We start from the raw sequence: 72,089 nt of genomic DNA, 5'->3' as shown, positions 1-72,089 counted from the left end.
TGTTATTCGTGAAAAAGAAAGATGGAAGTATGAGAATGTGTATTGATTACAGAGAGCTGAACAAGGCAACAAAAAAGAATAGATATCCGTTGCCAAGGATTGATGACCTGTTCGATCAACTGCAAGGTTCAAATTATTTTTCAAAGATCGACCTAAGGTCAGGATATCATCAGCTGAAGGTAAGAGAGCAAGATATAGAGAAGACTGCATTCAGAACACGATATGGACACTACGAGTTTTTGGTTATGTCGTTTGGACTAACCAATGCTCCAGCAGCATTCATGGATTTAATGAACAGGGTTTGTAATCCGTTTCTTGATAAATATGTGATAGTGTTCATAGATGACATTCTGATTTACTCAAAAAGCCAAGAAGAGCATGGTAGACACTTGCGGGAAGTGTTAGAAGTCTTGAAGAAGGAGAAGTTGTATGCTAAATTCTCCAAATGTGATTTTTGGATTCGAGAAGTCCAATTCTTGGGTCACGTGGTCAACCAAGAAGGGATAATGGTCGATCCAGCAAAGATTGAAGCGGTAATGAAGTGGGAACAACCAAAAAGTCCCACGGAGATCCGAAGCTTTTTGGGATTAGCCGGATATTACCGAAGGTTTATCCAAGGATTTTCTTCAATCGCTAGTCCATTAACAGCGTTAACCCACAAAGGAGCTACCTATGCTTGGAGTGATAAGCATAAAGAAGCATTCGAGAAGCTAAAGAAGAAACTATTTGAGGCACCGATACTTTCTCTACCCAATGGAGTTGAAGACTTCGCTGTTTATAGCGATGCGTCTGGTGTTGGGTTGGGTTGTGTTTTGACCCAAAGAGAAAAGGTGATCGCATATGCGTCTCGACAGTTGAAGGAACATGAAAAGAACTACCCGACTCATGACTTGGAGTTGGCGGCGGTAGTTTTCGCTCTAAAAATATGGAGGCATTACCTCTATGGCACAAAGTGCAAACTTTTCACCGATCATAAGAGTCTCCAATATCTCTTTAATCAGAAAGAATTGAACATGAGGCAACGACGCTGGCTAGAATTACTCAAGGACTATGACTGTGAGATACTTTACCACCCCGGTAAAGCAAACGTTGTCGCTGATGCTCTCAGTCGAAAAGTCAACCTTGAAAGAAAAAGGCCAAGAGCGTTGAGAATAGAAATTGTCTCAACCATTGTGGAAAGTATCAGGGAAGCTCAAGAAGAAGCTTCAGAGAAGAGTGACCGAAAAGAAGAACGTTTGGGAAAAACATTAGTGTTCGGTACAAACAGTCAAGGACTAAAGGTATTCCAAGATCGTATTTGGGTACCTAAGACTGGAGGAATAAGAGATCTTCTGATGGAAGAAGCTCACAAGACCATGTACTCGATTCATCCCGGTAGCACTAAAATGTATAGGGACCTAAAACCCTACTACTGGTGGCCGACGATGAAGCTCGACGTTGCGAAATATGTGGCCGAGTGTGTAACTTCTGCGAGAGTTAAGGCCCAACATCAGAAACCATATGGGAATTTAGAACCCTTACCTGTACCTATGGGTAAATGGGAAGACATCACCATGGATTTTGTGACTAAACTACCCAGGACGAAGAACGGTCACGACATGATTTGGGTGGTCGTGGATCGTTTCACAAAGAGTGCACACTTCATAGCTGCCAATGAAAGGTGGTCTATGGATAAGCTTGCAAATACTTACGTGAAGGAAATTGTGAGACTTCACGGTGTTCCTCTAACAATTGTATCGGATCGTGATAGTCGTTTCACGTCAAGGTTTTGGAGAAGTCTACAAGAGGAATTGGGTACGAAGTTATGTCTGAGTACAGCTTACCATCCGCAGACTGATGGTCAGAGTGAAAGAACGATTCAAACGCTTGAAGATATGTTGAGAGCATGTACCCTTGAGTTCCAAGGTAACTGGGATGAGCACTTACCTTTGGTAGAATTTTCCTACAACAACAGTTTCCACTCGAGCATCAAGATGGCACCTTATCAAGCTTTGTACGGACAAAAGTGTCGTACGCCTTCTTGTTGGCTTGAGGCTGGCGAAAAGCAGTTTATGGGCCCCGAGATAGTCCATGAGACTGCTGAGAAGCTGAAGGTGATCAGGGAAAGGATGTTAGCAGCTCAGGATCGTCAGAAGAGCTATGCTGACAAGAAAAGACGACCGATGACCTTCGAAGTTGGGGATTCCGTTTTGCTTAAAGTCTCACCGTGGAAAGGACTTATACGATTCTGGAAACGAGGAAAGCTGAGTCCAAGGTTTATTGGACCGTTCAAAGTTCTTCAGAAGATTGGGAACCAAGCTTACAAGCTGGAATTGCCCGAAGAACTCGATGGTATTCATAACACCTTCCATGTATGTTATCTGAGGAAATTCACGGGAGAAGTTCCCGACATAATCCCGATCTCAGAGTTAAGAATGGATGAGAATAAAAGGCTGATCGAAGAGCCTGAGGCGATTATTGACCGTAAGACTAAGAAGTTACGACGCAAGATGGTCGACTTAGTGCTAGTCCAATGGAAACATTCGAATGGGCCGAATCTCACTTGGGAAACAGAGGATGACATGATGAGTCGCTATCCGCATCTGTTTGCTGACGCATGATTCCGGGACGGAATCATCCTAAGGGGGAGAGAATTGTAACACCCGGGTTTCGGGGCTAAGCATTTTTAGACGATGTAATAGTCTAGGTCAACTATTGTAACTCTTTTGATGTAATAAAAATGAAATATTTGAGTATTTTGTAAATTTATGTGCTTATTATTTAATTATAAATGTATAATTAATAAAGAATAAAAATAAGCGTCAAAATTAAAATATGAGATAAGCCCGATATCTTTACATAAAGTTGTAGTGGTTAAAACAAGGATTCCGGAGATATAAAGAACGCCGAAATCCGAGTTATAACGAAGAAGTTATGACCCGACGAAGTTTCACGACGGAACCGGAACGATACCGGGAAGCGTGAATAATGAATTTATGATAAAGCAAGTTTTAGCCGACACGACCTAAACGAGAATCGAAGAGCTCTTTAATTGTGGCGTAACAATAAAAAGACAGACGAAAACGGACGTCGGATGAAGAAGTTATGAATTTTTAACGGACCAATCCTGTCCCGGCCTGTTAAAAATATAACTTTTAAAATAAATTCAAAATTAGCCAATGGAGTCTAAACGAAAGTTGTAGATTACGTTCCCGCCTTCGCGTGGATATAAATAACGTCAAAAACGGAGCTCGTATGCGAGAGTTATGATTTTTCTAAGTCGGGAGGCCGATACGCGATATTGGGTGACGTGGCACCACCAGAAATTGGACATGTGGCACCACCAGAAATTGGACACATGGCACCACCAGAAATTGGACATGTGACACCACCAGAATTTGGACAAGTGGCACCACCAGAAGGCCACCACATGCCCCAACTCACTATAAATAGAAGTGCCGGGTTCTCTCATTTCTTACACCTTTCCTCTTCCACTTTCTCTCTCTAAACTCTCTCTCTCTAAGCTCCCTTGAGCCCCTAAAAGTCTAGGTAAACCCCCTAGCACCCGAAGGAAGTTCCGAGGCTCCCGGAGTCCCGAGAAAAGAACCTTTCGGCTCGGAAACGCTGCTCCAGCGAAGTCCGGTTTTGAGAAAAACCCGCTGTAAGTAAGGTACGCCTACAAAATTTTTAATATAACTTTTAAATAATTATAGTAATGTTATTAGGTCCTTAAAATAATTATTTGGGCTATTATTATTTATATATTGAGTGTTATTTAACGCTTATATAATAATAATAATAGCTAGACTATTAATTAGTCACGGTTAACGTTAAAACTAAACTCTAGTGGTATTAATACTAGGTTTTGGTCAAGGAAAAATTGTTTTGAGATACCGAAGTGCTGTTCAAATACCGAGTCACCACCTAATCAAGTGAGTGCATAGTTACTTTCATCTTACACATAGATATGAAGTATTTTATATTAATTATGTGCTATGTGTGCATATTATCTGAATACTTGATGCCTATGCTGATGAAAGATTTTTATACATGTTTTAAATAATTTAAACTGTATATGTATTTTATATCTACAAAAATGTTGGGGTAAAACATAGGTAGATGTAATAAGACAATGTGTGATAAAATGATGAGAGGCCTCGATGTTGTTGTTATTGATTCTGTCATCTAGCGGAGTATGGATGACGACCACGGACTCTTCTAGACAGTCCAGTGGAACGCTAGCAGGCTCGCAACCTGTAGGTGTTTGTAAACGATGTGTTCACCGGTGTACTCCATCCCCCTCATGGTTGCCTTTAGGACATTTATTGCTAAGGAAACCCCTTGGCAGTAGTGTCCATCCCGATATTGATCCTTAGTCTAGGTCCCTTATGATAGGTGTTTTAGGGACGTAATGTGAGGATAACGGGAACGGGTAATCGGGTTATTGTTGATTGATGAAATTAATAAACTTATTTATTGTGGGTTGAAAACCCTATGTGCTCACCAGGCTCCCAAGCCTGACCCACTCAGTTTCTTGTATTACAGGTAGTGGCGCACGAGCATAGATATGATGTTTGGGATGAGAGATTATGAATAAATGTAGTAAGGCTATATTGTACTGTTTATGCTTTTGATCTGTATCGAACATGACATCCCGATGTTTTTAATGAAATACATTTCTACGGAAATGCTTTGATAAGTCTTTATCATAATTTTATTTTGGGAACAAATTCCGCAACACTTTTATTTAAAATGTTACTCTGATTTTTAAACAAAGCATAAACAAAATCGGTCTTTTCTGGCCGTGAAAATGGGGATGTCACATTGTTCAAACTGTGTAAGATTAGAAAACCTTAGTGCAAGAAGGATGTTCAAAGCAATGTACTTTGAATATGAGACTTCGTTTCCATGGAATTGATCTCCTTTGGAATCCTCTGTAATGACTGATGACAAGGTTTTGGTGACCTTGTGCATAATCATTACGAAAGGATCAGTGCATATAAGTTTAAAATCTAACAGATTTTTGGTAAATGGTAGGAATTGGGAATTCTTACATTTACAATAAGGATTTGGGATTGTGAAATGAGCATCATTGGAATCATGTGCAATTGATCTATTTCACAAAGTAAAGATCATAGACAAACATAGTGTGCATACTTGGAGTATGGCATAACTATTGTTTAGAAAAACAAAGTGTACATGCTAGGAGCATGGGACGACTGTTGTTTTTGTTCAAGTATTAAGTTGATTATTTGAAACATTATACAATGAATAATGTGTAATCAATATGGTGATAAATAAAAGGTGGTTTTATTTATATTCAAAAGGGTTCTGAGACCATATTGGATTCGATTATTATTGTGTTTCACTTTGCATGTTTTGACTTCCAGAATAGCTAGGTTATTCTTTCCGAATGACTAAGTTATTTAAACACTCCACAGTCGTTCATATGTTGGAAGTAGGTATGAATTAAGACTGTCATGAATCGAGTTTGTAGATGGCTAAACGTGTTTAGACATAGCAATGGTTGCTACAACATTCATGAGTACTCATAAGTTATGAGTATTGGAATTAACCCACGCTCACTTGTATCACTTCATGGAATTTATCTCGAGTGATCGTGAGACGGTAATATCATATAAGTCTTCAAACCTAGAGATATGAGTTGTTACCTATGAGTTGGTTGTGCATTGATTGCACGTAAACGCATCAGTAACTTGATGTTATAAATCGTGCCTTTGTGTATAATTCAATAAGTAGTAGAAACAAGTATATGAGTCGAAGTTTATCTGTTCCTTCTAGTCCTTGGAGGATTAGAAGCGATATCTGGGCCCCTCGATGATTTTGTTTTGACCTATGTACGGGGCCCGGTCAGAACCTAATTGATGTGTTCAATTTAGTTCTTTGTCAAACAAATCGGAAATCGGGAAACAAACTGCTGGACAATAAGTACGACGTTGTTCCATGTATTTGTCCGGCTGATATCATGAGAACAGAGGATTATATGATCACTTATCTAAAATGGCGCTTCATAGTTCAACAGAGTTTTCGAGAGCTACGATTGCTGGTTGGTTCCTGAAGTAACATACGCAAATACAGTTATTAGACTTATCCAAGTGGGAGACTGTTGGATAAGGTGTCTAAGTCCATAACTTATTTGGTATATACTTGACCCGACCCGGCATGGTCCATTTGGGTTGCACTTCACCCAAACTGTTTATGGATAATTTTATGAGAATTGTATACTTACGATTTATTAATATATTATAAGTTATAATATATTAATATAAAGTCATGTTATTTAATTAGTTTTAATCTTGAATTAATTATGAATTGATTTAGTGATTAAAAGGAAGACTAATTAAATCATGGGCTATTGTATTTATATGGTGTGGGCTAATGCTCATTTGTTAATGGGCTAAGCTTATATGGAAGTCCATGGATGATCCATGGAGCTTTTAACCAATGGATCCTTGGAAGAGGAAAAGACATGGGTTATTAGGGTTTCACCCTAACCATGCACACTATATAAACAAGCTTATGTTGCATGAAAAACACCCTAAGTGTGTGTGTAATAGTGGTGGCTGATTTCTGAGTGTTAGTATACTCTCTCATACATTTTCCAAGTTTGTGGTGATTTGTGATTTCCATTTGAGGCATTCACATTATTGGTGCTTGGCTCTCAAACTCCAAGGAATCAGCAATCAACAAAAGGTATGTAATTCATCTAGTTCTTTTATGTTTAAAAGTACCCCATGCCATGCTAGATAGGTTATAAACCTTGGAAAATAATATTTTGCATGTATCTTAGACAAACATAGATCCAAGGTTTAATAGGGTTGCATGTACACTTAGGAAGTGTTAGAATGCTCAAAACCCAACAGAAATCACTATGTTGACAGAAGTTACAGATGCATTTTCAACATTTTTTACTTTCCACTCAAATTTTTGTTTTGAATCTTTTGAGGATTTCTCAGAAATAGTATTCTTACCCATTCGTGCTTTGCTTGCTGCTTTTGATGGCACATTTGGTTTTGGAATTTGTTGTGGTTTGAAAATCGTACCATCATATTTAGCAATAAATACAGAAGAAATTGTTCGAGGATAGTTAGTTTTCATAGAATGAGTATCAACAGTAACCTTTTTCGGAGAGAGTTTGAGACCACGCAGAAAGTCTTTCAGCCTCGTCATGTGCATAGAACAAGCACTATCAATATACCATATTGTATCTTGTTCCAAAGCATATAGTGATTACAAAATCAATGATTTTTGGAGTTTTTAGGCTTCGAGTTAGGTTTAGGGACGTTGGCATGGGCTTTGGACTTGGATTGTGACTTTTGAGCAACTGGTATTTCGGAGGGTTTGTTCTGATAAACTTTAGGAAAGAAGTAGAATGCCATGGTCTTTTTATTTATCTAGAAATCGTATTCAACCAAAGGTTGTTTGGACACTTCTTTTCTTGGACCAACAGTTTTCTGGGATGTAGAAATCACTATGTTGACAGAAGTTACAGATGCATTTTCAACATTTTTTACTTTCCACTCAAATTTTTGTTTTGAATCTTTTGAGGATTTCTCAGAAATAGTATTCTTACCAATTCGTTCTTTGCTTGCTGCTTTTGATGGCACATTTGGTTTTGGAATTTGTTGTGGTTTGAAAATCGTACCATCATATTTAGCAATAAATACAGAAGAAATTGTTCGAGGAGAGTTAGTTTTCATAGAATGAGTCTCCACAGTAACCTTTTTCGGATTAGAACTGACAAACTTATTTTAAACAACTGGGCTAGAAGGATTGGATGGCCTTTTAAGAATCTTAACAGGCGCAAAGGTATTGTGGTTCCTAGTGATTGGCCTATCTGTCCGAGACACTTTGTTTTCGGATCTCTCAATGAATCTAGAATTTTTCCTTGACCTAGTTTCTTTCTTAAGGGAAATTTTTGGCTTCGATCTTAGGGTTGACAACATCTTTCTTATTTAACCAAGGTTTCTTCCGAGAGTTAGATGATAGCTTAGAAGTTTATCTAGATGATGGATTTTCAAACTTAGGTTTAATTGGCACTAGAGTTGTTTTAGAGATAACTTTAGAATTAGAGACACACGATTCAGATGAATCATCACATACAGTTACCCAAATGAAGTCTGATTTGACAGAGTCATGTCCGATTGTCTCGGGAGTTATTTCCTCAACAACATAATTGTTCGGAGGACCGAAGTTTAGAATTTGAACTCCGGTACAGATGATGTCAGGGAATGAATCCGAATAATGATTCGGGTCCAGGGGTATTAGAGGCAGAAAAGGCCTAGAATCAGGACATTTGACAACTATAGGTAGGAACTCAAGAATCAGAGATTGGAAGTGGTTGGAAGTTTCAGGAGGGGGCGATAGTGGTGAGAGAGGAGTGTCTGAATGTTTGTGGTTTGGAAGGTATCCCATAAATGTTATATTTTTCAATTCCTTCAAGGGATGAACAACAGGTTTCAGAAACTCGATTCCGAGGCCTCGTGCTTTGGACATTTTGTGACATCATGTGTGACGAGAATTTTGTGACATCCCTTCGTTTGCTTCAAGAATATCAGTTAAATGATGTAAAGCATCAATTTTGGCATTAAGACATTTGTTATCAGAAACTAAGACATTTCTTTGACAAAATTGATTTCACATTTGTCTTTTAAAATGATACATTCATCTTGAGACATTAAAAGCTCTCTTTCTAGTGATTCTATCTTAAGATTTTGATCTTCAAAGCGTAATCTAAGGCGAGTCAGATCACCCTCCAACTTCTCACTTACTTCTATGGCAGACTCATAAGGTCTATGGATGATGGTCATATCTGATTTGATCTGGGTTAGATATGGTTCACAAAAAGATAAATCAAAATTATTATCAGTAATCATAGATTTTACCTTCTGAACGATGCTCCTTCCTGGTGGATCAGTTGGTTTCCATGTAGCAAAAGTTCAGTTCAGCATCTTCATCGTCTCCTTCTGAACCTGATGACCAATAGCCTTCATCGCATTCGATCGACTGTCTTTCCATAGGGCACATGCTCCTTCTAGTACTCACTTCATCCTCATCTCCAGAAGACCAATAACCTTCAAAATCTCTTGACACGGTAGTAACAAAAGCTTTCTCACTTACTGCCATCGCTTGAGCTCAGCAAGCATAGTATGCATAATCTTTAACCTTCGGTGTTTGAGAGGTTTCAGCCAAACAGTCTTTGGCAAAATTGTTACCATGTTCACACTTATGACAAACTATCTTGGGTTTGTCTAACTTCAGAATTTCATGGGATCCCGAGGGGTGACTTGAGGAGGAGATTTTGGATTTGTAAGCAGGTGGGTTCTCTGATGGTTTGGGAAATCGTTGAGGATTATTTTGATGAGGGGTTTGGAATCAGTTTTGATAAGGTTTATGACATGGATTCCATGGACGCTTGTATTTCATGGACAATAGAGCAAAATCCTATTGAAAGCGAAGTTCAGAATCAGCTGGAACGAGATCAAGATTTTCTGAATGGTTTGGAACAGGTGAAGTAGGTGGAGTAGGAAATTTTGGTTGAACAGACGAAACATGCAGGATAGTTTCGAAGGGATCTGACACAGATGGGTTCGGAATAAGTGTGTTAACACAACAAACCAAGGAAATAGTACCTCCTAACAGCTCTCTTAACATTTGTGAAATGTTAGATTCGTGGCCTTGTAGTCGCCGAAGACTTGATAAAGCTTTAGCTTCTTCTGAGATCCATTACTCTAAAGACATGACTTGACGTTTCCCCATCCTTTTCCGAGGGTATTGATAAACTTCATATTGTACTCAAGAGGAGTTTTGATTATATCGTGTGCAGACATGTTGTTTACAACAATTCGGTACCTATTTGAAGCCAAGGCTACAGATTCACCTGGAGTAGTGGTGACGGTATCAAAATCGTTCACAATCGAAGTCATACGTTTCTCTTTCATATTCTTAGAACCTTCGAAAAGGTCCTGAAGAGTGTCCCAATTCTCTTTTGCCGATTTGCACAACTTAATGTGCTCAAAGAGATACGGAGGAACACTAAACACCATCTCAAAAAATGCAATCTAGTCAACATGGAACTTTTCGATGTCTGCAGCAGTAAGAGATGATGGACGTTGTTCTTCTTGGCCCATGAGAGTTGCAGCAACATCTCTTACCGTTTTTCTGACCGGAACATGAGGACCTTCTTTCATAGACCTCCATATTTATTCATCTTCTTCCTTCCCAAGTAAAAATCTTTCCATTTGCATCAAATACATTTGTTAAGTTTGATTAGGAGCAGCCACTGAAGTTAAAGTATTAGAGCAGAACTAGTATGTAGAAGAACTTTTATCATGAACAAATAAATGATTGACATACCAAGGTAATCTCAGATCAACTATAATCTGTTCTTATGGATTCAAAAGTCAACCACTCAAGCGCGGATACCAATTGTGAGAACAAGATTCTTTGTGGGGACAAGGTTTGAAAACTCAAACCTTGAATTAACCTTTAAGATCAATATTTTCTTCTAATAAGTTGGTCAGGTCAAGTCTGGTAAACTAGTCGAGACATGAAAATAATACTCAATAAAGTATTCAAGTTAGTAAAAATGAAGTAACATCGAGTAAGATCAAAGTAAAGATGGTTTTTGAACAAGTAGAATGTAAGTGAAAGAAATTTAACTTGAAAGAGAGTTACAAATTTGTGTGAAGATAATATGTTGATTACTTGCTTTTCTTGGTACATAATTCATGAAACATCAACTCCTTAAATAGTAAATGAGAGACATGGTACAAACCGAGAGAACATTCTAATAACTAGTTAATATTAAGTGTTTGACAATTCTAACACTTAAAAGATTTACTTGACTTGGTCCTAAGAGCTGTTACATAAACTAAAGACAAAAAGCATTAAATGCTTGTATAGACTCAAACTTCCGAAACATGTTTATCTCGGATCCTGAAAGACTTTGGAGCTCTTCACATCTCGGACTGATGAATTGACTTTGAATTTTCTTTGGTTCAGATTGCTAGAGGTTCACTTCTTATGCATTAACAATTAATACATAAAGAAGAAGACTTGATACTCAAACTCTTATTTAATACAAATTGTGATTTATGCTTAAAAACTTAAGGGTTTCATATTACATGTAATGGAATAGCATCCAGGTTGTTGCCACTTGTTGATGGATTTCTCTAAAGGCACTTTTTTTGTTTTCTTACCATCTTCATTAACTTCCAACCTCCAAATAGGATTCAAAGTCTTCAAAGGTTGGTAAATTTTTATCATTCTATGGCAGTGATTTAATCTTTCATGTTCATGAAAAATGGTCATTGGCGGGAATAAAGTTATTTTATATTAATCAAATTTATAATGCTTCCATTTCCAATTTTGTTGTTTTACAAACCGAAATGTTGAAAAAACCCAATAACAGGTCACATAGGATGTGTCTCATATTTTCTTCCTTTAACCCATCTTGGGATACCAGTTGGTTCGAACATGGTTCATGTTAAAATGTTGTCTATTTGTGGTGGATATACCTTGATCAAATCAGTGTTAGGCTCTTTAGGGATTTATTGATTGGTTTTAGAAAGCTAAAAACGATCCTTTTTACAAAATAATTTATAAACAGAAAACGGAAGACTTTAACACAACTAATTTATGTTTATACCATTTTAACAAAACCACCAAGAAGATCCAAATATATGAACTATAAAGATTAGAGCAACACATGGGATGTTAAGAAGACAACCTTTTGAACCTTTGATACCACACGGAATTGGGGATTTAATGAACATAGCAAAAACTCAAGATAGAGTTTCTCTACAATGTATCCGCCATGAAGAGTAAGGCACTTTGGAATTCTATTTCCCATATTGTATGAAGTACTCCTTAAACCTTACGTGCTTAACAAAATTAAGAACTAAAGGATAAGTACTTCTTAATCTCCAACGCTTGCATCAATTCTTCAAACGAGAGCAATAGGAGAGATAGAGACAGTACACATATTTGAAAGAAAAAAATCAAGGGAAAAGAAGCAACACAAATGCAAGCCCCATGCACTCTTTTTATACACCCACAAGTGAGATCATATGACCATGCCTTATCTTCCATTAAGTGATGGACATTTAAGAGGAATAGTGCTTGAAGTGTGAAGAGAAACAAGCAACAGCCCATCCCTAAAGGATGTGTTCAGCCAAAAGCCAAAAGGAGAGGGGATAAGAAGAGTCTTACACTCTTTCTTAATTAACTAATGTACATGTTATTGCTAGAGATATCCAATATGCCCAAAAACTTGTACATGACATATTATATCATATGATATGATGTAATAATTAGTTACAACCTCTAGAAATATTATTTTCAAAAAAACAATAATTTTCTTTAATTAAATACAAGAGTTGATTATTTATTAATACTCACATTTATAGTAAATATGCGAAGTGTGCCAACTGATAAACGTTTGACCCTATAAGATCATATGTTATTAGCAATATCATTCAATGATGATTCTTGAACATACAGATCCAACAATTTCCCACTTGCTGAAACTTCGTTAGGAATTGACATAGACAGTAGTTGAAATCTAGCAACAGGCTATTGGCCCTAACAACACAAAAATGTGTAACATCTCATCAACAACCAATTCAAGGATCTCAAAAGTTGCAATTGATTTTATGGTTTGGTATCAGTTATTCCTTTATCTCGGAATCAGGGTGAACATGAGATATGGATTGCAATCCATCTTATATGGTGTTTAACTTTGAGGAAGGCCTTAGATGTCTAACTCTCAACGAATAAGAGGAACAAATCCCATTTTTACTAGCGCCCATAATGTAGTTCATGTTATGCCCAACGATGGACCTTATAATTGCCTTTTATGGAACATCATTAAACCATGTCAAAGCACAACAATTCCTACACTCAAGTCCCATATATGTGTCTCAGTTCTAAGAATACTAAGATACTACCTTGGTCAAAACATCACTCATGATAAAGATCCATAAAGTGATTTTGATGTGGTTCATGTCCAATACTTATTCTCTAATCAAGTGCCTATGAAGTTGGTTGCGGCTCTTTGCTTTTTTCATCTCCATGAAAATCAACCAATCCATTCATGTTAGTCTTGCCTGATAGATGCTCCCACAACTATAAAAACTATGGATATTTATAATAAATGTGTTATTCAAGTATTAAACATGCTAATATAGAACATAATAATTATTTAATGAAAAAGAATATATCCAATACATCAGTTCATTACAATATATGTTTCTTATATTGTTCCAATCTCCAAATATTAAATTCAATCATTCCCAATCACATAGAACAACAAGGTCTAATAGCACTAGCGTGACTTTCATGCTTTAGCTAATGAAGGAACTTTACTAAGTGGATTCGACAAACTTGATTTGTATAAACTTTGTGATTACTAACATTTTCTTTTTATATATATAACTCATATATAGAGAAAACTATTGAGAATATTTTAGATGCTTAAATATGAATTAGATACCAATACTTGCGTAGTTGGACTACACATAGTCATAAATGAACTAACATTTAAGCATCCTCATATGTGGTTCCACAAATAACAATGTATCCTGACTCTATAGTGTAACTGTAATTAAAATCTACATGGAAATCTTATCCATGCATTTTCTCCTTCATTCATAATGAGGACACGCTCGATTGTGATTGAGAATTATATTAATTTATTTGGAAGTTTGCATTTGTGTAACAGTTTAAACTAGCTTTCTTTCAAATACTCCGCATATCAGGAATATTTCTCTAGTTCTTCATAATTACTTTACAATGTTCCTATCATTCAAACCATGGCTTATTCTCGGATTATAGTGATATTTATTCATCATGCTCCATGTATATGATTTTATCTTGCCTTTATGCATAATCATTACATATATGATTAATCTAATTGCAACATATGGAATATAATCATACTATCTAGTTCAATTGTTTTACTAGGATTCTAATACATGCTCAAAATCATGTCATGTGGTATTCACAAGATAAAATATCTCAAGGTCCTATATCTTATATTTAAGATCCTTGACAATTAATGAATTCTATTTAATCTTTTAAGTTATCATGATCTATCTGAGTAGATCTTAGTTCCAAGAATTAGTATGTCAATTACATACAAAGCTATGAATGTTATTTTCCTCCCACTATCTTGGTAGAAAACACAAGATTCATCTTGATTTATAAAGAAATCACACTATGTAATTATCTTATAAGAAAGAATATTCTTACTTTGAGGTGTTATCTTAAATCTGAAAATTTTTCATCCATGTATGTTTTTCTCCTTTAAATATCACTTACTCTTTATAGTCATACTGTATCAAGGAAGATTAATCAAGCTCGTACTTGATTATCATACATGAATGCATCTCTATGTGTTCTATTACATTCTAATCAACTATTAAACAAGTTCAACGACTACTGAAAAAAAAAATTGCTAGTTCCAAACTGTGATGCATTTAGTTTATGGTTCTTTATCCCATTAATGTTCCATATTGCTCCCACTTAGAAAAAAACTTTCTAAGTACATATCTTCTGGAATTAAAATTGGTGGGATCGTAGAAACTTTATCCTAAACAATAATTTAGGATATTCTACATAAAAGGAATTAGTATATGTCGGATTGAGTTAAGCTTCTTTTCTAACATAATGTTTCATAACTCTATACCATCTAGATAAGGATAAGAACATTTCATCCTTAGTTTAATGAAAATATTTAATCTACTTGTTTGGTTGGAAATATATATATTAAATATATATTTGTTGCGGTGAGCATAATTCAAAATATAAAAAGGAAATAATTTTTTAAAAAACATCATATAACATACTATAAGGTCTGATTTATCCTCTTCAAAAACTTGTGAACCAATTCCACAATTCCTAAGATGTTCCAAGAAGACTTAGTTTAAAAGGTTTATGATGGCCTCATTGAGTTGTATTTTAATCTTCACTATGAAAAAATTTGAGAAAATCAAAAGTTTTAACAATAAGGAATAAAAGTCGTCAGTGAAATTGATTAAGTATTTATCACCAAATCTATTCATGGATTGAAAATATTAAATACATTATTTTGTATAATTCTTTGTCAAACCTCTTGTTGTTTCATTGCGAATAGAGAAATAAACTTTTGAATCATCTTCCCATATAAATAGGATTCACATATATCAAATAAATTAGGTTCATTTTTTATGTGTATGGAATTGCACTAGTTTTAATCCTACTAATTTAAACACAAAATAAACTAAAGAAAGCCAGTGTACCTATCGATTAGCAATATAGTTCAAGCAAGAAACGTATCGAACACACGGAACGGTAACAATTAAAGTAAATACTAGAATTACCTAAATAAAAACAAGTAATAAAAGGGGTTTTCTCCAGTTTTGAAAGACTATAAACTTAAGCAATCAAATAACACTTAAAAAAAGACAATTAACAACTAAAGGGAACAAAAGACAACTAGATTCAATAGGATAAAGAGACTTCTATTTAGATTTTGATCCACTTATTCCTATGGTTGATTTCGTGGAAAGTGTAATGGATTAATATATCAATGATTACCGATTTCTAATGTGATTAGATTTATGTTCACTATTACTAATCATTTAGCAAACAAGTAAATTCAAACAGTGGCCAATTGATGAAACCAACATGTTTCCTAGTGTTCATTTCGAATCATGTAAGACTTGTAATATTAGTTAACTAAAATTTTCAATTCAATCAACTCATATGTGGTTCTTCATCACACATGCTCACACATTAACTTATTTATTTTCTAGTTAACCATAGGTTCATGTTCACTAATACTAGGCATACAATCTTGTTTTCACAAAAATATATGATTCTAACAATTAAGAAGATATTCATTCAACTCAATAAACTTGATTATTAACAGCAAATAATTATCATTAACATGCAAGGATCTTTTAACAAGCTTAAAAATATAAATAATCAAATCGAATTAATCCAAACCGCTCAATCAAACCATATTCATAAGATCATCTAGTCTAAACAGAAGTATGAAGCTTTTAGCTCATAACTACAACAAATATTACTATAAAATCTAAATCTAATGATTCAAACATGGTTCACGCAAAATATTATGACAAAAGTAATGTTTGTTTTCCTTTGATCTCTTCAAAATTGACTTCTAGGTTGAATCCTCGAAAACCAAAGCTCCCAAGAACCCTTCTGATCTTTAAAAGTTGCCAAAAGCCTCCATAATATGTTAGGGTTTCAGGAGAAATCGATTCTATTTATATATTCCAAATTTTAACTCCAACTCTTCGAGTTCTTCGACCCAACTCGACAAGTTTTTTACTTAATACATGTGTACGGCAACGCATCCTTGTATCAGAAATCTTCCAGGAAACTCGTCGAGTTGATGACCAACTCGTTGAGTTCGTCCTTAATTAAGCCTCCTTTCTTCAAACTTCAATTTCCAAGCTTCCAATTGCTAGTTTCGCTTCCTTTTTCACTCGAGCATGTTGTCACACCCCAAAACCAGAACGGCGGAAACGTTCGGGGGTGGAGGACGTCATGTATAGTATCACAACAATGAACAGTAGTAAACAAACAACAACATCATCCATTGCATTAATAATATAATTTAATACAAGTGTGTTCTGTGAAGTGTATAAGACACTAAAAATGTAAATCAAAATAAAAGATGAGTATTGAACGAGCTCCATCTTCTCAAAACCTGGCACCGGTACCTGTCTACTGGTGACCTGAGAATACAAGTTATTTTGAAAGAGTTTATCAGCTTTAAAGCTGGTGAGATCATAAGTATTTTAGTGTCATTGTGTGTATGAAAGTGTTTGTAAGTATGTGATGTATAAGTTTGTAATTGTTTGTAATTGTTTGTAATCTCCTAGAAAACCCTATGTTTTCTACTAAAAGTAGCTTTCTACCAAGGCATCAAATGTTTGTATGAAAATGTTTGTATGTACTTGATGTATAAGTTTGTAAATGTTTGTAATTGTTTGTAATCTCCTAGAAAACCCTATGTTTTCTATTAAAAGCAGCCTTCTACCAAGGCGTCAAATGTTTGTATGTATGTCTCTCGTAAGAGTATGTATTTTCCCAAATCTGACTATCATTAACCAAAAATATAGTTTTTACATTACTGTTCATTGTGTGAAGATCACAAAGTGAATGCAATGGGGAAATAAAATAGTACTGTAATGTTATATTAAGTAACTACTGTTGTACTAACTACTTTAAACCAATTGTTATCTAAAGTATCATGTGATATGCCTGTACCATACTACCGACTATAAACACGACGATGAAAGACGTCGGAAGAAATGACATTTGGCAGCCGTAGACTTGCAAGTCCCACTGTAGCTAGCAGCAAGGTGTAGGATAGTCAATCCAGTATAGATCTATACACAAATTCAATGCTCTACTTCTAGGAGACTCTGGATACAAAACGAGCCATGACAGGTGATGCTATGCCCCGTTACGTGGCTCACATTTCTGTTGTAATGTACTTGTATATGTAATGTATGTACTAGTATAATGTATGCTCTCTATGTCTAGCATGTTATGTTTGTTTATCATCAATGTATGTTATGTTTGTTTCTCATCACTACATGCTATGTTTGTTTCTCATCACTATCTGTTATGTTTGTTTCTCATCACTATCTGTTATGACTCATGAATGAACTCACTCGTTGTATGTTTCATTGTTCTAGTAATAGTATTTGTAACTTCCTAAACTATACCTATTATAGTTTACTAGCAATGTTGTTTGTATAAATGAACATGTTTGTATACCTTTGCTACCCAAAGGTATTGAACTGAAGAAGGAACTTTTGTATCTATATACATATACATAAGATATAACTAAGATTAAAACGACCTTCGGACAAACAACCAATACCCTAAGACCACAACCAAACAAGGAACAGGAGGTAGGGTGAGTTATCAGTCCTAAGTCCTTTGAATCCTACTTATATAACTATATCTAAATAGATACACATTTAACAAAATATATTAGTTTAAAAGACAAAGAAGTTTTGTAAAACCTTTTGAAGAGTTTAAATAACCATTGATGACTTGATGTCATTTTCATAAAACGATTTGAAAGCAGTTGGGCATAAAGAAACAAGTTTGATAAAGAGTTTAACATGTAAAAGAGTTTGATAAACATTCTGAAGTAGTTTGTTTGATAATACAGTTTGAAAAGTAAGAAAATCCATATGTTTGATAGTTATTAATCACATGTGATTGATATAATAACTATAATGTATCTACTTGTATTCCCCCCCATAAAAGCATTTAAAATCATTTAAAAGGTTGATTAAGGGGTATGAACTCACCTGTAGTGAGTGGTTTTGATGAACGGATGGTATAGGATGCAAAGTGTCAAGTGAAGACTTGAGCACACACACGGATCCTATTTAACATATAATAACACATATATGTATCCAATTAATCAATTAACAACTAATTAATCAAGTAAAGACACCCTAAAACATGGATAACACTTTGATTCAAGTGCTAGGAGTACATTAGGGTTGCATCTAAGGGGAGTATGGCCTCTCATTGGAGTTTATGGCCAATATGGGTGTAACACATGAGTTTACGGCACATTGTAATTTCCCCATGAGTTTACGGCCGTAAACTCATGGTATTATGAACCATTTTGTGTCTAAAGGTCTTATAAGTCAAGGTTTAGTATCCTATGATCAAGTCCAAGCCTTACAAAGTAATAGTGGCACAATTGCACCACTTCTTAGAGTTTACGGCCCATGGTCATTTCCCCATGAGTTTACGGCCGTAAACTCCATGTGTTCTTGATCTTTTTGATGTTTAAGGCACTAAACTCTTCAAGGAAGTGATCTAGACTTGTATCCAAGGCTTAGGAAGGGACTAGGTCTCACTATGCCCCCTTTATTAGCGTTGACGGCTCAAGAACATTGTCTTGGCCGTAAACACCTTATGAACTTGTGTTTCTTGATGTTTTCTAGTTGTTTAACAAGTGAATCAAGCCTATAATAAGCTAAGGTAAGTGTACTTACAATATAGGAGCTTGTAAGGGGGTTCACGACCCAAGAACACTAGTGTGTGTTCTTGGTGTTCTTGGTGAAATGAAGAACACTTGAACATCTAAGAAAATGGAATGATTTCATGGATGAAATCATGTAAGATCACTAGATAATGAAAGATATCAACTAATCAAGGAAAGAAACACTTAATTTCTTGAAGATTTCGAAGAAAAATCGGATGATACTTGAGAGAGAATGAGTTCTTGGCTTGAAAATGGTAAAAATGGCTAAAAATGACTAAGTGTCATATTTATACTCTTTAGAGTAAACGGCCCTAACACCGTTTTTGGGCCGTAAAATCCAAACTCTTGGAGTTTATGGACTTAAATGTTGCACAAATGACTCTCAAGTATACTTCCTATAATTACCGCTTGAAGTACTAGGCTTTAGAACACTCAAACTAACACCAAACAGCTTAAAAGTTAGCAGAAACTAGACTGACTTCTATTGAAGTGAATGGTTGTACAGAATAGAAATTTCGGGTTGTCACACATGTCTTGAATGCTGAAAATGTAATTTTAACAAGATTAGGTACGTTTTGTTCATAAATTGAGACAAAAATAGCAAAAAGTATTAAGATATTATATGAATTATATGACTAAATATGCACATATCAAAATACTCCACACTTGACTTTTGCATGCCCCCAAGCAAAACTGAATGTTAGCATACTAGCATCACATAAGACAATCCCAATCAAACGCAACCATTATGTCAAGACCGAAACGCATGCATTTCTGTCTAAACTTTTTCCTAAGGACCCCCCCCCCCCCCCCCCCGATAATCCTAAATACTTACAATCCTCGTAGACACTCGCCCACTTCTTTTAAACAACACTCATTTTATGCATCCCTCTGAATCCATCCCCAGAAAACTTTCTTAACCTCAAGTCATTTTTGGTTAAACCCCTAAGCATACATATGGTAAAATAACCTAGAAAAGAAAAATTACAATAAAATAAAAGACTTGATAACTTGAATCTTCAATAATTTGCAGCTTTTCTTCAATGTATTTCTTCTTTGTCTTCATAGCTTTGTAGATTATTTTAAACATTTCATCACTCTTTTTTTTTCTTTTTTTTCTAACTCACTTTTTCACTCAAACTAAAAACCTAGAAAAACGTATGCTTACGCAAGGGGATTTAACTTCATCCTTTATTAATTAAAGGCATTACTCTTATGTGAAATGACTACTTAAGCTTTCATGGATACATTTCTAGTACACGTTGCTAAACATGTTGTGTCGCTCAAACTAAGCGAGGTTGTATTTTTGTCCCATGATTTCACTAGAATAAAGAGGGCCACAGATCATCTGACTTTAGGCATGGGATAGAAGTTGTGGGGTTGATATTCTTCTTTTAAGCTCCATCTTCAGCTGACTTTAGGCATGGGAACAGATCATCCACACCTTGGGTGTCATAAGTCTCATATGGTTGACAAGTCTAAATATATAGGAAAAAGCTTCTGGGGAATGCTCGGAAAATGGTCTTTAAAGAATATAATTAATGCCCGCCTTGATTGGAATTAAATCATAAACTCAAAAATATGATTCTGAAAAACTCGCCGAGTTTCATGTGAATACTCGTCGAGTTGAAGCGTAATTCTAGCACAAATCAGGAATTTTCAGTTGGACTCGTCGACTTTTATATGTGTACTCGACGAGATTTCTTCTCTGTCTTACCAATTTCCTCTTTCTGCTTCAGCTTTGATTTTCTGGTTAAGGAGGGTATTAAAGTAATACACCCCCTCATTTTTCTATCTTCGGCTACTGGAATCTTTTTCAACCATTAAAAACGTCGGACTCAACGAATCTCTCAATCTTCCAATCTTCTAATAAACGACTCGACTCCTTACGTTAATTCCCTCACCCTTGTTATTTTTCTCTCAATCCTTACCCTAATTTTATGCAAAATCAAAGATACCAAACAACATAATAAAAAGGAAAGCAGCCACACTTAAAATCCTAAGTTACTAGAAGTTTTAAATCATCAACACACCAAAACAAATAAAAACACAAACAAATAAATGAAAATTGTCTCAAACTTCATACATAAATGAAAGCACAAAGGATAATCACTCGTCGTCCTCATCATCTCTTCCTCCAAATCTGCTTCCACTACTACCGGCCCCACTTTGCCTAGCATTCCTTCTTTCCTCCTAACTTCAAATGTGAGGGTACTCAGGCACATCATCCAATCGGGGGATGTTCATGTGGTGCATCATATGTGCAAGGCTCATGTGATGGTAATTCAAGCTATATCCTATGTCATATTGATATTCCCTCAACTCCACATTATATGGGTCCACTAGTAGCTCATCCTCAACCGGGACCACAGGCGGGTCTGCATGCATGTTCCCTTGCCCCTTGTCTTGGTCTCACCCTCCTACCCGGTTGCTCTGGTACCCCAACCTCATCTTCATTGGGAATAGCAAAATTTCCCCGACCATAATCCTCAACAATCACTGCTCTCTTATAAATGTTGGATTAATGTCTAAGTCCATAACTATATTTGGTATGTACTTGACCCGACCCGGCATGGTCCATTTGGGTTGCACTTCACCGGCACAATTTATATGGATAGTCTTTTGAGAATAGTATATTTATGATTTATATTAATATATTATAAGTTCTAATATATTAATATGGAATCATATTATTTAATTAGTATTGATCAAGAATTAATTTAGAATTAATTAAGTGATCAAAAAGAACTAATTAAATATGGACTCTTATATATATGGAATGGGCCAAGTTCATTTAGGTTGGGCTAAGCTTTCATGGATGGTCCATGGAGCTTTTAACTCATGGATCCTATGTAAATGAAAGGTCATGGGTATTAGGGTTTACATGGATGTAACCCTAATCCTCCATAATATATAAAGGGGTCCTTGGCTCACAAAATTGGCACAAATATGTGAAAATAAGAGTGGGCCGATTTTAGTGTGCATACATATTCTCTCAAGTACTTCCAAGGTGTTTTGGTGATTTGTGATTCCATTTGAGGCTTCCACACTATTGGGGCTAAGCTCTTAAAGCTTGAAGACATCAAGCTACATCAAAAGGTATGTCATCTAACTAGAACTTTGTAGTATAGGTGCTTCATAATATGCTAGTTAGGATGAAACCTTGGAATAGTTAATATTTGCATGTATAATAGAGAAAACATAGATCCAAGGTTTATAGGGTTGCATGTATACCATAGGAGTGTTAGAATGCTCAAAACCCAACAGTGGTATCAGAGCCATGGGTTGTTTTCTGTTATATTGATGCAAATGTTTTATTTTCAAGTTGAAAAAAAAGGAAAAAAAAAACATGACGTTTGTCAAATTTTAAGATAATTACTTGTTTTGTGAAAAACGAATTATTTGTAAAATTTGAATCATTTCTTATATGAGTTGAATTAGGTCAAATTTAGTAAAAGATAAAATGATATGATTATTTTATTAGTTTTAAAAGTTTGATCTAAATGTGTTAAGGAGTTACATATTTTGTCATAAAATTTTGGAGCTCAAAAGTTTTTTTTAAAGTTGTGATCTTAAGGGTTTTTGAAACTTCCATAAGTTATGGATATGAAAGTTTTTTTTTTAAAAAAAAAAAATTTGATTCAAAGTTTTTATGGAGTTACAAAATTTGGTGTTAATGTTTTAAAGAATTCCATAACTTGTTCTTAAGTTATGGAACATGGAAAGTTTCATCATAAAACACCATTTATGGAATCCAAAGGTTTTCAAGAATTACAAAACTTGCCCTCAAGTTTTGGAATTTGAGAAAAGTTTTTTATGAAAAAAAAAATTGAATTCTAAAACTCTTGGGTTCATAACTTAAACAATTAATTAAATGGTTTTAATTTTGAGTTTAATAATTGGAATTATGATGTTTTGTTGAATAGTTCAAATTAACTCTTATGGACTTTATTAATAGTTAATTAAAGCGTTTAATTAAAAGAGTATTATTAATCCATAAATATATGGTTTGAGTTTAATTAAATTAAAAGTCTAGTTTAATTAATAGATTAAACCACCAAGTATTTTAAATGTCTAAAATACACCCTTATACTATTATAATATTAAAAGTTTAATATATTATATGTATAAGAGCAAGTCGTCTTACCATTAGTAGGCCTCATTCACGAAGCCGGTCTATAAGGGGGGTATAAGGTTACTGCCTATAAAATGGCAGTTTAATGGGTGTCCACTCTCACTCACCGCTTCCTTGACCGGTGGAGGGTCGTTAGCCGAACATGTAGGACAAGGACTATAATTCTCCCTTCATTATAAGTATAATGATAAATACTAAGTAACTAAACACTTATAAATTCCGAATCTTAGTTACTTAGGAAAATGTGAATAAGGTGCTAATCCATGAAATTACACTTTGCACTTTGTTTAAGCTGTTAGTGGAGCGTGTGTAGTTAACCGGCACACTAACCTTGACTTAACAAGGTAGGCAAAGGGTAACTTAATGTTTATCATAGTATCGTTGAAGCGTGTGTGGTTAACCGGCACATCGATTGAGGGGTAAATATTAAGGGTACCAAGTATATTTGCATGGTTACTTCACACCTTGTTTTGTGATCCTCGGTATCCCAGTCACAAAACCTGAAGGGCACACTCGAGATTGAAACATGCCATTGAAAAGTTCAATGAATCTCAAAAGAATCTAGGAGTTTCAAAACCAATTAAAACCTAATAATACATTTCGTTTATCTTGGTGGAAATTGGTGAATCGTCATTCACCTACCTTCAAATATTTTATAGCTTGGATTACCGCATCCCTCTTCCAAGTTATAAAATACTTTGTTGGGTCCTAACCTTAATATATCATATTGGGTGTTATATTAAGGACTTAAATCAACTTTACGTGAATTTCTGCCATTGTTGATGTCTGGTTTAGACAACAATGATCTTCCCAAACCAAGATTTCCTAATGAATATGACTTCCCGAGTTTGGCTCATGGAAGTCATACTTCTCTTCCTCCACCTCCTCCAATTATTCTCCCTAACCCACAAGTTCAAGGTCACTCAAGCCCTAATGGCAAGCAAGGTCTATGTGTGATCACATCTTAGAGATGAAGTCACATATTGACAAGTCGGGAGAGTTGGGTGTCAAATTCTTGAGAAAGTTGGATGTTCAATCACTTTCTAAGTCACATAGTGAGTTCCTTTGGGACTACTATGAAACAGACTATGACATGAACCTTAATGATCATATCTATTTGCTTGGTGCTGCTGAATCAGCAATGATTTGGAACGATAGTAAAGCAAATTTGATTACAAGATCAACTTCCCAAATACTTTATGGACAGTGACAATGGTGACACTGGAAATCCAGAAAAAGCATTCTCTTCCTAATGGAAAGGGATTGGCCATAGTCAACCCGGTTGACCAAATGGTAAAGAGAAATGCTAAGTCTGAGATAGTCCCATTACCAAAGGGTCCATATGTTTATTTTGCCAAAGGAAGGGGCGTTGATTGCAAAGCTGCCAAATTTACCTAAGGATGTTAAAGTCAATAAGTTTGACTCTACATCAGGTAGAGCCCATTATCTAACTCTGTTAAGTTCTATTCTGAGATCCTCATTACATGATGTGACTGGGTCACATGTTGATATTTTAAGAATCAAAGAATAGAGAGAAATCTTAAAGGAAGTATATGCTAATTCTGATCGCGAAGGTGGATTTCGATCGCATCAGAATTTTGAGCAGTTGCTTAAGAAGTTATGATATATTGCTAAGGAATAGATAACAACAATTTTCCATGTGGATTGTAAGGATAAGTTTTTCCGCAAAGTTTTAAAATAAAAGAAAATTGTTTAATTTTATTTATTTGAAGTATCCTTACAATGGCATTTGCGTAAAATTGTTGCTTATATGATTCCACTGACAGCAATATTGGAAAATGGATTTGATTCTTTCATTTGTGGTAGTGTCTAAATTTACCAAATCAGGAAAGTTCCTCATCGCCCAAGTTTCAATTGGACCGAAACTTGGAATCATGCAAGTTGAATAGTATGATGAATGAGAACTTTCAAGCATTGGAAAATCAAGACTAATTACTTGTTCACATGGATGTGTGAGTCAAGTGAAGGACTAAAGGGATCGAGTACACATTCTTGTGCACTGGTCATGTCCACCACAAAGCTCGTTAAGACTATTTGATTTACTAAAGTTTAGTAAATATGGTTATACTTACAAGTTTAAGTATAATTCTGAAACATTGGAAAAGTCTCAATGTATGGCAGAACGAATGGGAAGAATCAAATTAGGCAGAAAGATAAAAGTTTCTCAAATCTGAAAAGATGGGAGAGTACTTTAGTATCATGTTTGTGATCATCTTAATGATTTAGAAATCATATCACAATTAGTCCTCTAAAGGTCATCTTAGTGCATTCTTATGACTATGAAGAGGAGTCATGAATTGTTGAAATGGTTAGATCAAGAAGATGAGTCATACTTCGTTCCAAAACAATTCTTAGAGTCATACTCCAAGATTGTAACTTGAGTGACATATCTTAAAGAAAGGTTTAAAACACTTGTCAAATGTAAGAGTAAAAGTGTCCTACTCTTGTACATTTGAAATTGGTAAGTTGTGATGTTTTGGATAAAACAAAGACCAACTAAGGCCAATTGTGTGAAGTGTTTGTCTTGATAAAGAATCCGCACTATCTCTTGAATATTTGGCAAGATAGTCTTATATGTCAAGAGGATAGTGGGAGTCTTAAAGATCCTAAAAAAAATTTCAAGAACTAATCAAGAATAAAACTTGAGGTTCTTCATTAGCACACAACTTGAGGTTTATAACCTATCGTGTTGACATATTCTGTGCCCATTCCAGTTAAAGTTGGCTTTGCATAGGAGTTCTGAAAGTTCTCTATTGGTTGCATAACAACTTGGAAGCAATGGCAGGCCCTGTACTGCTAGGTGGCAAGAAATTAAGATTGCATAAGTTCAGTCCATATGAGTTTGGATTTGTCATTATCCTTGTCTTGTGACTATGGTTTTGATGATTCACATGGATAAGAACACATACACCATAAAATCTAAGGGTCATAAGGTTTCTCTCCGATTCATGAAAATGATGGTGAGGAAACACTTCCACCAAGTAGATTTGAAGCAGATGGCAAAAGGTCTAAACAATTGAGACTATGATTACGGCATCCCTTTTCATAGTTCTGAAATTGTTTAGACACGCATGCATGCTATCTAGGGAAAGGTGTATGATTTTGATAAAGTTTTATCAAAGCATCTCGTATCAGAAATCTGAACTTTGGTAAGAAAGTCAATAAAGTATTGATTTTTAGAAGTCTAGCTGATTTCTGAGTACATGTCGAAGCTAGTGGGAGCAGAAGTGTTATGCTTATAATCATCATGTTAGTGGGAGCATGATAATTATTGTTAGTGTTGCAAGTTAGCAATGTTAATTATAGAAAACAAAAGTTTCAATTCGTGAGGCTGCAGGGATTGAAAAAGTTGTTTTGCTATAATTAAGGGAGAGGATATACTTCATTTCGGTTCTAAAGGCTTAGATTGAGACCTTAATCATCTTTAGTCAAGAATATATATATGAATTTCATGTTGGATTGGTTCAACTTAAGGAAATTCTATAGATTGCGTTCTCAAAATTCGATTATGATTACGGCATCCCTCTTCATAGTCAAATTTTGAAAACATGGCAAATAAAAATATTGTAGCAAAAGACTGGTCTAGAATCATATCTTTATGTGAGACATCATGAATCGTGTACCATTTGCTTTGGGTACAGGATCGATTGCATGTGCTATAATATTTTTCATTTCTAAATTTTTCCAAATGCCCAGAGGCATTAAGATGGGAAAAGGTCTAGAATTGGATATGACTAAAATGATTAAGCAATTGTCGAGGACAATCTGAGGTTTACCAAAGATTGGTTGCTCAGGGACAGTTGGAAGTATAGTGCTAATTTTGGAAGGACCATATTGACATATTCTGAAAAGAGGCATCTCTTATTCAGAAGTGATAGTCAAAATGAGATTATGGAGTTGTCTCCATAGGTGGAAGTTATCTGTGTAAGATTAGAAAACTTAATGCAAGAAGCATGTCCAAAGCAATGTACTTTGAATATGAGACTTAGTTTCCATGGAGTTGATCTCCATTGGAATACCTTATAATGACTGTTGACAAGTCTTTATGACTTTGTACATATTCATTACAGGAGGGTCAGTGCATATAAGTTTAAAATCTAAACAGATTTCGATAAATGATAGGAATTTGAAATTCTCACATTTTTCGATAAGGATTTGGGAGTGTGAAATTAGAATCATTGAAATTATGTTCAATTGGTTTATTTCACAAATTAAGGATCATAGACACACATAGAGTGCATACTTGGTGTATGGCAAAGCTATTGTTTAAGAAAAACATAGTGTACATGCTTGGAGCATGGGACAACTAGTGTTTTTAATTCAAGTATAAAGTTGATAAAACCGAAACAATGAATAATGAGTAATCAGTATGGTGATAAATAAAAGTGTTTATTTATATTCATAGGGTTTGATACCATATTTGATTCATTTATTCTTGTGTTTCACTTTGCAAGTTTTGACTTCCAGAATAACTAAGTCGCTCTTCCTGAATGATTAAGTTATTCAAACCATCCACAGTCGGTCATATGTTGGAAGTAGATATGAATCAAGACTGTCATGGGTTGGTTTGTAGAGGTCCAAGTTCATGGACAAAGTGGTGCTACAACACTCATGAGTGCTCATATGTTCTGAGTATTGGATTCAACCCGCGCTCATTTGAATCACTTCATGGATTTTATCACGAGTGATCATGAGACGATATTATCTTATATTCTTCAAACCTAGAGATATGAGTTGTTACTATGAGTTGGTTATACATTGATTGCATGAAAACGCATTTGGTAACTCGATGTTATAAAACGTGCCTTTGTGTATGATTCAACAAGTAGTAGAACAAGCCATATGAGTCGAAGTTTATCCATTCCTTTTACCTTCGGGATAAAAGCGATATCTGTGGGCCCCTCGATGATTTAGCGATGACATATGTGAGTGCTTGGCCAAGCCAGGACTGATTTGATTTGTTCAATCAGTCAGTCATCATAAATCGAAAATCGCTAAATAACAAATGGACAGAGAGAATGATTATAATCCATGTCTCAGTCCATATGATATCTAGAACGGAGGAATATGTGATCCCTTATCTAATGGACAAGTCATTGACAAGGTCAGAGTTCGACAGCGGCTTTAAGAGCTACGATTGCCAGTTAGGTTTTGAAGTCATACTCAATAATAGTTTTAGACTTATCCAAGTGGGAGACTGTTGGATTAATGTCTAAGTCCATAACTATATTTGGTATGTACTTGACCCGACCCGGCATGGTCCATTTGGGTTGCACTTCACCGGCACAATTTATATGGATAGTCTTTTGAGAATAGTATATTTATGATTTATATTAATATATTATAAGTTCTAATATATTAATATGGAATCATATTATTTAATTTGTATTGATCAAGAATTAATTTAGAATTAATTAAGTGATCAAAAAGAACTAATTAAATATGGACTCTTATATATATGGAATGGGCTAAGTTCATTTAGGTTGGGCTAAGCTTTCAAGGATGGTCCATGGAGCTTTTAACCCATGGATCCTATGTAAATGAAAGGTCATGGGTATTAGGGTTTACATGGATGTAACCCTAATCCTCCATAATATATAAAGGGGTCCTTGGCTCACAAAATTGGCACAAGTGTGTGAAAATAAGAGTGGGCCGATTTTAGTGTGCATACATATTCTCTCAAGTACTTCCAAGGTGTTTTGGTGATTTGTGATTCCATTTGAGGCTTCCACACTATTGGGGCTAAGCTCTTAAAGCTTGAAGACATCAAGCTACATCAAAAGGTATGTCATCTAACTAGAACTTTGTAGTATAGGTGCTTCATAATATGCTAGTTAGGATGAAACCTTGGAATAGTTAATATTTGCATGTATAATAGAGAAAACATAGATCCAAGGTTTATAGGGTTGCATGTACACCATAGGAGTGTTAGAATGCTCAAAACCCAACAATAAAGAATAGGATTAAACGGAGGTGTTGGCATCATAGTCAAAATATTCCCAGCTCCCCTCTCAAAAATACCATATGATCTTGCCAATCTACTCACAAACATACCTCCACAAATTCTCGATGTTTTTCTATCTTTCACTCCACCCTCACCCAAATATTTTTCAAAACAATAAGGGATGTTACAAAAAGTATTGGCATAATGATGCAGCATAAATAGAACATGTCAAGACTTGGCACTTTATCATCGTCCTTTCGCATATTGATGGAACTTGAAATGAACCAGTGGATTAGGTGGTGGATTGGCGACCTAATTCTTCCCTCTTGTGCAGCTGATGGAATTTAAACACTTTTCGCAATTTTCGACCACCAATTGGACCCATTCATTCCATCCAGGAAGACCTTGTGACAATTATCCAAAAATGTACCAAAAGCTGCAGCCTTGACCACCGATTGGTCATATAAACCCATCCTCCAACCTAACTCGGTCATGCTACATTCTCTAAATTCATCCCCAATACAAAAATTTAATGCGTTTGTGTCATAGTAATCATCTCCACCCCAGAACGCAACCGTAGCATAAAATTCCAAACACAACTCCTTTTAGACTGGTTATTGCATTCGAAATAGCCTCCTCCACGCGTCACAAGTAATTTGCACTCCATCATTTATGAAGACTTTTGTCAAATATGGGTTCATGGCATCCACTAAACCCACTTGCTCCAACCATGTCCTGTACAAATCATTAGGGAAATAGAATTCCTTGTTTTTCAGCATTTCAAGCTTCTTCTTCCATCCAGCCAATGTAGCTTTTGACCCAATTTGTGGAAAGTTAAACCAAGGGAAGTCCCATTGGTTCCTTGGAAACTACTGTTGGCCTCTGTTTCTACTCATTTTTCTACAAAACACAAAAATTGTCAAAATCGAAAATCTGGGCGATCTGCTAAAGCAAGTCGTCGAGTTCCAAGAACAACTCGACGAGTCTGATAAAGGTTGTAAAAAAAATTCTGATTTCAACAGATTCGACCACTTAAATACAAAATCATACCAGGGGTTGGTCTAGGGTAGTAAAACACACATTAGTTCACAAGAAAAACTAGTAAAAACATCCTAATTTTGTAAAAATTAAAACCCTAGTGTTTATACCAAAGTCAAAATCGGGGCTTTTCACAATATGCAACCATCAAACACTTCAAAATCGAAACTTTAACAGATTAAGGAGTGAAAAATCTAACCTTTGCTGCAAAATTTTAGTGAAAACCACGAAGATTGAAAGATTCTTGCTTGAGAGAGAAAGCTCGTCGAGTGCAAGGTGGTGGTGGTTGAGAGTGATGAAACTTTACTTTTTAGGGTAAAAACCCTAATTGACTGAGTTTGAAAAATCATTTTTTCGATAATAAAAGTATACTCGCCGATTTTGGGGTCCCAAACTCGTCGAGTAGAGACGGGTTCCATCAAAATGAAACGCTTTTTCATATGAACTCGTCAAGTACGCATATGGACTCGGCGAGTTTTTGGCTCTGTTTGAAAAAAAATTGTTCTCTTGAAATAAATTTCACCACACCCCACACTCAAACTTTACGTGTCCTTAAGAAATCATTTTAAGCAAATCAGAAGACTTAGAGTGAAAAATCCTAATAAAACACACAAAAAATAAAGAAAATAAAAGACGAAAAAAAAATAACAAGAAAGCAAACTCAAAAAACTGGTTGCCTCCCGCAAACGCTTCTTTTTTAGGAGTCTTTAGTTGGACTCCTTCCCGCTCTAAGTTGTGCCAGTTTTGAACAAAATTTCCTTCTTTACCCTTTGCTCTTTACACTTTGTTTTGTAGGTATGTAACTTCCTCTTGTATGCCCTTTTCAAATCTTCCTTTTTCTTCTTAGTGGCATTCTCTTCAAATTTACGCTTTGTGCCTTTGCCAATCTTTGTCTTCTTTTCTTCTTTCTTGTGTCCCACTTTCTTTACTTCCACCTTGTCTATCTTGATTTCTTTTTCATTCACCTTCTAATTATCACTTGATATCACATTTTCATCCTCATCTTCTTCATAATCTTGGGGATCGGGTAGTTGAAAAGTGAAAACTTCAAAATTGGTCGACACTAAGGCGCGAGGCTTGGTTCTTCTTACCTTCATCCTCACCTTCTTCATAATCACATTTTCATGCTTACCTTCTTCATCTAAGTTTGACGACTTTATTGCATCCACTTTCGGATCAATAGTATGCAAACCAAATTAAGAGTTATTGTCCTTTGTGTCATCCCAAACCTTAGTATGTTCTTGTTTCTTCAAACTTTCCTGCTTGTTTTCATTATTGATCTCACCATGTCGCGAATGTTGGTTTGAACACTCAAACTTTGCTTCAAGACTTTTTGTACCATCTTCTCCTATATTTCCCTCAAGTGGCTTTTCCAATTCTCATAAATCTCTTTGGGCATCAAAGTTCTCTTCTAAGTCGAATGTGAACTCCTTTGATTTATGATCTTTCCATTCTTCTAGTTCCTTTTCCAACAATTCATCAACTATATCCATAGAGGCAATCACATCATCACTAGACTTTGAGTGCTTATTCTCTTGATCAACTCCAAACGTAACTGAATCATCCCCCACCTGAAGAGTAAGTTTTGATTCGCGCACCTCAACTATGGCACAATCACTATTCAAAAATGGTCTTCCAAGAATGATTGGGACTTTGTGGTCCTCTTGATGGGTTTTGAGCACTATAACATGCATATGGTGCACATACAACCCTAATGCTTTGGATCTATGTTTTCTCTAGTTATACATGCAATATTCTTTTTCCAAAGCATGAAGCCTAACTAGCATACAAATTTGATATTTGAATGATAAAAACTAGTTTGATGATTACCCCTTGTTGTAGCTTGTAGAAGTTTGCCTTTCAAGAGCTTAGCACCTCAAGTGTGATGCCTCAAATATTTCACAAAACACCACCAACAATTGGATGACAATGAGAGAGAGCTTGGAGCAGCAAAAATCGGCTATATCCTCTTAGAATACTCCTGGTGTCGAATTTAGGGGCTTAGAGGTTACATATATAGTGTAGAATTCCAAGAGTCACTTGTAAACCCTAATTCTGACATTTAGGCTTACGATCCAACAATTGATTTGGACTAACACTTCATGGACTATCTCTTAAGCTTAGTCCATCACAAATCAATCATGGGTCATTAACCCAAACCATATGTATCATTGATTTACATAATCAGTCTCCGTTAATTTAATCAATCACTTTTGATCACTAAATTAATTCCAAATTAATTCTTGATCAATAATAATTAAATAATATGATTTCTCAATTAATATATTATACTTATAATATATTAATAAATCACAAATAACCTCTTTCTCAAATATCTATCCTCACAAATTGTTCTAGTGAATGCAACCCAAAATGGACCATGCTACTATCGGGTCAAGTACATACCAATTATAGTTATGGGCTTAGACACCTAATCCAACAGTCTCCCACTTGGATAAGTCTAATAACTATAACTGTCAATGCAACTTCAAAATCCGATTAGCAATCGTAGCTCTCAAAAGCTGCTGTCGAATTCTGACGCGTCCTTTAGATAAGGGATCACATAATCCTCTGTTATTCAAGATATCATGTGGACAAAGACATGGAATAAAGTCATACTCATTGTCCAACAGTTTGTTTCCCGATTTCTGATTTGTTTGACATAGAACTTAATTGAACACATCAATTGAATCCTGACCGGGCCCGGCACATAAGTCAAGACAAAATCATCGAGGGGCCCAAGATATCACTTTTACTCCTCCTAGGATAAAAGGAACAGATAAACTTCGACTTATATTCTATGTACTAATTACTTGTTAAATTATACACAACATCCTGTTTCATAACATCAAGTTACTGATGCGTTTTCATACTATTAACGCACAACCAACTTGTAATCAACAACTCATATATCTTGGTTTGCAGACTATACGATATTATCGTCTCACAATCACTTGTGATAGATTCCATGAAGCGATTCATGTGAGTGTGGGTTTAATCCAATACTCAAATCCTATTTCTGGAGCACTCATGAATGTTGTAGCAAACTTTTTCTATATCTAAACACTTTAGACAATCTACAAGCCAATTCATGACAGTCTTGTCTTAATACCTACTTCCAAAGTATGATCGACTGTGGATGGTTTGAATAATCTTATTATTCTGGAAGCTAAAACATGCAAAATGAAACAATAGCAAACAATTGACACAAGATAGTAACTTTACTCATAAATAAAACTCCTTTTATTTAATCATCAAATGTCAATTACATTTTATCTATTACAAGTTTCTAAATAGCTATCTAATCACTAAAACTAATATCGTCCTTCAGACCAATACTCCTAGTATGTTGCAAGTGCTTAACCCTAAATAACCCTTTGTAAGGGGATCTGCTGGGTTTTCCTCTGACAATACCCTCTTTACTACGAGGAGGCCTTCTTCTATCCGATGTCTTATGAAGTGATATTTTCTATCGATATGCCTGGATCTGCCATGATCCCTTGGTTCCTTGGTTAAGGCGACCACACTCTCGCTATCACAAAAAATCTCCCTAGGCTCCTTTACAGCTTGTACAACTCCAAGGTCTCCGACGAAGTTCTTTATCCATATCGCCTCCTTCGACGCTTCGCTTGCTGCTATGTACTCTGATTCGCACGTTGAACCAGCTACAGTCTCCTGTTTGGAACTTTTCCATGTTACTGCTCCTCCATTTAGGGTAAATACCCAGCCCGACTGAGAGCGGAAATTATCTCTGTTGGACTAAGAACTGGCGTCACTATACCCTGTCGCTCTCAAGTCATCACTCCCGCCGAGGGTAAGGCCCGATTACTTGGTCCTCCGCATGTACTTAAGAATGTTCTTTACCGCAGTCCAGTGAGCTTTACGAGGATTCCCCTGACATCTGCTGACCATGCTCAAAGAAAAGGCCACACCAGGGCGAGTACATGTCATAGCATACATGATCGAGCCAACTACGGAAGCATATGGTACTCGGCTCATATTTGCTATATCGGCATCGGTACTCGGACTCTGAGTCTTACTCAGTTTGGTATTGCTCAGGATGGTCAATTCACCTTTCTTGGAAATCTCCATGCTAAAAAGTTTCAACACCTTGTCCAAGTAGGTACTTTGACTAAGTCCTATTAGTCTTTTACTCATGTTTCTCAATATCCTTATCCCTAGAATGTAAGCAGCTTCCCCAAGGTCCTTCATAGAGAAACACTTTCCAAGCTAGGACTTAACCTCCTGCAATTTTGTAACGTCATTTCCTATGAGAAGTATGTCATCTACATACAACACCAGAAAGCTAACTATACTCCCACTAGCCTTGACCTACACAAAGGACTCATCCTCGCTCCTCGAAAATCCAAACTCTTTGACTTTCTCAACAAAAGAAAGATTCCATCTGCGAGATGCTTGTTTCAATCCATAAATGGATTTCTCAAGCTTACACACTCTATTAAGGTACTTCGCATCAACAAAACCCTCTGCTGACTCATGTAAACATCTTCAGCCAACTTCCCATTAAGGAAGGCGGTTTTGAAATCCATTTTCCATATTTCATAATCATGAAATGCAGCTATGGCTAGCATAACCGTTATAGATTTTATTTTGGCCACTGGTAAGAAGGTATCGTCATAGTCAACTCCAGGAGTTTGAGTAAAGCCCTTCGCAAACAATCGTGCCTTTTATGTGTGTACTTTCCCATCCACGTCGATCTTCTTCTTGAAGATCCATTTGCACCCGACCGTCTTACGACTTGGTGCATTGTCAACCAAGTTCCAAACATGATTGTCATACATGGACTGAATCTCGCTGTCCATCACCTCTTTCCATTTTGCAGACTCGGGGCCTGTCATGGCTTCCTTGTAGTTGTTAGGTTCTATTGGGTTTTGAGCATTCTAACACTCCTAAGGTGTACATGCAACCCTAAATACCTTGGATCTATGTTTTCTCTATTATACATGCAAATATCAATTTCCAAGGTATTATCGTAACTAGCATACATTCATATGTACTAGGACAACAAAAACTAGATAGAAGACATACCTTTTTGTTGTAGCTTCATTCCATGGATCTTAAGAGCCTAGTGCCCCAAGTGTGACACCTCAAATGGTTCACACGACACCATCAACATTTGGAATAACCATGAGAAGAAGATATCACAGGCTCAAAACCGGCAAGCCCTCACATAGAATCCTTAGGGCCGATTTCTTGAGCTCATGGGTTCTTTATATAGTGTGCACATTAGGGTTACACCATGTAACCCATGACTTTACCCATTCCTTATGCTCCATGGGTTTTAGCCTCCATGGAGTATCCATGGGTCACCATATGGGTTAAACCCAACATAAGGAATCATGGATCATAAGCCCACATATATAAGAATGAATGATTTACACAATCAATCCCCATATGTTTAATTAGTCTCTATTGATCACTAAATTTATTCCAAATTAATTCTTGATCAATACTAATTAAATAACATGATTTCATATTAATATTAGAACATATAATTTATTAATATGTCACAAATATCCTCTTCTCACAAAAGGTCTACCCAAATGTTCCAATGCCATGCAACCCAAATGGACCATGCCGGGTCGGGTCAAGTATATACCAATTATAGTTATGGACTTAGACACTAATCCAACAGTCTCCCACTTGGATAAGTCTAATAACTATTATTGCAAGTACGACTTCATAACCCGACTAGCAATCGTAGCTCTTAAAAGCCGCTGTCGAACTCTGAACAAATCAATGACGCGTCCATTAGATAAGTGATCATATATTCCTCCATTCTAGATATCATATGGACTGATACATGGATTATAATCATTATCTCTGTCCAATTGTTGTTTCCCGATTTTCGATTTATGACGACCGACTGATTGAACAAATCAAATCAGTCCAGGCTTGGCCAAGCACTTAGGGTGTCATCACTAAATCATCGAGGGGCCCAGATATATCGCTTTTATCCCTTTAAGGGTAAAAGGAATGGATAAACTTTGACTCATATGCTTGTACTAACTACTTGTTGAATCATACACAAAGGCACGTTTTATAACATCGAGTTGCCAATGCGTTTTCGTGCAATCAATGTATAACCAACTCTTAGTCAACAACTAATATCTCTAGGTTTGAAGAATATAAGATATTATCGTCTCATGATCGCTCGTGATAAAATCCATGAAGTGATTCAAATGAGCGTGAGTTTAATCCAATACTCAGAACTTCTGAGCACTCATGAATGTTGCAGCAACTCTTGCTATGTCCACTGCCTTGGACATCTACAAACCAGCTTCATGACAGGCTTTCCTTAATACCTACTTCCAAGGTATTATCGACTGTGGATGGTTTGAATAACTTAGTCATTCAGAAAGAATGACCTAGTTATTCTGGAAGTCAAAACATGCAAACTGAAACACAAGAATAATACTAATCTTATATGGCCCTAAAACTCTTTGAGTGTAAATAAAAACATCTTTTATCTAAGCACCATATTGATTACTCATTATTCATTATATACTGTTTTGAATTATCAACTTAATACTTGAATTAAAAACAATAGTCATGCCATGCTCGAAGCATACACACTATGTTTGTCCAAACAATAGTTATGCCATACACCAAGTATGCTCACTATGTTTGTCTAATGATCCTTACATTGTGAAACAAATGGATTGACAATATTTCAATGATGATCATTTCACAATCCCAATCCTTATTATAAATGTAAGAATAACAAACTCTTGTCATTTACTATAATCTATTATATTCTAAACTTATATGCAATGATCCCCATGTAATGACTATGCCCAAGTCACAAAGACTTGGAAACAAACATTACAAAGTATTCCAATGGAAAGCAATTCCATGGAAACGAAGTCTCACATTCAAAGTACATTCCTTTGAACACCCTTCTTGCATTTGAGTTCTCTAATCTTACACAGATTCAAAGAATAACTTCCACCTATGGAGACAATTCCATATTCCCATTTTGACTATCACTTCAGAACAAGAGCTGCCTCCTTTCAAAATATGTCAATATGGTCCTATCTCTATACTTCCAATTGTCCATGAGCAACCAATCTTTGGCAAACCTCAGATTGTCCTCGACAATTGTTTAATCATTTTAGTCAAATCCAGTTCTATTCCTTTTTCCCTCTTAACGCCCTGGGCATTTGAAAATTTTAGAATGGATAAATATTATAGCACATGAATCGATCCTATACCCGAAGCATATGGGACCCGATTCATGCTATAAAATTCTTTATTTTCCATGTTCTCAGAATTCGAACTATGAAGAGGGATGCTGTAATCATAATCGAATTTTGAGAACGCAACATATATAGAATCTCCTTATGTTGAACTGTCACACCCCCAAACCAGACGGCGAAAACGTCCGGGGGTGGAGGACTTCATTTGTAGTATCACAAAACATGTAATATAGTAATCATAGTACAAACAACCATTGTATTAAAAAGTATGACTATTTACATGTGTTTCTGTAACAACGTAAATTCCAAAACAATTTTTCACTTTAAAAAAAATATAATTTCATTCATAATTATTATCAATCTCAATGTATAACATATCAAATCCATAAAATTCATCCCAAGATCCCAATACATAAAACTCCACAATTGTGTACTGATCATGCCGACGCCTTCCCGCGATCCTCACTGGTACCTGAAACACATAACACAAAACACTGTAAGCATAAATGCTTAGTGAGTTCCCTAAAATACCACATATAACACATATTAGCCACTCGAGGCTATAACTCTGTGGGCCCACTGGCCCTAACTCTGTGGACCCTCTAGTCCTAACTCTATGAACCTTCCGGTCCTAACTCTGTAAACTCTGGAATACACACAACATAAATCTCATAGAAATAATGCAGTGCAACACATCACATACATAGCATACAAGATACTCTGTCACATAACTCTACTTACCACTCAAGGTAAAGTATAGTGAGAAGACTCACCTCGGATAGCTCGGTAAACCTCGAACTTGGAAATACTAATCTAGCCTTCGCCTAGTCACATAAATAATTACTCTAATTAATACGATTTTCAAGGACTAGGCTAATCCCTCTCTAAGTTCTCTAAGAAGGGTAAAAGACCATTCTACCCCTCCAATGGCTCACAAGTCCAAACATTTACTCAACCCTAAAAGTCAACGAAGTCAACTCTAGTCAACGGTCAAACTTTGACCACACTCGTCGAGTGTATCCGGGCGACTCGGCGAGTCCACACGGGTCCTCTGAATCCTTCCAAGCCTCACTTGGCACGTCGAGTCCCTCCTCCACTCGCCGGGTTTCTCTACAACGAATCGAGCGGCAACCCCGACTCGACTCGTCGAGTCGTCTTATGAACTCGGCGAGTTGCTCCCATGACAACACTCAAATGACCTTCTGAGGTCAGATCTGCTTCTCCAAACTATAGATCTGTCTTCCCCACGACCAATAACCACGTAAAGGTCGAATCTTGGTTCACATGCAACGTACCCAAGGCTTCTTTTGGTGAAATAACTACTAAAATGGCAACATAGTCTCATTCCCTCCATGAACCAACATAAAGCAGGATGGATAAGGTCCTCTGGACCTCTAGAGGTCCAGATCCAGAGTCTAACACTCAAAGGGACATCATACACAACATTTCAAGCCAATAAAGGGTATAGAAAACCCTAACATTCAAGGATCTTAAACCAAACAGAGAAAGGGATCGATTTACTACCTCAAAGTTGCATATCCAAGCTGGAAATCCACATAATAGCAATCCCCTTGACCTCCTCTTGCTGGAAACACCTTCTTCTTTGAAAAACAACACCAAAAGGGGTTAAAATGGCTTCCTCTCTCACACAACTCGTTCAAGCTCTCTAGGGTTTCTCTCTCTGGACTGGTAGCCGCAAATGAGGGTTATAAGGTCCTTTAAATTGGGCTCAGGCCCGCAGATTTAGGGTTTCTGTCCACAGCGCGGACTCGTCGAGTCCACCCATCGACTCGTCGAGTCCCTTCATTCATCCAGTCAGCAAATCGCGATCCTACTCGACGAGTCTAGGCGTCGACTCGTCGAGTCCCTCCTCAAAACTCAAAATAAATGAACATCATAGAATACCTGGGAATCCGGATGTTACAATTCTCCCCCACTAGAATTAGACTTCGCCCTCGAAGTCTCGCTCGGCAAACAACTCTGGATGCTCCCGCATCTCTAACTCCGGCTCCTAAGTCAGCTCGAACCCTCTCCTATGCTGCCACTGGACGTGAACCAGGGGCACCTCCTTGTTCCTCAGAACCTTGATCTTCCGATCCAAGATCGCGATCGGTCTCTCAACATAATTCAATCTTGCATCCACCTGAATATCCTCCAGCGGCACCACCGCCGACTCGTCGGCTATACACTTCCTCAACTGAGACACGTGGAAGGTATCTTGAATCTGGCTCAACTCCGCAGGTAGCTCCAAACGATACGCTACCCTGTCCACCCTCACGGTCACTCTGAAGGTACTGATGTACCGGGGCCCCAGCTTGCCCCTCTTTCTAAATTGAATCACTCCTTTCAAAGGAGACACCTTCAGGAGTACGAAGTCTCCTACCTAAAACTCAAGCTCGGATCGTCGCCTATCCGCATAACTCTTCTGGCGACTCTGAACTGTCAACAACCTCTGCCTGACCTGCTGTATCTGCTCAGTCGTCTGAAGCACTATCTCAGTGCTACCCATCATGCGCTGCCCTACCTCTCCCCAGCAAATGGGAGTCCAACACCTCCTCCCATACAACAACTCGAAGGGAGGCATACCAATACTCGAATGCTGGCTATTGTTATAGGAAAACTCAGCCAACGGCAAGTACGTGTCCCAACTTCCTCCGAAGTCCAACACACATGCTCGAAGCATGTCCTCGAGTGTCTGGATCGTCCGCTCACTCTGCCCGTCCGTCTGTGGGTGGTAGGCGGTACTGAAGTGCAACCTCGTACCCAACTCCTCAAGTGGTGATAAAATCCATAGAAATATGTTCCCACTTCCACTGGGGAACCTCAAGTGGCTGCAACTTGCCATGCGGACGCTGGTGCTCGGCCTTAACCCTGCGACAGGTCAAGCACCTCTCAAAAAACCACGCGACATCCCTCTTCATACAGGGCCACCATTACTCTCTCTTCAGGTCCAAATACATCTTAGTAGCCCCGGGATGGATCGAGAACCTCGATCTGTGCGCCTCCTCCATCAGAATGGTACGTGCCCCGCCTGCATACGGCACCCAAATCTGATCTTGAAAGGTCATCAGCCCTCGGCTATCGGTAATGAACTCGGACACCTGCCCGATTACCCACTCCCTTTTGCGGTTCTCTGGCATCACGACCTCTGCCTGGGCCTCCGGAATGGTGTCCAACACCGGAGTCATCACCGTCAATCACATACAAATGTCTCGAATCGGGGCACTCCCTGCCCTACGGCTCAGAGCATCAGCTACAACATTAGCTTCGCCCGGGTGGTACAGGATCTCACAATCTTAATCCTTTACCACATCCAACCATCTCCTCTGGCGCATATTCAGGTTGGGCTGATCCATCAGGTACTTCAAACTCTTGTGGTCCGTGTATATGGTACACCGAACCCCATACAAATAATGACACCAGATCTTGAGGGCGAGCACCACTGCCCCCAAATCCATATTGTGGGTGGGATACCTCGTCTCATGAGGCTTTAGCTGCCTCGATGCATACGCTATCACATGCCCTCTCTGCATAAGCACTGCACCCAACCCCGATATCGATGCGTCGCAGTACACCACAAAATCCTCCATTCCCTATGGAAGGGATAACACCGGGGCTTCGCACAACCTCAGGCGAAGAGTCTAAAACGAGGTCTGCTGCTCCGGACCCCACGAAAAAGTAACGCCCTTCCGGGTCAACCTGGTGAGAGGCACGGCGATCTTGGAGAAATCCTTGATAAATCTCCGATAGTAGCCGGCCAACCCCAGAAAACTCCTGATCTCGGTGGGAGATCTCTGCACCTCCCAACTCATCACCGCCTTAATCTTGGCCGGATCGACCAATATCCCATTCTGGTTAACGAGATGTCCCAGGAACTGGACCTCTCGTAACCAGAAATCACACTTGGAGAATTTGGCGTAAAGCCTCTCCGATCTCAGAACTCCAAGGATCTCCCTCAAATGCTCCTCATGCTGCTCTCTGGATCTCGAATACACCAATATATCATCAATGAACACTATCATCGAACGATCCAACATCGGTCTGCACACCCTGTTCATGAGATCCATGAACGCCACCGGTGCATTGGTGAGCCCGAAAGGCATCACCATGAACTCGTAATGCTCATAACGAGTCCTGAACGCCGTCTTCTGGATATCCTCATCACGCACTCTCATCTGATGATATCCAGACCTCAGATCGATCTTGGAGAACCAAGACGCTCCCTGCAACTGATCAAACAAGTCATCGATCCTCGGTAAGGGGTAACGTTTCTTGACCGTTAACTTGTTCAACTCCCGGTAATCAATGCACATCCGGTGTGAACCATCATTTTTCTTTACAAAAAGGATCGGCACTCCCCATGCCGAGCTACTCGGCCGAATAAACCCCTTCCCCAGCAGCTCCTGAAGCTGCGAGGATAACTCCTGCATCTCTAGAGGCGCAAGGCGATAGGGCACCTTAGCAATAGGCGCTTCCCACGGAACCAAATCGATACGGAACTCTACTTGCTTCTCGGGAGGCACACCCGGCAACTCCTCAGGGAAAACATCCGGGAACTCACGCACTATCGGAACCTCATCGACCGATCTTGGCCTCTCTGCATCCAACCTCATATCCATCACATAAGCCACAAACCCACTATAACCCTGATGTAGGCTCTGCCTCGCTTTAGCGGCCGAACAAAACGCGTGACCCAGAATGTGTACCCTCGCCGTACACCGTAAGAACTCCCCCACTAGGGTCTCGTATGGTCACCAATTGTCGCTCGTAGTCGATAACCGCTCCAAATCTGCTCAACCAGTCCATGCCCACGATGACACAGACATCTCCCATCGCAATCGGGACCAAATCAATCGGAAACTCAATGCCGAAGATCTCGAGTACACATCCTCGAATCACATCAGTGGCATACACCGCTCTCTTGTCAGCTATGGAAACTCGTAGAGGTCGACTCAACGCCTCTCGACGGGTACTGATGTGCTGACTAAAGGCTAATGATACAAAAGATCGAATCGCACCCGAGTCAAATAACACCAAGGCAGGTACAGAACTCACAAGAAAAGTACCTACGCATATCATAATATAAGCAAAATACCTCAAACTCAAAATAAATACATGAAAGAATACATACCAGCCACGACATCGGGCGCTGCGTGGACCTCCTTCGCTCTCAACTGGAAGGCTCTCCCTCGTGCCTTCGGTGCCTCGGCCTTCACCCGTTGACTCTCGGTAGCTCGTACAGTAGCAGGGGCAGATCCCTGCGATGCTCCCTGTGCTGACCCCCGCAGCTGTGGACACTCGGCCTTCCGGTGTCCGGTCTGGTTGCAGTGGAAACAGACTGCAAACCCCTTGGGGCAATCCTTGGCCATGTGCCCCTCCTTGCCACACTTGTAGCAAGACCCTGCTCTACAAATCCCCTCATGACCCTTGCCGCAATTGCCACAAGTGCGGCCCTTCTGGTTCCCTGATCTCGAATCGGCGAGCTTGGCCCGCTTGGCTGCCGGCCGGGACTGTGTCGGTCGCCGATCCCTCCCGTGAGACTCCGCCTGCTCCCTAGCCTGAGTCTCAAGCTCTATCTCCCTCTTCCGAGCATTCGCCTGAAGCTCAGAAAATGTCCGATACGACGAGTTCGCCTCGAACTCGCGGATGTCTCTCCTCAAAATGCTCAAATACCGACTCATACGTGCCTGCTCGGAAGACACGTGCTTAGGGCAGAACATCGCCCTTTCATGGAACATCCTGGTCATCACAGTAACAGACTCAGTACCCTGCTTAAGGGTCAAGAATTCCTGGGCCAACTGTTCCCTTTCCAGCGGGGGAACGTACTCATCACGAAACATAGTGGTGAACCTCTCCCAGGTCACCGCGGCAAGCTCTGCAGAAGAATAGTGCGCTGTCACAAACTTCCACCAGTCCTTCGCTCCCAAGCGAAGCTGGTTCAGCGCGAACCGAACTCTCAGATGCTCCGGACAAGAACACGTATAGAAGCATTGTCACACCCCAAAACCGAGAACGGCGGAATACGTTCTGGGGTGGAGGACGTCATGTACAGTATCATAACAATGCATACTAGTAAAGACAAGCAACAACATCCATTGCATTAATATAATAATTGTAATACAAGCGTGTTCTGTACAGTTTGTTAGACACCAAAAGTATAATCAAAATAAATAGGAGTCTGGTATATGCTCCATCTTCTCAAAAGCTGCATCTGTACCTCTCTACTGATGACCTGAGAATACAAGTTATTTTGAAAGCGAGTATCAGCATAAAGCTGGTGAGTTCATAAGTATTTAGTGTCATTGCTTGTATAAAAATGTTTACAACAAGGTGGTATAATATCTGGTTTCAATGTTTGAAAATAGTATACTCCCTAGAAAACCCTATGTTTTCCAGTAAAAAGTAGCCTTCTACCAAGAGTCAATTGTTTTCATATTTGTTCTTTCATAAATGTGGAGATTTTCCCAGTGAAACTATTATTATGAAAATATAGTTTTTGACCTCATTAATGTAAAGAAATGGGAAAATAATGTTTTACCCCAGCAGTGTCATTGCCGGCTGAATGTAATCACATGTGATTGATACTATAACTTGTTTGATTCAACTTGTATTCCCCCCCCCCCCCCCATAAAAGCATTTAAAAACATTTAAAAGGTTAATTAAGGGGTATGAACTCACCTGCAGTGAGTAGTTTGGATGGAAGTGCCGGGTAGGATGCTAGGTGTCAAGTGAGGACTTGAACACACACACGGATCCTATGCAATATGTAGTGATACATAAATGTATCTAATTAGTTAATTAATCACTAATTAAGTAAGTAAAGACACTCTAATGCATGAAAACACTTTGTTTCAAGTGCTAGGAGTGCTAAGGGTTGCTTCTAAGGAGTGTATGGCCTCACTATGCAGTTTACACTTCAAATGGTCACCCTATATGAGTTTACGGTTGATGGACCATTCCCCCCATGAGTTTACGGCCGTAAACTCATGGGAATGGTGCATTTGGGTGTTTTAAGGTCTCATGTTTCACAAAGAAGTGTCCTAGGGTTGAATCAAAGGCTTAAGAAGTGGTTAGGGATCGAAATGGCACTCCTTTGGAGTTTGCGGTCCTTGGACCACTCCTTGGGAGTTTACGGTCGTAAACCCTAGAGTTTACGGCCGTAAACCCTTGGCCACTTCATTCTTTTCATGTTTTGTGGTTCTTAGTTCATGCATGTAAGTTCTTAGCCTCTTATCCAAGCATTAGAAGGTGTTTGGGGCATCAAAACACCCTTTGGGGGTGTTTACGGTTTTGGGAGATCCCCAAACCGTAAACACATGTTCTTGGGGATTTTTGGGTGTTTATTCCATGGATTTGTAAGCACACTAAGCAAATAACTAGTTAGGAAGAGTATACTTACTTAGAGGAAGCTTTGTAAGAGTGTTTAGGACCCAAGAACACTAGTGTGTGTTCTTCGTGTTCTTGGTGTTTTGAAGAATACTTGAAGATCTATGTAAAAACCAAGAATCCATGGATGAAATGATGTATAAACACTAGATTAAGTGTTGTATGAACGAATTTAGGAAGGAAAACTTACACTTTTGGCAGATTTGGAAGAATGGACTTATGATACTTGAGAGAAAAGCCTTGTGTTCTTGAGGTGGGAAGTGGAGAATGGGGAAAAGATGTGTAAACTCATGCTATATGCAAGAGTCTTGGGAAAATGGTGTTTACGGCCCAAACACCACTTGTTTGGCCGTAAACTCCTAGTAAATGAGTTGATTGTTTTGTTCGTTACACCTCAGTCATAACGACACTTCCTTTTTTTTATTAAATCGTTTGACAAAATTAAAATAAAACACCCAGACGGGCTTAAATCCCGCCAAAAATGTACTGAAATGTTTTTGACTAATTTTTGAAGTGTTTGACTGTAGAAATTATACAAATGAAAATTTCGGGTTGTCACATCATCCCCCCGTTAGAGGGAATTTCGTCCCGAAATTAGAGTTCAAGCAACTAAGTTATTACATAATAACTAAGTAAAAAGATGAGGATATTTAAGTTTCATTTGATCATCGCGCTCCCAAGTGAACTCCGGTCCTCGCTTGGCGTTCCAGCGAACCTTCACAATTGGGATGCGGCTTTGTTTTGTTCGTTTGACCTCTCGGTCCATAATCTCTACAGGCTCTTCCATGAATTTGAGGCTCTCGTTGATCTCGATCTCGTCGAGAGGGATTACAAGAGTCTCGTCGGATAGGCACTTTTTCAAGTTCGAGACGTGGAAGGTAGGATGTACGTTACTAAGCTCGTGGGGTAGATTGAGTTTGTAAGCTACGGGGCCGATTCTGGCGAGAATCTCGAAAGGCCCTATGTATCTTGGATTCAGCTTTCCACGCTTTCCGAAGCGTATCAAGCCTTTCTAAGGTGAGACTTTCAAAAGGACTCGGTCTCCCACCTGGAACTCACAAAGGTTTCCTCCGTTTGTCTGCGTAGCTTTTCTGTCGGTCTCTAGAGGCTTTTAATCGTTCACGAATCTGAACGATCTTCTCTGTCGTTTCCTGAATGATTTCCGGACCCGTGAGAGTGATGTCAGGAACTCGTCCTTTAGCTAACTGGGTGTCACCCACCTCAGCCCAACATAGAGGGGATCTGCACTTCCGGCCGTAGAGGGCTTCAAATGGAGCAGCCTTGATGCTTGCGTGATAACTGTTGTTGTAGGAAAACTCGACAAGGGGTAAGTGGGTATCCCATGCCTTACCAAAGTCGATCACACAGGCTCACATCATATCTTCCAAAGTTTGGATAGTCCTCTCACTTTGTCTGTCGGTCTGTGGATGGTAGGCTGTACTCATGTCCAGCCTCGTTCCTAAGGAGCTTTGTAGCGACTGCCAGAACCTCGAAGTGAATCTACTATCTCTGTCGGAGATAATGGATATAGGAACACCATGCAGTCGTATGATTTCCCTAATGTAGGTTCTCGCGAGTTTCTCCATTTTGTCGGTTTCTTTGATGGGTAGGAAGTGTGCGGACTTGGTCAATCTATCGACGATGACCTATATGGTATCAAGTCCACCCGTTGTCTTGGGTAGCTTGGTTATGAAGTCCATAGTGATCCGCTCCCACTTCCACTCAGGTATCTCCGGTTGTTGGAGTAGTCCTGATGGTTTCTGGTATTCGACCTTGACCTTGGCGCAAGTAAGGCATTTACTCACGAAGGTAGCAATCTCTGCTTTCATGTTAGGCCACGAGTATGACTTTTTGAGATCCAGATACATCTTATCTGAACCTGGGTGGACAGAGTATCGAGTGTTGTGCACTTCCTTCATAACCAAGTCTCTGAAGCCACCCTGCTTCAGTGTCCAGATCCGGCCCATGAGATATAAGGCTCCGTCACCCTTGACATCTAGATTCTTATCCATTCCTCGCAGGGACTCTCCCGCTACATGTTCAGGTTTCAAAGCTTCGAGCTGAGCTTCTTTAATTTGCGCTGATAGATGCGAATGGATAGTCATTGTTAATAACTTGACTCTTCGGCCAGAATATTCTTTCCGACTTAGGGCGTCTGCTACTACGTTGGCTTTACCCGGATGATAACGAATTTCGCATTCGTAGTCATTGAGTACCTCGACCCACCGTCGTTGTCTCATGTTGAGCTCTTTTTGGTTGAAGATGTGTTGGAGGCTTTTGTGGTCGGTATAGATAGTACTCTTTGTACCATACAGGTAGTGCCTCCAGATTTTTAGGGCGAATAAAACCGCTCCTAATTGCATCAGAACACAACCGAGTCCCTAGTTGGATGCATCGCAGAATACCTCGAAGTCTTCTATCCCTTCGGGGAGGGACAGTATCGGTGCGGTGCATAAGGCTCGCTTTAGGGTTTGGAATGCCTTCTCTTGCTTCTCTTGCTTCTCTTCCCAGTTGAAGGCCACGCCTTTCTGGGTCAATGTAGTCAGGGGTTTTGCGATTCGAGAGAAGTTTTGAATGAACCTGCGGTAGTAGCCAGCGAGGCCTAGAAATTGACGAATTTTCGTAGGCGTCTTCGGTGCTGACCAGCTCTCAATAGCTTTAATCTTGGATGGGTCCACGTGGATTCCTTCTTCGCTAACCACGTGTCCTAAGATTCGACCCTTCGGATCCAAAATTCGCACTTAGAGAACTTCGCGTATAGCTTCTCCGATCGTAAGGTTTCCAGGACTTGTTGCAGATGATCGCGATGCTCTTCCTCACTTCGAGAGTAGATAAGTATGTCATCTATGAAGACGATGACGAACTGATCCAAGTAAGGACGGCAAACCCTATTCATTAAGTCCATGAATACTGCGGGCGCATTGGTTAGTCCGAACGGCATCACTACGAACTCGTAGTGCCCGTAACGAGTTCGGAAGGCTGTTTTCGGAACATCCTCCTCAAGTACTCGTAACTGGTGATACCCGGACCTCAGATCGATTTTGGAAAAGTAACTCGCCCCTTGGAGTTGGTCAAATAAATCGTCTATACGAGGAAGACGGTAACGATTTTTGACCGTCAGCTTGTTGAGTTCCCTATAATCGATGCACATACGGAACGATCCGTCTTTCTTCTTCACGAACAAGACCGGCGCTCCCCAGGGTGAGAAGCTTGGTCTTATAAAGCCCTTGCTGAGCAGTTCCTTTAGTTGACCGGACAGTTCTTGCATCTCAGCAGGCGCTAGACGATAGGGCGATTTCGCTACGGGGGTGGCTCCTGGGATTAAGTCGATTCGGAACTCGACTTGACGTTGGGGAGGAAATCCCGGTAGCTCTTCTGGAAAGACGTCGGGGAAGTCACGTACCACGGGGAAGTCTTTCAGGTCTTTTGTTTTCTGGCTCGTGTCGACGATGTGTGCAAGGAACGCGCGATATTCCTTACGCAAATATTTCCGGGCTTGAATACTTGAGATGATACGAAGGCTCGTACTGGGTTTGTCTCCGTAGATCAACAAGGTTTCGTTATTTGGCAGGTTCAGACGGATTGCTTTGTCGAAACACAGAATATCGGTACGATGGAGACTCAACCAGTCCATGCCCACAATGACATCGAAGCTCTTGATTGCTACTGGTATGAGGTCGATAGGAAATGAGTGATTATCTAGCGCGAGGGTACAACCTATGTAGATTTCGTTAGAGCTCTCTGTCTTGCCGTTAGCCATTTCTACGACGAAGGTTTCTTTTAGTGGTTGCGGTGATTGTTTAAGTAGGTGTTTAAAGTTTTGGTTTACGAAGCTTCTTTCTGCCCCACTATCGAATAGAATACAAGCATAAGAGTTATCGAGAAGGAACGTACCCGTGACTACTGTGGGGTCTGCTACTGCTTCATTGTGGCCAATAGCAAGTAGTCTTCCAGTCCCTCCTGCATTCCCAGCCTTCGGGCAGTTTCTTTTGAAATGCCCTATCTCGCCACAGCCATAGCAGGCCTGGCTTACTCCTATACTGGGGACCTGGGAAATGGGTTTGGGATGTGATCGGCAAAATCGGGCGGTATGGCCCTTCCGGTCACAGTTAGTGCAGTGCATTTCCCGGCAGGGGCCGTTATGATGGAAAGAACACTTTGTGCACTTGGGTAAGTTCCCTGCATATGTTTAGGCCGGTACAGGGGCAGCTGGAGTAGTGGCAGCATGGACAGCCACCGTCTGTTGGTTCTTGGAAGAGGATTGATTTGATTTGCCCCTCCTTCGGTCTCCACGCTTCCTTTTGTTGTCGGTCGCGTAGGTTGGTGTTGCGGTGGTGGTTGTAGTTGTTGATGGAGTAGAAGGAATTTCATGATCAATCAGCCTTTGGGCCAATTCCTTGGCACTATCAAAGGTTGCAGGGTTTGAAGCTAGAATGTTCCCACGATACGGGGGCACCAAACCCCAGATGTATCTCTCGATCTTTTTGTTTTAGGTGGGGAACATGTTTGGACATAGAGCCACCGGGTCGCAGAACCTGGCTGTATAAGCCACTATGTCGAAACCCTACATTTTGAGGTTCCATAGTTCCTCCTCGAGCTTCTGAATTTCGCCCCTCGGGCAGTACTCCCTTGTCATAAGGTCCTTCAGTGTGTCCCAGCCCATGGCGTTAGCTATTACCAGTGAGAGTGATTTGACATGGCCATTCCACCACGTTAGGGCCCTTTGGGTGAAGGTGCAAGCAGCAAACTTTATCTTGCTTTCCTCAGGGCATGAGCACATCTCGAAGATCGCTTCTGTTCTCTCGATCCATTGGGACAGTGCAAGGATCCCTCCGGTTCCGTCGAAGTATGTAGGTTTGCAGCTGATGAAATCTTTATAGGTGCACTCCCGTGCACGCGGATGGATTTCACCTTGGCTGGAGTTTGTGCCAGTCCCCATTCCACTAACACCACCAGAGTTTACTTGAGCCATGGCGGCGGTCATAGCTGCGGTTACAACTGCTTGAAACATCACCGGATCGAACTGCGGAGGAGGTGGTGGTGGTGGTGGAGTTTGAGTTGCAGGTCTACCCCTGGTCGGACGAGGACGAGGCGGCATCTTTTACTGAAAATTGATAGAGATGATGATAATAGTAAGAATCGATTGTGAGTATGATGAGAGTGTTTCATGGACTAAATCGCCATAGTCCAACTATCAGATAGAGTCATAACAAATAGAGTAGGGAAACATAAGAGTATAGACTTTCCCATATAGTAGTCAACTGCCAATGTTACTGGTATTAATGATGTAAAATTAGTTCGGGAAAATGACCTAACAATAGGTCTTACATCAAACCATAAGGGAAAATGTTGGCAGTTTAGAAGCCTAGTTAGAGTATTTTCAAAGTTAGGAATGTTTACAGACAAGCGCTCTACCGAGCATAGAAAAGAAAAGGTTATTCCTTAATCAAAAGAGAAGGATGAGTTGACATCTCCTACTGGTGACGGGTAACCCTTGGGCGAACCCTAAGACCAGCCAGTTGGCATACAACTTCCTAAAGATGTCGCTCATGCGCCCTATGACGCACTCGGAGTTCCATGACTTCAGCTCGGGATGCAGTTAGTTGTTGTTGCAGAGCCTCATTGGCCCTCCTAGTCCTATCCATAGCTTCTTTGAGTTGGCGGATACGGACAGCGTTAAGGTTAGAGTTGGCGTCAATTTCCACAACTCTACCGATGGTTGCATGACTTTGTTCGACGTTCCTAGCAATCCTACGGACCATGATGGGCAAGACTCGGTCAGCTGAACCTCCCTCGCTTATGTTGTAAATGCTTCGGTCTCCGTTGAAAGGTAAAGGCTGACCCTGTTCATCACTCCATCGATTCAAGGATGTTGCCCACATGGGAGTGGGACCTTGAAATGTCGGACGGGGGTTGGGGTTTGGAGCTACTGGGGGTAGGTTGTTGACTTCTGGTTCGGAGTCGGAGCTATCCGAAAAGCCTTTTGCACTGTGATCATCCAAAGGGATTGGGTGATCATCTTCTGGCTCTTCATCAAGCCATCCTCCAATGCCTTGGTTCGGATAGTACGGATCGTCGGGAAGGTGGAAGCCAGCCATGCTATCTATGCGAGAATAGGGAAAGAATAGTTAATAGGCGTACTAATCTAAGATACTTATAAGATGATCTTCACTAGTTACTTCGATACTTGCATAGTGCATACTAATTACATGTAATTAAGGCGAGATAGACCTTCGAATAAGTGACCCTAACTCTAAATCCACAACCAAACAAGGAACAGGAAGTAAAGCAAAGGTCACAGATTTTGAGTCTATATCGTCTTAGTTGCATGTAACCTTAGCGTATCCACTTAGCAACTATCGTCCTACTAGTAAAGACCTTTTTAGTTCTCACTTATGTAATTTACAGTAATGCAGAATACTCCTATAGTATTCTTGTTCTAATGTTCTTGTAGTAGTGTTGGTAAGTTTTTAGACTTGTTGCAACACCACAATCATTCTTAGGCACATGCTAGTCACTCCTAGGAAAATGTAGTTGATCAGGCTACATCCACCCAGATTTGACTATATGTCTCTAAGCCTAATTGTGTTGTTCAACAATCTTAATACTTTTGTTCTGTTCTAGTATGATACTGACCCTTTGTATGAATGGATGTATATATATACTTGGTTAAATATTTTATTATTTAAAAGTATATATTCTTGGTCAGAGTGTTTTAATCCCGATGTGTTTATAGTTTGTATATCTTTTATGGGTTGATATACTTGATTCACTATAAACAATGCTCTGATACCAATTTGTCACACCCCAAAACCGAGAACGGCGGAATACGTTCTGGGGTGGAGGACGTCATGTACAGTATCATAACAATGCATAATAGTAAAGACAAGCAACAACATCCATTGCATTAATATAATAATTGTAATACAAGCGTGTTCTGTACAGTTTGTTAGACACCAAAAGTATAATCAAAATAAATAGGAGTCTGGTATATGCTCCATCTTCTCAAAAGCTGCATATGTACCTCTCTACTGATGACCTGAGAATACAAGTTATTTTGAAAGCGAGTATTAGCATAAAGCTAGTGAGTTCATAAGTATTTAGTGTCATTGCTTGTATGAAAATGTTTACAACAAGGTGGTATAATATCTGGTTTCAATGTTTGAAAATAGTATACTCCCTAGAAAACCCTATGTTTTCCAGTAAAAAGTAGCCTTCTACCAAGAGTCAATTGTTTTCATATTTGTTCTTTCATAAATGTGGAGATTTTCCCAGTGAAACTATTATTATGAAAATATAGTTTTTGACCTCATTAATGTAAAGAAATGGGAAAATAATGTTTTACCCCAGCAGTGTCACTGCCGGCTGAATGTAATGAAAATGCAGACTCCAGGTGGTATTAAATGTACAATACACCTCGGGGAGTCTGTTTTGCCTTTAATTCTTCAAGTGTTAATTAAAGGTCTGAATGTGAACTCGTATGTAACCATGCTGATTGACGATCGAATAACTGATGACCCTCCAGGTCACACGTAGTATGGTGACATTTTGTCACCCCTGGGCCTAGTCGGCTCGGACTGTTGCTAGTAGTCGGGATGTGGGAGTGTCTGTCCCGTATAGATCTATACACATAATGCCCGCTCTCCCTCCAGGAGACTCTGGTTACACGGTGATAGCACAATGAAGTGTCGTATTGATAAGTAGTATGTCACATTCTATTTTAGTATATTCTCTTGTATATTGTATAATGTATTTTCTGGTATAATGTATAGAGTGTTCTCTTGGATAGCATATAGTATTCTCTTTGTATAGTATTTATCATGTATTGACTCATAGCTGTACTGACTCGGGTAGATGTCATTGTAATAGGAGTAATAAGTAATATTCCTTAACTATACCTTTTATAGTTAAATAGTAAGGTTGGTGCATGCCTTTGATACACAAAGGTACTGAACTGAAGTGAAGACTTTTATATCCAACACACATATATATGATATATAACTAAGAATTCAATGACAGTCGAACAAATAACAGAATACCCTAAGTCCACAACCAAACAAGGAACAGGAAGTAAGGTGAGCTATTAGTCCTAAGTCCTTCAAGTCTTACTTATATAAATATATTAGTATAGATATGGTTTTGAAGATAAAAAAAGTTTAAAAGAGTTTGAAAACAGTTTTATAACAATTTAATACGAAAATGAGTTTGATAAACATTTGAAACAGTTTTGTTGGCAAAGCAGTTGAAAGTATAGAAAATCCTTTTGGTTGCAAGTTATATATCACATGTGATTGATACTATAACTTGTTTGATTCAACTTGTATTCCCCCCCCCCATAAAAGCATTTAAAAACATTTAAAAGGTTAATTAAGGGGTATGAACTCACCTGCAGTGAGTAGTTTGGATGGAAGTGCCGGGTAGGATGCTAGGTGTCAAGTGAGGACTTGAACACACACACAGATCCTATGCAATATGTAGTGATACATAAATGTATCTAATTAGTTAATTAATCACTAATTAAGTAAGTAAAGACACTCTAATGCATGAAAACACTTTGTTTCAAGTGCTAGGAGTGCTAAGGGATGCTTCTAAGGAGTGTATGGCCTCACTATGGAGTTTACACTTCAAATGGTCACCCTATATGAGTTTACGGTTGATGGACCATTCCCCCATGAGTTTACGGTCGTAAACTCATGGGAATGGTGCATTTGGGTGTTTCAAGGTCTCATGTTTCACAAAGAAGTGTCCTAGGGTTGAATCAAAGGCTTAAAAAGTGGTTAGGGATCGAAATGGCACTCCTTTGGAGTTTGCGGTCCTTGGACCACTCCTTGGGAGTTTACGGTCGTAAACCCTAGAGTTTACGGCCGTAAACCCTTGGCCACTTCATTCTTTTCGTGTTTTGTCGTTCATAGTTCATGCATGTAAGTTCTTAGCCTCTTATCCAAGCATTAGAAGGTGTTAGGGGCATCAAAACACCCTTTGGGGGTGTTTAAGGTTTTGGGAGATCCCCAAACCGTAAACACATGTTCATGGGATTTTTGGGTGTTTATTCCATGGATTTGTAAGCACACTAAGCAAATAACTAGTTAGGAAGAGTATACTTACTTATAGGAAGCTTTGTAAGAGTGTTTAGGACCCAAGAACACTAGTGTGTGTTCTTGGTGTTCTTGGTGTTTTGAAGAATACTTGAAGATCTATGTAAAACCCAAGAATCCATGGATGAAATGATGTATAAACACTAGATTAAGTGTTGTATGAACGAATTTAGGAAGGAAAACTTACACTTTTGGCGGATTTAGAAGAATGGACTTATGATACTTGAGAGAAAAGCCATGTGTTCTTGAGGTGGGAAGTGGAGAATGGGGAAAAGATGTGTAAACTCATGCTATATGCGTGAGTCTTGGGAAAATGGTGTTTACAGCCCAAACACCACTTGTTTGGCCGTAAACTCCTAGTAAATGAGTTGATTGTTTTGTTCGTTACACCTCACTCATAACGACACTTCCTTTTTTTATTAAATTGTTTGACGAAATTAAAATAAAACACCCAGACGGGCTTAAATCCGGCCAAAAATGTACTGAAATGCTTTTGACTAATTTTTGAAGTGTTTGACTGTAGAAATCATACAAATGAAAATTTCATGTTGTCACAAGCATCCCTCGATGTCAGAAACCCATCTCATCGCAGCGATCGGATCCTGTGTCCCATCAAACTTTGGTGGCTTCGTGTTGCTGAACTCTCGGAACAGCAACGCATCACCACCCTAAGGTCTAGCAGCAGCAACAGCTGCGGTAGCTACAGCGGCTGCAGCCTCAGTAAACGTTGTGTATCTCTCATCAAAGGTCTCAATCAATGTGGTCTTAATAAACCCAAACATCTCCGGAATCTCTGCGCGGATAGCCGCAGCCACCTCCTCGTGGATCATCTGACGAAGCTCCTCGTCACTCACACCGCTGGTCTCTGGTCTGTGGCGTGTCCCAACCATGATGTCTCTGAAATACAACATAAGAAATATCAGAGACTCGCTCGAGCATACTCACACTCGGCAACTCAGCCCTACTTGTTCCTTAGTACCCTAAGGATTCTTACTTGGACTGGGCACTGATACAATGTCTTCAGTAGTACAGGCCCAATACTACCGTCCACACCGCATCAGTATTCACCCCAAGTCCTCCTCCTAGGACCCCAAATCCCAAGTACTCTACTCTCTCTATGCATAGGCTACTTTCTAGCAGACTTCTCATAAGCTCCTCGCTGCTATCTACTCACTCTCAAGCATCTCCCAGCAGCAAAACCCCTAGGCTAAGGCATCACGAATCAGGCCACTCTAGTCCTAATAAGAACACCTAGCCTACTCTAGCATTCATAACATATCATATCATATCTCATAACACATAATATAAGGGTATTTTGGGAAATCATCGTTCGGGCGCTGGCTGATCGTACACACTGCTCTGCTCTGCTCTTTTCAAACCTTTTATTCCCTAAAAAAATTTGTTTATTTCGAAAGTTTTCTCAAATCCTCAATTTGAGTTCAGGTGCGCCCGAAGGTGCATCTGAATCCCTCAAACCAAGGCTCTGATACCAACTTGTAACAACGTAAATTCCAAAACAATTTTTCACTTTTAAAAAAATATAATTCCATTCATAATTATTATCAATCTCAATGTATCACATATCAAATCCATAAAATTCATCCCAAGATCCGAATACATAAAACTCCACAAGTGTGTACTGATCATGTTGGCGCCTTCCCGCGATCCTCACTGGTACCTGAAACACATAACACAAAACACTGTAAGCATAAATGCTTAGTGAGTTCCCCAAAATACCACATATAACACATATTAGCCACTCGAGGCTATAACTCTGTGGGCCCACTGGCCCTAACTCTGTGGACCCTCTGGTCCTAACTCTATGGACCTTCCGGTCCTAACTCTGTAAACTCTGAAATACACACAGCATAAATCTCACAGAAATAATGCAGTGCAACACATCACATACATAGCATACAAGATACTCTGTCACATAACTCTACTTACCACTCAAGGTAAAGTATAGTGAGAAGAATCACCTCGGATAGCTCGGTAAACCTCGAACTCAGAAATACTGATCTAGCCTTCGCCTAGTCACATAAATAATTACTCTAATTAATATGATTTTCAAGGACTAGGCTAATCCCTCTCTAAGTTCTCTAAGAAGGGTAAAAGACCATTCTAACCCTCCAATGGCTCACAAGTCCAAACATTGACTCAACCCTAAAAGTCAACGAAGTCAACTCTAGTCAATGGTCAAACTTTGACCAGACTCGTCGAGTGCATCCGGGCGACTCGGCGAGTCCACGCGGGTCCTCTAAATCCTTCTAAACCTCACTTGGCACGTCGAGTCCCTCCTCCACTCGCCGGGTTTCTCTGCAACGAATCGCGAGGCAACCCCGACTCGACTCGTCGAGTCCTCTTATGAACTCGGCGAGTTGCTCCCTTGACAACACTCAAATCACCTTCTGAGGTCAGATCTGCTTCTCCAAACTATAGATATGTCTTCCCCACGACCAATAACCACGTAAAGGTCGAATCTTGGTTCACATGCAACGTACCCAAGGCTTCTTTTGGTGAAATAACTACTAAAATGGCAACATAGTCTCATTCCCTCCATGAACCAACATAAAGCAGGATGGATAAGGTCCTCTAGACCTCTAGAGGTCCAAATCCAGAGTCTAACACTCAAAGGGACATCATAGACAACATTTCAAGCCAATAAAGGGTATAGAAAACCCTAACATTCAAGGATCTTAAACCAAACAGAGAAAGGGGTCGATTTACTTCCTCAAAGTTGCAGATCCAAGATGGAAATCCACAGAATAGCAATCCCCTTGACCTCCTCTTGCTGGAAACACCTTCTTCTTTGCAAAACAGCACCAAAAGGGGTTAAAATGGCTTCCTCTCTCACACAACTCGTTCAAGCTCTCTAGGGTTTCTCTCTCTGGACTCGTAGCCGCAAATGAGGGCTATAAGGTCCTTTAAATAGGGCTCAGGCCCGCAGATTTAGGGTTTCTGTCCACAGCACGGACTCGTCGAGTCCACCCATCGACTCGTCGAGTCCCTTCATTAATCTAGTCAGGAAATCGCGTGTTGGGTTTTGGTATAATACAACATCCTATGGTGCACATACAACCCTAAATACCTTGGATCTATGTTTTCACTAATTATACATGCAAATGGTTTCCAAGGCATTAAACCTATAACTAGCATGCATTTGACATAAACCATATAAGATACTAGTTAGCGTAACATACCTTTTATGTGGCTTCAAGTCTTGATGTATTTGGCCTTAAGAGCTTAGCCCCAATAGTGTGGACGCCTCAAATGAAGTCACGACACATCATGGACAAAGGTAGAACTTGAGAGAGAATTCCATGCACCCAAAAACACCCATGAACTCCAAGAATGACTCAAGTGGCGTTTTTTAGGCTAAGAGCATGTATTTATATGTGTGGATTCCAAGGGTCATGGGTATAACCCAAATCCATACCCATGGGTTTTATGATCCATGGTTCATGTGGCCAAACTCTTTATATATCTATACATAAACTTGGTCCAACATGGATCATAAGCCCAACACATATAATTATAACTAATTATCATAATTAGTCCCCATAGATTTAATTAGTCTCTTTTGATCACTAAATTAATTCCAAATTAATTCTTGATCAATACTAATTAAAACATATGATTTCATATTAATATATTATAACTTATAATATATTAATAAACCATAAATAACCTTCTCTCAAAAGTCCATCCTAACAAATTGTGCTTATGATATGCAACCCAAACGGATCATGCTATTATCGGTTCAAGTACATACCAATAATAGTTATGGACTTAGACATCTAATCCAATAGTCTCCCACTTGGATAAGTCTAAAACTATTATTACAAGTACGACTTCATAACCCGACTAGCAATCGTAGCTCTTAAAGCTGTTGTTGAACTCTGAACAAATCAAATGGCACGTCCCTTAGATAAGGGATCATGTATTCCTCCATTCTAGATATCATATGGATTGAGACATGGATTATAATCATTCTCTCTGTCCATTTGTTGTTTCCCGATTTCCGATTTATGACGACTGACGAATTGAACAAATCAAATCAGTCCAGGCTTGGCCAAGCACTTAGGGGTGTTATCACAAATCATCGAGGGGCCCACATATATCACTTTTATCCCAAAGGTAAAAGGAATGGATAAACTTCGACTCATGTCACACCCCCAAACCAGAGCAGCGGAAACGTTCGGGGGCGGATGACGTCATGCTCAGTATCATAACCATAGTGAAGAAAGTAAAATACAACCATCATAGATATAATTTAAAAAGATTACATTGTTTCCAAAATACATGTTCCAAAAATACATGTTCCCAATTTAAATTACATGTGATGATAAAATATAGCAAAAGAATCTACGCCTTAGCGTCTTGACTTCCGGAATCTTGCGTTTACCTGTATTACTGATTATCTGAGAATACAAGTGGTTTTGAAAAGAGAGTATCAGCACAAAGCTGCTGAGTTCATACGTATTTTATAAAAATGAATGTTGTTCTTTAACGTTTGTTACGAGTTGTTTCCAGAAAATCCAATATTTTCTAAAAGATTTGTTGTAAACTGAAATGAAACATGGCTTAGTATGTGTAAGTAAATCGGCATACTTATGTGTGTGTTTTATATTTAAATAAAACCCATTGGTATAAAGCCTTAGAATTTCCGTGAACTGTATGTTGTGTTAATATTCCATGCGAGATGTTATAATCATACTAAAGACTAGATGGCCTTGAATGCGACGTTCTTCAGGCGTCGGAAAGTTATGACACTTGTCACCCCAGACCTACCGGTCTACCTGTTGCAAGCTGCTCAGGTGCGGGTTTGTCGGACCCAGTATAGATCTATACACAACTATCACGTTCTCATTCCAGGAGATTTTGATTATAACTAAAGGACTTTTCTGTGGTACTTGGAGTACCCCGAAGGAGAATGTCTCACAAATATTCATTAACGAGTTCACGTAGTGTGTAGTGAAAGTTCGTTTTGTAAATCGATAATGTTATTGTTTTCCTTTGTTAAACGAAGTGTTCAAAACTATACCTATTATAGTTTATCAAAAGTATAGTGTGATGGTATGAAACCTTGTTACGCATGTATATGTATTTCCAATAAAGGACATTGGAAATACTAAGTGTAAATCATACACACCTTGCTCAACATGTTACAAGGTGTGAATAACTCATTAAATATGTATTTGACAGTTTTACCCTTAACTGTCACTGTTTCGAGTAATTATAGAAAAATCATCGTAAGTTGAAAACTGAATCCGCAAACTCGTAGTATTTGGAAAACGTGTCTACTTTGTTCATAAATTTTCCCATAATTTTTGGTGGTCTGAAACTAGTGTGAAAATGTTCATTTTCACAACCTGTTCTGATTTTGTTGCTGCAGTGATAGGCAGTTTTGTAAAAATCACCATAAATTGTAGAAAAATCGTATGGAGATGTGCAAGTAGTCATTTTAAAGGTATAAACCTGAACTACTTGCCTATTATAAATTTTTGAAAAATATTAAGTTTAAGTTGGGTAAAACAGTCCGTGAACAGGTCACAATGTTTCTGTTGTAAGCTGTCAAGTTAAGTTTTGAATATGTTTTGGTGTTTTAACTTGTATTCCCCCCTGAAAACTGAAGAAAACTAGAAAATATAGGGGTATGAACTCACCTTGAGTGATGACTTGAAGAGTGGAAGGTTGAAGTTAAGGAATATCAAGCCAAGAGTACTTGATGAACACGGGAAGACTTGGATGATCCTAAGAATGATTTTTGGTGTTAATATATGAGTCAATGATCCAAGAGTGTTATGGAAATTTGGAATAACACTTGAGTTTAGATGGAATATTTACCAAAAGTTCAGTAGCAACTCAAGAACACTTGCACAAGGTGGTGGAAAGTAGAGAGAAAGAAGCTTTCTTGAGGTGATATGAGAAGTGTGGAAGTTTTTGAAATGAGCAAGTAAATCAAGAAATCCTCCAGGGATTTCTTTATATAGAAGGTTGCGGGAGCAACTAGAGAGTTTGAAGTGATGTATGTCTTGGTTTGTGTGATGTGGATAAGGTTAGCTAATGAGAGGATGACACATGGAGGCAAGTGGGCACACTTGACCCACTTGTGGGGTAGAATACTCCTCTTATAATAAAATAATGATTTTTAATTAAAAATTCTTGAAAAATTAATAAAATATGAGTTTTGGGGGTTAAAAATGGTAAAAATATGAATTTGGTGAAAAAATCCCGTCAAAAACGGGCTTAGGAAGCGAAAGTGGTCGAAAACCGGACAATAGGGACCGAACCTGCGAGGTTCGGCTCTAAGGAAGTGAGAACCGAGAGAAGGGAAAGATGGAGCCGAAGGTGGAAGAGGAGACCGAAGGTCCGAAGTTAGGGACCGAAGGTCCGAAGTTGACAGGGAGGCGAAATAGACCGAGGGCTCGGTCTATTTCGGCTGAGAGGGTTCTGTCCATTTCGGCTGAGAGGCTTCGGTCCGAGAAGGGTGCTTCTGACAAGTTCGGTTCTGACAGGAGGGTTTGGTCCCATTAGAAGGGTTCGGCTCCTAAGATGTTCGGTTCCTAAGAGGGGTTTCGGTTCCTAAGAGGGGTTTCGGCCCTATTTAGCTGTTTTTCGATATAACTCACCGTTTCAAGCGGTTTTTGGCCAAGTTACGGGTCGGGATGACTATAAAAAGTTGAGAGAGATTTTGAGAGAGATTTGGGAGAGATTTCACATACTTGGAGAGATTTGGGAGAGATTTCACATACTTGGAGAGATTTGGGAGAGATTTCACATACTTGGAGAGATTTCACATACTTAGAGAGATTTGGGAGAGATTTCACATACTTGGAGAGATTTGGGAGAGATTTCACATACTTGGAGAGATTTCACATACTTAGAGAGATTTGGGAGAGATTTCACATACTTGGAGAGATTTCACATACTTAGAGAGATTTGGGAGAGATTTCACATACTTGGAGAGATTTCACATACTTAGAGAGATTTGGGAGAGATTTCACATATTTGGAGAGATTTGGGAGAGATTTCACATGCTTGGAGAGATTTGGGAGAGATTTCATCTTAGCCATTATTATCGTATAATCTCGTAATGCAAGGTTCGTGAACCTCGTTATGCTTCGTTTATGATTGCTTTAAGTCCCCGAAAGGGTCCTTAGTCGTGTTTTGATGCGTTTAACTCTCTTTTTAGGGTTTTTACATTGTTAAAACATAGATTCTTCGAGATACTTGAATTTTTGACATACAAATCCACATTTTTATACATAGAATAACTTTTAACATACAAGCACTAATTAAATTCGACCGGTTTGACTTGTTTGACTTTGACTTGAATTTGACGGTTGTCACAACTCATATGGCTTGTTCTACTACTTGTTGAATCATACACAAAGGCACGTTTTATAACATCGAGTTACTAATGTATTTTCGTGCAATCAATGTATAACCAACTCATAGTAACAAATCATATCTCTAGGTTTGAAGAATATAAGATATTATCGTCTCATGATCACTCGTGATAAAATCCATAAAGTGATTCAAATGAGTGTGGGTTGAATCGAATACTCATAACTTATGAGTACTCATGAGTGTTGTAGCAACTCTTGTTATGTCCAACATCTTAGACATCTACAAGCCAACTCATGACAGTCTTGATTCATATCTACTTCCAACATATGACCGACTATGGATGGTTTGAATAATTTAGTCATCCGGGAAGAATGACCTAGTTTATTCTGGAAGTCAAAACATGCAAAGTGAAACACAAGAATAATACTAATCCTATATGGCCCCAACACTTTGAGTGTAAATAAAAACACCTTTTATCTAAGCACCACATTGATTACTCATTATTTATGTTTCGATTAATCAACTTAATACTTGAATAAAAACAATAGTCATGCCATGCTCTAAGCATGCACACTATGTTTGTCCAAACAATAGATATGCCATACTCCAAGTATGCACACTATGTTTTTCTATGGTCCTTACTTTGTGAAATGGATCAATTGAACATGATTCCAATGATGCTCATATCACAATCCCAATACTTATTGTAAATGTAAGAATGCCAAACTCTTGCCATTACACTATACTTCCAATTGTCCATGAGCAACCAATCTTTGGTAGACCTCAGATTGTCCTTGACAATTGCTTAATCATTTTAGTCATATGGGACACAAGTCATGTTACAAAATTTTTATTTGCCATGTTCTCACAATTCGAACTATGAAGAGGTATGCCGTAATCATAATCGAATTTTGAGGACGTAACATATATAGAATTTCCTTATGTTGAACCATTCCAACATAACATTCATATATATCCTTGACTAAAGTTGATTAAAATCTCAATCTAAGCTTTTAGAATTGAAATGAAGTATATCCTCTCCCTTAATTATAGCAAAACAACTTTTCAAAACGAATCAAAACTTTTGTTTTCTATAATTAACATTCCTAACTTGCAACACTTAGCATAATAATCATGCTCCCACTAGCACAATAATTATTATCTTACTAGCATAACACTTATGCTCCCACTAGCTTTGACATGTACCCAGAAATCAACTGGACTTCTAGAAATCAATACTTTATTGACTTCCTTACTAAAGTTCATATTTCTGATACGATATTGCTTCGACAAGACTTTATCAAAATCATACACCTTATCTTAGATAGCTCACAGATGTGTCTAAACAATTTCAGAACTATTAAAAGGGATGTCGTAATCATACTATCAATTGTTTAGACCTTTTTCATTTCTCATAAGTCCATGTTAGTGTGCCGGTTAACCACGCACGCTCCACTAACGACTTTGAGAATGCAAAGATCACAATTGCTACCTATTTAAAATCTACTTAGTGAAAATGTTTCCTCACCACCATTTTCATGAATCAGAGAGAAACCTTAGGACACTTAGATTTTTATGGTGTATGTGTTCCTATCCATGTGAATTTGTCAAAACCATAATCACAAGACTAGGTTAGTGACAAATCTTAACTCATATGGACTGAACTTGTGCAATCTTAACTACTTGCCACTTGGTAGCACAAGACCTACCATTGCTTCCAAGTAGTTATGCAAATAACTAAGAACATGTAGAACTCAAATGCATAGCCAACTTTAACTGGAATGGGCACAGAAATAAGAATATGTCAACTCGATAGGTTATAAACCTCTAGTCATGTGCTAGTGATGAAATACATGCTTTATTCTTGATTAGTTCTTGAAACTATTTAAGGATATTTTAGACTCCCAGTATCCTCTTGACATATAAGACTCTCTTGCCAAATATTTTAGAGATAGTGTGGATTCTAATCAAGACAAACACTTTACACAATTGACATTAGTTGGTCTTTGTTTTATCCAAAACAACACAACTTACCAATTCCAAATGTACAATAGTAAGAAACATGTTACTCTACATTTGAAAAGTGTTATAAACCTTTCTTAAAATCATGTCACTGAAGTTACAATCTTAGAGTATGACTCTAAGACTTGTTTTTTTTGGAACGAAGTATGATTTATCTTTTGATTTAACCATTTCAACAATTCATGATTCCTCTCTTTAGCCAAACAAATGCACTAAGATGTCTTTAGAGGATCAATTGTGATATGGTTTTATAATCATTAAGATAATCATAAAACAAGATACTTAAAGTACTCTCCCATCTTTTCAGATTTGAGAACTTTTATCCTTCTGCCTAATTTGATTCTTTTTATTCGCTCTGTCAATAATTGAAACTTTTCCAATATTTCAGAATTACACTTAAACTTGTAAGCATAACTATATTTACTAAACTTTAGTAAATCATGACGAATAGTCTTATTGATATTTTGTGGTGGACTTTGACTAGTGCACAAGAATGTGTACTTGATCCCTTAGTCCTTCACTTGAGTCACATATACATGTGAACAAGGACTTAGTCTTAATTTCCCAAAGATGACAATTCTCAATCATCACACAATACAACTTGCATGATTTCAAGTTTCTATCCAACTGAAACTTGGGTGATGAGAATCTTTCCTTATTTTGTAAATTATGACACTACCGCAAATGAAAGAATCAAATCCATTTTCCAATATTGCTATCAATGGAAACATGTAAACAACAAATTTTCACAAATGCCATTGTAAGGATACTTACAATAAATAAATCAAAACTGTTTTTTTTTATTTTAAAACTTGCAGAAAAATCTTATCCTTACAATGCAAATACATATGAAAACTATGTTGATATCTATTCCTAAGCAAACTATCGTAACTCTTAAGCAGTTGCTCAAAATTCTGATCACCAAACCAACTTCGCGATCAGAATCAACATACTCTTTCTTTAAGCTTCCTTTGATTCTCTAAAACATCAAAATGTAATTAGATTACATTATGTATTAGGAATCTCCAAAAGATACTTAATAGAGTTAGATAATGGACTTTACCTGAAGTAGAGTCAAACTTTTGACTTTACCATATCTTTCAGGTAAATCTGGCAGCTTCGCAACCAATGCCCCTTTCTTTTGGCATATGGACTCTTTGGAAATGGTACATGAGACTATCTCAGACTTATCCTTTCTCTTTACCATTAAGGGTCATGTCTTGATCTGTCATCAGGGTGTGACTGAAGAACCAAGTCAACAGCCAGCTACCTCGAGACTTCGACACCCGACTCTCCCGGCTTGACAATAGGGATTGAGTGACCTTGAACTTTTCAAGTATGTGAACTTGTTGGATAGGGAGAATAGTTGGAGGAGGTGGAGGAAGTGAAGCATGATTTCCAGTCCCATTAATGCACAACAAAGGGATTAATCTTTCACCTTGATTTCCATGTCGGATATCATCTTCATCAGGAAAGCTTTTTCCTAAAGATTTGGGAAGACCATAGTTGTCTTAACTAGACATCTATAATGGGAGAAATTCAAGTTTAGTTGATTTAAAGTCCTTAATATAACACCCAATATGAAATATTAAGGCTAGGACCCAACAACCTATTTATAACTGGAAGAGGGATGTCGTAATCCAAGTTATAAAATAGTTGAAGGTAGGTAAATGACGATTTACCAATTTCCACCATGAAAAACGAAATATAATTATGTTTTAATTGGATTTGAAACTCCTAGATCTGTTGAGATACATTGAACTTTCAATGGCATGTTTGAATCTCGATTGTGCCCTCTCAAGTTTGTGACTGGGATGCCGAGGATCACAAACAAGGTGTGAATAACCATGCAAATTAACTTGGTACCCTTAACTTTATCACCTAATTGATGTTCCGGTTAACCACACACGCTCCACCAATCTATGATAAACTTAATTTACCCTTTGCCACACATTGCCAGTCACATGTTAGTGTGTCGGTTAACCACACACGCTCCACTAACGACTTAACAAAGGTGCAAAGTGTAATTTCATGGGTTAGCACCATTTCACATTTTCCTAAGTAACTAAGATTGGGAATTTATAAGTGTTTAGTTACTTAGTATTTATCATTATACTTTTAATGCAGGGAGAATTATAGTCTTTATCCTACCCGTTCGGCTAACGACCCTCCACCAGTCAAGGAAGCGGTGGAGGAGAGTGGACACCCATTAAACTACCATTTTATAGGCAGTAACCTTATACCCCCCTTAGAGACTGGCTTCGTGAATGAGGCCTACTAATGGTAAGATTGACTTATTCTTATACATATCTATATAATTAAAATTATAATAATAGTATAAGGGTGTATTTTAAACATTTAAAATACTTGGTGGTTTAATCTATTAATTAAACTATACTCTTAATTTAATTAAACTTAAACCATGTCTTTATGGAATTATTAACTCTTTTAATTAAACACTTTAATTAATTTAATGAATTCCATAAAGTTTGAATTTTAACTATTAAAAATTCTAAGGGTTGCAATTAAAGTATACATGGGGAGTTAACTTTACAAATTCCAAAAATTGAGGGCAAGTTTTGAAACTTTTCAAAACTCTTGGATTTTCATAACTTATGAGTTTAATTATGGTTTAATGAAAAACCTTTCAAGTTCCATAACTTGAGGACAAGTTATGGAAGACATAAAATCATTTAATGATGGCATTAAAAATAGAGACTCTTCCATTTTCATAACCTATGAGACTTAATGACACTTTAAAAATAAAAACCCTTCATTTTCCATAACTTGAGGACAAATTATGGAGTTCATAAAAACCATTAAGATCAAATATTCCAATTAACACAATAATCAAATAATTTTTCTATGATCTAGATTAAACTCATAAGTAAAGATAATTCACATCAACAATTTTCAAGAAATTAGCTAATCATATAAACTAATACAAAACTTGAAACTTTGACAATTATCCTTTGAAGACTCTTGGAATTCATAACCTAAAGAGTTAATGAATGAGACATTTCACATCCATAACTTATGGAAGTTTCAAAACTCTTAAGATCACAACTCAAAAAAAAAGACTTTTGAGCTCCAAAATTTTATGACAAAATTTGTAACTCCTTAAAAACATTTAGATCAAACTTTTAAAACTAATAAAATAATCATATCATTTTATCTTTTACTAAATTTGACCTAATTCAACTCATATAGAAAATAATTCAAATTTTACAAATAATTAGTTTTTCACAAAAACAAGTAATTATCTTAAAATTTGACAAACTTCATGTTTTTTTTCTTTTTTTTCAACTTTGAAAATCAAACATTTGCATGAATATAACAGAAAACAACCCATGGCTCTGATACCACTGTTGGGTTTTGGTATAATAAAACATCCTATGGTGCACATACAACCCTAAATACATTGGATCTATGTTTTCACTAATTATACATGCAAATGGTTTCCAAGGCATTAAACCTATAACTAGCATGCATTTGACATAAACCATATAAAATACTAGTTAGGGTAACATACCTTTTATGTGGCTTCAAGTCTTGATGTATTTGGCCTTAAGAGCTTAGGCCCAATAGTGTGGAAGCCTCAAATGAAGTCACAACACATCATGGACAAAGGTAGAAGTTGAGAGAGAATTCCATGCACCCAAAAACACCCATGAACTCCAAGAATGACTCAAGTGGCGTTTTTTAGGCTAAGAGCATGTATTTATATGTGTGGATTCCAAGGGTCATGGGTATAACCCAAATTCATACCCATGGGTTTTATGATCCATGGTTCATGTGGCCCACCTCTTTATATATCCATACATAAACTTGGTCCAACATGGATCATAAGCCCAACACATATAAATATAACTAATTATCATAATTAGTCCCCATAGATTTAATTAGTCTCTTTTGATCACTAAATTAATTCCAAATTAATTCCTGATCAATACTAATTAAAACATATGATTTCATATTAATATATTATAACTTATAATATATTAATAAACCATAAATAACCTTCTCTCAAAAGTCCATCCTAACAAATTGTCCTGATGATATGCAACCCAAATGGATCATGCTACTCTCGGGTCAAGTACATACCAATAATAGTTATGGACTTAGACATCTAATCCAACATCGCGATCCTACTCGACGAGTCTAGGCCTCGACTCGTCGAGTCCTTCCTCAAAACTCAAAATAAATGAACATCATAGAATACCTGGGAATCCGGATGTTACAGTTTCACATTGTATACTGAAACCAAAAAGTTGTACAAAAGATAAAGACAAAACATAAACTGTTCCATCTTCAAAAGCTCGGGTGTACCTGTCTACGGGTTCCCTGAGAATACAAGTAATTTGAAAAGAGAGTATCAACATAAAGTTGAGTGAGTGCATAAGTATTTATGTTTTGTAAGAATTTTTTTCTGTTTCTTGAATATGTAAACTGTTTCCAGAAAATCTTATATTTTCTATTGTATATGAAAAGTAGTTGTATATGTATAAAACTGTTCTATTTGTAAACCAATGTTTTGTATTTGTAATCTTTATGTAAACTTGTATCTTGTTAACTGTATCTCGTAAACTGTATCTTGTAAACTAGTACTTTGAAAATGTACTTAAGTTTAGTAATTATACACTAACGTATTGTTAATATCTTTTAATGAGTTATTATAACCATACTAACTAGATGGCCTGACCCAACGCTATGTATGCGCTGAAAGTTGATGATAACAATTGTCACTCACAGGCGTGTATTCCTGACAGTAGCTAGCAGTCCGAGTGCGGGAGTGTCAATCCCAATATAGATCTATACACACATTGTTTCGATCCCCTGCTGGAGACTCTGCTTATAATATCAGGACTTTACTGTATTGTTTAAAATGAATTAAACAAACTGTACTATTTGACTCATAAAAGCATATAACGTTACATGTATAACAGTTATGAAAACCCAATCATTCTGAAGTAAATGATTGATAGTATATCCTTGAATTAGTATTCTTAACATGTATTTGAATGAATGAATACAATTGAATAGTTTTGAATTAAACCTTCGTTTTTGTAAAACCATGTACTCTAGTATACTTGTATCGTGAATTAATGTTCTGTGTATCATAAATTATACCTATTATAATTTATATGTACTTTCAAATTTGATAACGAGTATTAATGTACGGGATCCTTTGCTCAACATGTACAAAGGGTAATTGAATCTAATTGAATAAACTTTTATACTTGTATACATATATAATTATACATAACTAAAATTTAAATGACACTTGGACAAACAACGGATACTTGTAATCCCACATCCAAACAAGGAAAAGGAACCAAAGTGGGTTGTCAGTCCTAAGTCTTTTAAATCTTATTTATATAAATATATGTATACTAGTATGATTTTTGGGGAAAAATATAAGTTTATAAAACATTTAAAAGAAGTTTCATATTTTGAAATCCATTTTAATGACTTGATGTCTTTTTGAAATAACCACTTAAAACCACTTGATTTGATAAGATGTTTGAAACCATTTGTTTTGATAACTGTATTCCATTTGAAATCATTTGTTATAACACAATATCTTTGTGTTATACTTGTATCCCCCCCCCCCCTTTTAAAACAGTAAAAACTATGAAAATGTGGGGGTATGAACTCACCTGTTGTAAGTTACTCAAATGTAAGTTGGTGTAGGATGCTAAGTGTCAAGTGAAGACTTGAGCACACACTGATCCTATTGAACATATAATGACACATATATTTTTATAATTAGTGTTTAAACAACTAATTATATAAGTAAAGACACCCTAGGACATGGAAAACACTTTGATTCAAGTGCTACAAGTACAAAGGGTTGCATCTAAAGGTTGTAGGGTCTCATATAGGAGTTTACTGCCCAAATGGTATCACCATATGAGTTTACGGCCATTGGGTTTATGGCCCAATGAGTTTAAGGCCGTAAACTCATGGTAATATATACCACTTTGTGTTTTAAGGTCCTATGTTCATCCTTGAGGTGTTCTAGACTTGGTTCCAAGGCTTAGTAAGAGGTTAGGGTTCATTTGCACCCTTAATTAGGGTTTACGGCCCAAGGAGATTACCTTGGCCGTAAACACATTTTGTTCTTGATTTCTTTATGTTTTCAAGTAGCATAACTAGTAAGTATCACACAAAGGAAGGTACTTAAGGGTTTAGAAGCCTTTAGGGAGGTCTAATGTCAACAAATACACAACTTAATGGGTTTACGGCCAAGGGAGATTGCCTTGGCCATAAACTCCATTTGTTCTTGTCAATTGGATGTTTTCTAAGTGTTCTTCAAGTATTTCTTGCATATAACAAGCTTAGGAGAGAGTACTTACAATATAGAAGCTTGATAGGGTGATTAAAGTCCAAAAACACTAGTGTGTGTTCTTGGTGTTCTTGGTGAAATGAAGAACACTTGAAAATCTATCAAAATGGAATGATTTCATGGATGAAATCATGTACAATCACTAGATAATGAGATGTAACAACAATTCAAGAGAAAGAATTCTTACATTTTTGGAAGATCAAGGTGATGATCTTATGGTATTTGAGAGAGAACTTGGGTGTTCTTGACTTGAAATGGAAGAAAGGATGAAAAGTGATGTAAACTCATGCATATAGCATGAGTTCACGGCCTGCCCATGAGTTTACGACCCAAACATGAGGTTTGGCCGTAAACTCTATTTGATGGGTTTAAATCTTGATTAAGGCACAATGGACTCAAGCAGATACTTCCTAATACCCAATTCTTGAATGTACTAGGCTTAGAACACCCAAACAGACTCTAATACATGCTAAAAGATAGCAGAAACAAGTTTGTCTTTGATTGAATTGATGAAAGTACAAGATAGAAATTTCGGGTTCTTACATTATCCCCCCGTTAGAGAGAATTTCGTCCCGAAATTAGAGTTTAAGCAAATAAGTAGTTACAAATAACCAAACGAAAAGATGAGGATATTTCAGTTTCATTCGATCCTCGCGTTGCCAAGTGAATTCAGGTCCTCGTTTGGCATTCCAGCGAACCTTCACTATCGGGATACGGCTTTGCTTAGTTTGCTTGACCTCTCGGTCCATGATCTCTACAGGTTCTTCCACGAAGTTTAGGCTCTGGTCTATCTCGATCTCATCAAGTGGGATAACAAGAGTCACGTCGGACAAACACTTTTTCAAGTTCGAGACGTGGAAAACAGGATGTATGTTACTTAGTTCTTGAGTTAGTCGGAGTTTGTAAGCTACTGGACCAATTCTAGCAAGAATCTCGAATGGTCCTATATACCTTGGATTCAACTTGTCACGCTTTCCAAAGCGTATCATGCCCTTCCAGGGTGAGACCTTCAACATGACACAGTCACCAACCTGAAACTCCAAAGGTTTTCTTCTTTTGTCAGCGTAGTTTTTCTGTCTATCTCTGGAAGCTTTAAGTCGCTCCTGGATTTGTACTATTTTCTCTGTGGTTTCGCGAATGATTTCCGGACCAGTGAGGGCACCGTCAGGAACTTGACTTCAAGCTAACTGCGTATCGCCCACTTCAGCCCAGCACAGAGGGGATCTGCACTTACGTCCATAGAGAGCTTCGAAAGGAGCAACCTTTATGCTAGTGTGATAACTATTATTGTACGAGAATTCGACAAGGGGTAAATGAGTATCCTATGCCTTACCAAAGTCTATCACGCAAGCTCGTAACATATCTTCTAAAGTTTGAATCATCCTCTCACTTTGTCCGTCAGTCTGAGGATGGTAGTCTATACTCATGTCCAACCTGGTTCCTAAAGATTTTTGTAAAGACTGCCAGGAGTGGGAAGTGAATCTCCTATCTCGGTCGGAAATAATAGTTATTGGAACACCATGCAGTCTAACGACTTCTTTGATGTAAGTTCTTGTTAGCTTTTCCATCTTGTCAGTTTCTCTGATCGGTAAGAAGTGCGCGAATTTGGTTAATCTATCGACGATTACCCAAATAGTATCATAACCACCCGATGTATTGAGTAACTTGGTTACGAAGTCCATTGTAATCCGCTCCCACTTCCATTCTGGTATTTCAAGTTGTTGCAATAAACCTGAAGGTTTCTGGTATTCTACCTTTACTTTGGCGCAAGTAAGACACTTGCCCACGAAGGTAACGATTTCAGCCTTCATGTTAGGCCACCAGTACAATTTCTTAAGGTCCATATACATCTTGTCTGAACCTGGATGAATAGAGTATCAATTTTTGTGAGCTTCATTCATGACTTCATCTCTGTAACCACCAAACTTAGGTGTCCAGATTCGATTCATGAAACAATAAACTCCATCATCCCTGACTTTGAAGTTTTTATCCATTCCTCTCAATGATTTATCTGTCACTTTTTCAGGTTTTAAGGCCTCTAGTTGAGCCTCTCTGATCTGCGTGGTCAGATGTGAATGGATCGTCATGGTCAACGACTTTACTCGGCGTCTCGAGTATTCTTTTCTGCTAAGGGCGTCAGCTACAACGTTAGCTTTACCAGGGTGATAAAGAATCTGACAATCGTAGTCATTCAGTAGCTCCACCCATCGTCGTTGTATCATGTTCAGCTCTTTCTGATTGAAAATGTGTTGGAGACTTTTATGGTCCGTGAATACTATGCATTTCGTGCCATATAAATAATGTCTCCAGATCTTCAGAGCAAATACAACTACTCCTAGTTCAAGGTCATGTGTTGAATAATTGACTTCATGTGTCTTTAGCTGTCTTGAGGCATAAGATATCACCTTTCCTCTTTTCATAAGAACACATCCAAGTCCTTGATTAGAAGCATCGCACTACACTACAAAATCCTCTGTTCCTTCAGGAAGA

This window comes from Lactuca virosa, chromosome 5 (genome assembly GCF_052849685.1).
Source record: "Lactuca virosa cultivar CGN04683 chromosome 5, Lactuca_virosa_CGN04683_v6, whole genome shotgun sequence".
NCBI classification, from domain to species: Eukaryota; Viridiplantae; Streptophyta; class Magnoliopsida; order Asterales; family Asteraceae; genus Lactuca; species Lactuca virosa.
Note: the sequence above shows the minus strand (reverse complement) of the source record.